The sequence below is a fragment of the Nicotiana tabacum genome, chromosome 9, assembly GCF_000715075.1.
Source record: "Nicotiana tabacum cultivar K326 chromosome 9, ASM71507v2, whole genome shotgun sequence".
NCBI classification, from domain to species: Eukaryota; Viridiplantae; Streptophyta; class Magnoliopsida; order Solanales; family Solanaceae; genus Nicotiana; species Nicotiana tabacum.
Genome location: NC_134088.1, coordinates 16419319 through 16491407, shown reverse-complemented (window position 1 = coordinate 16491407; position 72089 = coordinate 16419319). Strand labels below are relative to the sequence as shown.

Sequence of the window (72089 nt, the reverse complement as noted above, 5' to 3'; positions counted from 1 at the left end):
CTCGAGGCCTCTTGGCCTCCCTCTCCTCTCGCTCCTAACGACGAATAGACTCAATCTCATGGGCAATATCCACAACCTCCTCGAAAGTAGCACCAATCACCCTCTCATTGGCCATGAGAATACGAAGCTCATAAGTGAGGCCATCCACAAACCTCCTAATCCTCTCTCTATCTGTCGGAACCATCCAAATTGCATGACGAGCCAACTCAGAAAACCTCAGCTCATACTGTGACACAATCATATCCCCCTATCGCAACCACTCAAACTACCTACGTAGCTCCTCTCTCGGGACTGAGGCACATACTTTTCCAGGAAGAGAATGGAGAACTGCTACCAGGAAAGGGGTGCTGCACCAACAGGACTACGCCTCTCAATATCCTCCCACCAAGTAAAAGCAGCTCTTGAAAACTGATAGGTGGTAAAAGCGACCCCGATGGTCTCCAGAATACCGGCAATACGAAGCATCCTCTAACACTTATCCAGAAAACCCTGGGCATTCTCGCCCTCTACGCCACTGAAGTTCGGAGGCTGCAATCTACCAAATCTCTCCAACCTCCGCTGCTCATCCTCCGGCATGACAGGAACCACATAATCACGAGCAGCTGCAACCGGCTGGGCTGGATGCGCCCCCGGCATCTGAAGTCCCTGCACTACCTGCTCAGGGGTGCGGGCGGCGGAAGTCTGATTGCCTCCCTCGGCTTATGAAGTAGCTGCGGCTGTAGTGGCTGAAATCACCTGAGCCAGGCTAGTGCAAACCGATAAGATCTATGCCAGGGCCTCCTGAAGATCTGGAATCACGATGGGCACAGCTGGTTCCTGAACTGATGCTGCTGGAGCCTGATCCTGAGCTGGGGAAGCTAGTAGATCAACAGGTGCTACCCTCACTGCTCTGCCTCTGCCACGATCGCGATCGCGTCCTCGGCCTATGGTGGTCTCAGTTGGTGGCACTGGGGGTCATCCACCTCGTCTGGTAGCGCGTGTACTCACCATCTGTGAGAGAATAGAATAATGGAAGCTCAACACTCAGATCAAAAAGTTCGCACGATAAGAATTTCAAGAATATGAAGTTTTTCCTAAAGGTTCTGCAGCCTCTCGAGGATAAATAAAGATGTCTCAGTACCGATCCGCGAGACTCTACTAAACTTGCTCATGACTCGTGAGACCTATGTAACCTAGGCTCTGATACCAACTTGTCATGACCCTAACCCTGAACCTGGTCGTGATGGCGCCTCTCCTGAAGACAAGGCAGCCAGTCTAACCCAATTCGTCCGTTTAAGCAGTTAAATAGCATAAGAATAGTTCAAACATGATTTAATAGCACAATTAACGGAAATAGAGATAACAAAGCAAAAATCCAACCCGACACAGCCCTAATCGGGGTGTCACAAGTCATGAGCAACTAAGGATCCTGATACGAGTCTACTAAATGCAATATCTAATACAACTGTTTGAAGAACATAGAAGTAATAAGATAAGGGAGAGACGGGGGGCTGCGGACGCCAACAGCTACCTCGTAGTCTCCGAAACACCGCCTAGACGGGAGGGATCAGCACTCAAGAGCGGGACCTGCTACGCCTAAATCTACACACAGGGGTGCAGGGAGTAAAGTGAGTACTCCAACTCAGTGTGTAACAAATGTAAATAGCAACTGAAGGTAAGAAATCACACAAGGCACAAAACATTCTATAATGAAGCAGTAAAATCACTTAAAATCAGTAAAACCAGTAAAAGTCAAGCAAAATCTTCTTTTAACCAGTAAACAGGTAAATTGACAGATAATTAAGATAAAGTAAATATATAGAAGTTCGCCCCTCAGGCACAGTATCAACAAATCTACCCCTCGGGCAATATCTCAGATCGATACCAGCCCTTCGGGCTCAATCTCAGAACAATACCAGCCCCTCGGGCTCAATCTCACATCACAATGGGTACCCGCGTTCACTAGGGGTGTACTGACTCTGGGAGGGGCCCCTTACGGCCCAAGCGCAATAGCAAGCCATCTCGTGGCATCAAATCTAGGCCCTCAGCCTCATATCAATCTTGTTACCTCGTGGCGTATATATGTATCTCAGGCCCTCGGCCTCATATCAGTATCAATGTTCCTCATAATATAGGCCCTTGGCCTTACTCAATCCAAAAATCATCACAATCCCCTCGGGCATTAGTAAAACAATATCTCTCAGCCCAAAACACCATTTAAAACATCATTTAAGTCTCAAAACTGAGTAAAAATGTCTGAGTAGTAAAACAGTGGAAATTAACATGACTGAGTTCAAGTGATAAGTCAAAACAGCGAGGAAACAATAATAAAAAACCCCGAAGAGGTTCAAATAGTTGGCACTAGGCCCAAATATGACATTCAGCCTAAAACACATGATAATAGCAAATAGTTTTCGATCAAATAGGCGGTAAAATCATCAATCGGGACGGACCAAGTCACAATCCCCAATAGTACACGAACCCATGCTCGTCATCAAACATGTGTCTCACCTCAATATAGCACTACGATGTGCAATCCGGGGTTTCAAACCCTCAGAGCATCATTTACAATCATTACTCACCTCGAACCGGCTAAATCTCTAGCTTGCGACGCCTTTGCCCCTCGAATCGGCCTCCACGCGCGTCGAATCTATCCAAAATCAGAACAATACGTCACAATATGCTAAGGGAACAAAGCCCAAGCAAAAACAATTGAAAAAAATCAAAAATCCCAAAATTGGCAAAACCCGAGCCCCAGGCCCATTTCTCAAAACTCAAAAATTTTCACAACAACGGATTCCTTATCTTCCCACAAGTTCATACATATCAAAAGTTCTCAAATCCGACCTCAAATGGTCCTCCAAATCCCCAATCAAAAGTCCAAAATTCCAAGCCCTAGTTCTTCCATTTTTAGTTTAAGTTTCCATGATTTTCTAGGTGGATTTCACAATAAAATCGAGTTTTAGGTCCGAAATTCTTACCTCCAATCGTTTTCCCTTGAATCCCTCTTCAATCTCCTTCAAAAAGGTATCAAAAAGACCAACTATGGAGGAAATGAGCCCCAAAATCGCGGATGAAATGAATTAAAATATTCTGCCCAGACATTGTCGCATCTGCGATTCATTAACCGCTTCTGCGGTACCGCATTTGCGGTTAGACCTCCGCTTCTGCAGAAATTCATTAACCAGCCTAAACCGCATCTGCGGCTCCGCAGGTGCGGTCCCCATACCGCATCTGCGGTTCCAGGCATCCCTCCCATAATCCGCTTCTGTGGTCCTTCTCTCGCATATGCGGCGCCGCACCTGCGGCCCTCAAACCGTAGGTGCGAAAACACCAGAAACAACAAAATCTGAAGCTGCATTAAACATCAAGCTTCCCCGTTAGCCATCCGAAACCACCCCGAGGCCCCCTGGACCTCAACCAAAAGCACGAACATAACCCAATACCTTATCCAAACTTGTTCCAATCATCAAAATACCTCAAACAACATCAAATCTCTCGAAACACATCGGATTCAAGCCTAAGTTTCTAAAATTTTCTGAAATACGTTTTTGATAAAAAATCCAACCAAACCACGTCCGAATGACCTGAAATTTTGCACACGTATCCCTAATGACACAACAAAGCTACTGCAACTCTCGGAGTTCCATTCCGACCCCTATATCAAAATCTCACCTAAAAACCGGAAATCGCCAAAATATCTACTTCGCCAATTCAAGCCTAATTCTACACCAGACCTCCAAAACCCATTCCGATCACACTCCTAAGTCATAAATCACCTCTCGAAGCTAACCGAATCATCGGAACTCACATCCGAGCCCTCCAACACATAAGTCAACATTCAGTTGACTTTTCCAACTTAAACCTTTTTAAAAGAGACTAAGTGACTCATTTCTTACCAAATCCTCTCCGAACTCGATCTAATCAACCTGATCACATAAAACACAGATAACGAAGCTAAAGAAGCAGGAATGGGGGAAATGGAGCTGTAATTCATGAGACGACTGACCAGGTCGTCACAAAATCATCATAAGCGATATCATTTCTTGTTTTACTTTTGCCTTTAATAACTTTTTATAAGCATGGCAAAATATTTTTGGCGTACAACATATACGCGACCAATAACATATTCATGTAATCGCACAGTAATATTCATTATCTTTCTTTCTCTCAAACCTTCTAGTAGAGTTGAGTTGTAGTATTTATTCAACCATGCGTAAGCACATCCTTTTGCATAATTTATATCACATATATATTTCTATATTTACTTTCAGGAATGAGCCTGCACTTACAATGCTTATCACAAGTCACATTTTCAACGAATGGACTTTAATTATGTGAACGTGTCTCGTATTAACAGACCACATTGATACATATTCCTTCACCTTTGAATGATCATTTTGAGAACCCTTATTGTTCTCCTTTTTACAATTACCATAATGATGACTGTTATTATTTGATCTTTGGCACGCCCACATTCATTGGTCAACCACTTGTCTTTATTTAGACTTATTATGCGCCGCTATTACATTCACTTCAAGAATGAAGCAAATCAAGTGAGACAAGCTTCATACTTTTTCATGAAAAATACATTATTTTCTTTAGTCATTATTATATCATCAATATGATGCATTGGGACTCAAACCCAATGCCTTACCCATATAAAGACATGTTAAGCCATAATGTGTTGAGACTAAAACCTAACTCTTATAATCACGGTGCACAAGACTCGAACCCGATATCCTACCCTTGTGGTACACGTTGGGACTTGAACCCACCATCTTACCCTCAATTAATGGCATAATAAGCCAAAGTGCATGTACTGGGACTTGCCTTCAAACATTTAAAAATATTACATTACTTTGACAACTATATGTATCGTGTAACTCTGTTATAGTTCAAGGATATTTTCTAATATAAGATATTCAACTTAAAGAGATATTATATGATAAATCCTTCAAGATAAATGATAAACCACAGGTGTTTTATTATTTCATAAAATAATTTAACATTATAAGTAATAATAAACCATATAGATAGATATACTTTATGTATGAACTATGAATGAATGAAATAAATACTTGAGTTGTAGCTATATGGAAAATGTTGCTCATGTATGATACGTATACTAGTAGTAGTAATAGAACTACAATAAAAATTTGACGACTATGACCAGAAGGCATTTATATTGCCATATATTAACCCTTACAATTGGTATTTAAGTAAGCACAAAAATTATATACTTAGGAGCATACCTTGAAATGATGAACCACTTACCAAAATAAGATAATCCATATAATATTTGTCTCACTGTCCATACGAAATCCAACAGGCTTACGCATTGGAAGCTACAATATTGTTACTTGGCTATGATAATACAAAAACAAATCAACTTTGTTGTGACACATTTCCTAAAAGTTGAGAAGGATTGTCGCAGAGAACAACCGTGCTGATAACATGTTAATAAACGAAGCTCAAAGTAATAATATGAAGCAATAAAATAGATAAAAGATGTAGAGAGGAAGAGGGAATTTTCTTATTTCTTCTATGTATTCCAAGTGTGTACAATGTGATGTCCAAACCCTCTATTTATAGGATGATATAGGTAATACAAAGGGATACCATGAACATGATATTAACTATTGAGATGATATAGGTAATACAAAGGGATACCATGAACATGATATTAACTATTGAGAATATGGGGGAAGATCATGGAGGTGTGAGAGTTACATCCATAATAATAAGAAGTAGTGTCCGGGAGGTCAATGAAGAAAAATAGTGGGTGTTACTCCCTTAGGAGTTATGGACATCCACCATAATCAAGTATTTCATAACAGTAATCATGTTTTATTCATCTGCATTTATTAAATACCAAGGACCTCTACGTTTTAATCCTCTGTTAAACTACTTCATAGTTTTTAGATTATTAGTTTCTGCGCACGCGGCGTGGACAACAAAAACTGAATAATAATGTTGATTTTATCTAGATCGATCTAGATAACCCTATAAAGAACAAATCTTAACGAAATTGTATATCAAGACATAAAATTAAATTACATACTAAATTTTACTAATTAGACAAAACGTCGAAATGAAATATACTTGGTATTAATACATGAGGCAAGACCCTATGCCAAACTTGATATCTAAAACATACAAAAGTGATTTAGCTCCTATGGAAGAAGATGACGAAGATGTCATTATGAGAAATTATAGAAGCTTTTCTTATGAAAAATCTCAAACAAATTCAGAGACAACCATAGGCTCTAAAATTGTTGAACTATATTAACGAGCAGCACAAAAGATTGATATTTTTTATCTCCAAATTCAAATTCACAAATGCCTTGTCGGGACGTTAAGTTCAAGTTAAATATAATGCATTCTTAAATGCACAGATAAATAGAAAAAGTATTTGCGGGATTAAATAAAATCAGATCATACCATCTCATTATTTAATTTAGATATAAATATCCGTAGTTACTTGAACTCCATTCATTTTACCTTCTTTTTGCCTTTAAGTTTATCTGATCTTTTTCTATGCATCAATATTAGTCACACTTAGTGTCATGACCCGATAGGTCATCTCATGTTTTAGAATTAAATTCTGTATTCCGAATCCCTAAATATCTTCTTTAAGCCTTTCTCGACTTGCGTGCGCAGTTCGAATATTGACCAGAAGGGCTTATAGGTTAAAAACTGGTAAAAACAAGAATTTTTACTTTAAAAGTTAATTTTAATTGACTTCGATCAACGTTTTGAGTAAATGAACCTGGATCGTATTTTGACGGTCCCGGTGGGTCCGTATTGAAATATGGGAACTGGGCATATGCCCGGAGTCGAATTCCGAGGTCCCTAGCTCGAGATGTGAATTTTTGTTGAAAATTAAATGGTTTTAAGAATCTGTTGATATTTGGTATTATTAATACCAGGCCCGTATTTTAGTTCCGAAGTCCGGTACAGGTTCAATATAATAATTATAACTTGTCTGCGATGTTTGGTAAGAAACGGAGTTAGTTTGACGTGATTCGGACGTCCGGTTGTGAAAATAGAAGTTTTAAAGTTTTCTTGAAAATTTCATTCGATTTGGTGTTCAATTCGTAGTTTTAGGTGTTATTTTGGTGATTTGATCGCGCGAGCAAGTTTGTATGATGTTTTAGGACTGTGCATATTTGGTTTGGAGCCCCGAGGGCTTGGTTGAGTTTCGGATAGGCTACATGAAGTTTTAGACTTAGAAATCTGGTTTTTTCTGCAGCTTCATGTACCTTCTGGTTTCCTTCTTTGCGTTCGCGAAGGCTCTCTCACAAACGCGAAGTGTGAGATGGGCTGGGGGATGGTTTGTTCTATGCGAATGCGAGGCCATGGTCGCGAACGCGGAGCACTAGGAGGTCAGCGCTTCGTGAATGCGACCAACAAGATGCGAATGCGTAGGGTATTGGAGGTGGGCTGGGGATCAGTGGGGTTTTCTACGCGAACGCGGGCCAAGGATCGCGAACGCGATGGTCGGGGGTAACAAACCATCGCAAACGTGAAAGCCCTTCAGGCTGTTGTGCATTGCGAATGCGGCAGGCCCTTCGCGAACACAAAGAAGGCCTGACGCCCAGACTTTAAAACAGTTCAAAAACGGGATTTTGCCCGTTTTTTATAAACTCTCCATTAGAGCTCGCCTAGGTGCGATTTTGAAGGGAAAAATCAACACCAATTCATAGGTTTGTTCTCTCTAACTCATTTTCTTCCACTTCTATCAACAGCCATTAAATTTCTAGCCTTAAACTTTGTTCTTTCATGATAGAAAATTAGGGATTTTGAAAGAATTGGGATTTATTTTTTGCAAATTGGGGATTTAGACCTCAATTTGGGGTCGAATTCTGAAACTAATTACATATTCAAGCTCGGGGGTAAATGAGTATTGATTTGAACCTCTAGTTTTGACCAAGCGGGTCCGTGATCGATTTTTGACCTTTTCGGGAAAAGTTTAGGAAACCTAAATTTATGCATTGCAATTTATTTCTTTAGCAATATTTGATGTTATTAAGTTAATTGTGGCTATATACGAGTGGTTTGGAGGTAAAATCTAGAGGAAAAGCGGTAATTGAGCAGTGAGTGTCATGTGGAGCGAGGTAAGTATTGTGCCTAACTTTGACTTGAGGGATTCAGAATCCTTGCCTTAATTGCTATATAAAAATCATGTGAGCGGCGTACATGTGAGGTGACAAGTTCTTATGCGCTACCAATTTATTTGTCTTGCCTGTTCCTCTCCCGTTCTTCTTATATTGTTTCTTTCCCTACTTTAATTGTTACATGCCTACTTGTGTTTTCATGCTTAATTGCTACTTGTTAGATATTGTTTCTCCTTGTCGAAGATAGTTGTTATTCCATAGTTTCCTTATCCATTATTACTTGCTTAAGCTGTTCTTATTTGTATTTTAGTGATATTTTAGATTGATCTCGCTGAGTAGTATTACTTGTGTAGAGTTTTACTGAGTATAAGATTTCCATTTGTTTTGTTCTGAAGTTTAAGTATTGAGAAGGGTCTTGTGTTAATTTGTGAAACTTCTATACTCCCTGTGTAATTGATATGAATATGGTGGGATCAGGTTGCACGCTGCAATAGGTGGAATAAGGGTGATATATTGAGGAGGAATAAGGGTGAATTGATATTATACGGTGGGATCAGATTGCACGCCGCAACAAGTGTAATAAGGATGGAATATGGTGAAATAAGGGTGAACCGTGATTGTGATTATTATGATATGATGGGATCGGGTTGCACGCCACAACACTTTTATCTATATTTTGTTGTTTATGATATTAAGAAGAAATAAGGGATCATTGTGATATGTACGGTGGGATTGGGTTGCGTGCCACAACAATTTATATGTTTATGTTCTTTCTTTGACTGTGTTAGCTGTACGGTAGTATTAAAATTTGCACTTAAGGATTAGTAATATCTGAGCACCGATGAAGTACGTTGTGTCCTGTATTTATTTCTTGCATACTTACTATTTTTACTTTATTCTGCTTTCTTTTCTGTCTTATTATTCACTGTATGCAACTTATATTATGGGTGTCTTACCATAGCCTCCTCACTCCTTTGTCGAGGTTAGGCTCAGCACTTACCAGTACATGGGGTCGGTTGTATTGATACTGCACCATGCACTTCCTGTGTAGATTTTGGAGCAGGTAATGGCTGATCGAGAGGTTGGCTGCAAATTTCATAGCTAGGAGACCCAAGGTAGTCTTGTCAGCGTTCGTAGGCCCTGGCGTCCCCTGCTACACTCATATACTTATTGTTTTTACTTTACTTCACAAACAATTGTATTTTATTTCTGACAAATATTTGTAGAAAATCTTAGTGTGTTCGTGAATTGTGACTTTGGATTCTGGGTAGAAGTAACATGTAATTAAAGTTGATATCTATATAACTTTACGTTTATTTCGCTTTATTTTTTCTTGTTTACTGATAATCACTAAAAATGTATAGAATTGGCTAAATTATCTCTAACGTTGGCTTTCCTAGCAAGTGTGATGTTAGGCGTCATTGTGGTTCCGATGATGGGAATTTCGGGTCATGACAAGTTGGTATCAGAGTACGAGGTTTCCTAGGTCTCACAATTCACGAACAAGCTTAGTAGAGTCTGGAGATCGGTACGGAGACGTCTGTGCTTATATCCTAGAGGCTATAAAGTAAGGAACAAATTTCATTTTTATTCACTTTGTCGTGTGATTTTGTTTTTTCTCAATACTGATTGAACTCTCCTACTCTTATTCTCTCGCAGATGGCAAGAACAAGTATCGCTTCATCAGTTGAGCAGCAACTTCTATGAGGGGCAGAGGTCGAGGCCAAGGTCGTGCCCGAGGTCAAGGCATGGGCAGGGCTCAACCCAGGGATCGAGCAACAGCTCCAGCCGTGGAGCCTCAGGTGGAGTTCGACGAGGTGGTTTCAACTCAGACTATTCCTGTCAAGCCAGCTCAGGTCCCGGAGGGGTTTATTGCCACCCAGTGCTTTAGGATGCTTTGGTCCGATTAGTGGGCCTTATGAAGAGTGTGGCCCAGACTGGTGCATTCCTGATAGCACCAACCGTATCTCAGGCTAGAGGAGGATCTTAGACTACTGTCACTCACACTCCAGAGCAGATGGCTCCCCAGTTTCAGACTCCGACAACTCATCCAATCGAAGTGGTTCAGCTAGTTGCTGCGGCACATCTCGGTGATGGGTCAACTATGTCTTTTGAGGCTTTGTGGAGATTGGATAGGTTTACCAATATCTTTCCAGTCCATTTCAGTGGTGTTACTTTAGAGGATCCCAGGAGTATCTTGACAGCTATCACGAGGTTCTTAGGAACATGGGGTATATTGGAGACTAATGGGGTAGACTTTGCTGCTTTTTAGATGACTGGTTCCGCCAAAAAATGGTGGAGGGATTATTTGTTGACCAGACCAGCTGGGTCGCCGGACCAGTTCTCTCAGCTCTTCCTAGGGAAGTTTCTGCCTATCACCTTGAGAGAGGAGCGCCGCTGTCAGTTCGAGTGTCTCCAGTAGGGTAGCATGACTGTTACTTAGTATGAGTTCCATTTTGTAGATTTGGCATGTCATGCTCTTCTTCTGCTTCCTACCAAGAGAGAGAGATAGAGGGTGAGGATGTCTATTGACGGACTTGCTCAGCCTATCAGATTGCAGATGGCTAAGGAGATTGCGAGTGAGATTTCTTTTCAGGCGGCTGCCGACGTCACCAGGCGAGTTGAGATAGTTCTTGCACGGGGAGGTCAGGGGTCTAACAAGAGACCTTATCATTCTGGTGGATCCAACGATGCCTCATATGGAGGCATGGGTACTTTTGGTAGAGGCCATCCTCCTTGGCTGTTTCATTCAGTGCTTTAGGCATCCCGCAGTTCTTTAGGGAGTCGTAGTCCTTATATGCCTCCTTTTGGGCAGCCAGCCTATTGTGCACCACGAGCTCCTATCAGTGCACCTCCTATTTAGAGTTATTACCATGGTCAACCAGCCCATTCGGGTCAATCTCAGTTTCCACAGCCACAGTATCAGGATTGATGTTTCAAGTGTGGTGGTAATAGGCATATTAGGAGGACCTATCAGAGATTATTGGGTATTCAGCCATAGCATCAGGGTTCTCGTGCCATGGTTCCGGCACCAGTTGCTACACCACCTGCTCATCCAACCAGAGGCAGGGTTTAGACAGTTAGAGGTAGGGGCCTGACTGCTACTGATGGAGGTCAAGTTGTTAGAGGTAGATGCTCGCCAACTAGAGGCCGTCCCAAAGATATGGTTCAGAGTGGTGGGCCCAACCCCAATGTTATTCTTTTCCAGCCAGACATGAGGCTGAGTCATCTGATGCTGTTATTACAGGTATCGTTTCAGTTTGCAGTAGAGATGCTCCAGTTTTATTTGATCCGGGGTCTACTTACTCCTATGTGTCATCTTATTTTGCTTCATATTTGGTTATACCTCGTGATTCTTTGAGTGCCCCTATATATGTGTCCACACCTGTGGGGGATGATATTGTTGTAGATCCTATAAATCGTTCGTGTGTGGTAACTATTGGGAGTCTTGAGACCAGTGTAGATCTTCTACTCTTCAATATGGTGGATTTTAATATTATATTGGGTATGGATTGGCTGTCACCTTATCACGCTATATTCGATTGTCACGCCAAGACGGTGATCTTAGCCTTGTCGGGGTTGCCTTGATTAGAGTGGAGAGGGACTCCTGGACATTCTACTAGTAGGGTTATCTCTTATATGAAGGCTCGGTGTCTGGTAGAGAGGTGTTTGGCTTATTTGGCTTATGTTAATGATTCTAGTGCGGAGGTTCTTTCTATGGATTCTGTGCCTGTTGTTCGTGAGTTTCCAGAAGTATTTCCTGCAGACCTGAGGGGGATGCCACCCGACATGGATATTGATTTCTATATTGATTTGGCTCCGGGCACTCAGCCTATTTCCATTCCGCCATATCGTATGGCCCCGCGAAAGTTGAAAGAATTGAAGGAACAGTTAGGGGATTTGCTTGATAAGGGCTTCATTAGACCTAGTGTCTTACCCTGGGGTGCACCAATGTTGTTTGTGAAGAAGAACGGCAGGTCTCTGAGGATATGTATAGATTATCGATAGTTGAACAAAGTTACCATCAAGAACAAATATCCATTGCCGATGATTGATGATTTATTTGATCAGCTTCAGGGTGCCAAGGTGTTTTGAAGATTGATTTGAGATCTGGATACCATCAGTTGAGAATTAGGGCATCCGATGTCCCTAAGACAATTTTTCGGACCCGGTATGAGCACTATGAGTTTCTGGTAATGTCCTTTGGGTTGGCCAATGCTCGGCAACACTTATGGATTTGATGAACCGAGTGTTCAAGCCTTGATTGGACTCCTTTGTGATTGTGTTTATTGATAACATCTTGATATACTCCCGTAGTCGAGAGGAGCATGAGCAGCACCTTAGGATAGTGCTCCAAACTCTGAGGGACAACCAGTTGTATGCTAAATTTTTGAAGTGTGAGTTTTGGTTGAATTCGGTCGCTTTATTGTGCCATATTATATCAACAAAGGGCATCCAGGTAGATCCTAAGAAAATTAAGGCAGTCCAGAACTGGCCTAGACCCACTTTAGCCACGGAGATCAGGAGCTTCTTGGGTTTGGCGGGTTATTACCGTCGATTTGTGGAGGGGTTTTCATCTATAGAAGCCCCATTGACCAGGTTGACCCAGAAGGGTGCCCCGCTCAGATGGTCAGACAAGTGTGAGATAAGCTTTCAAAAGCTCAAGACAACTTTAACTACAATGCCGGTGTTGGTGTTACTATCAGGTTTAGGATCTTACATAGTATATTGTGATGTCTCCCGTGTTGGGCTCGGAGCAGTATTGATGCAGGAGGGCAGGGTGATTGCACATGCATATCAGTATTTGAAGGTTCATATGAAGAATTATCCTATCCATGATTTAGAGTTGGTAGCTATTGTTATATGCGCTGATGATTTGGAGGCACTATCTTTATGGCGTGTCGTGTGAGGTTTTCACGGATCATCGCAGCCTTCAGTATTTGTTTAAGAAAAAGGATCTCAATTTGAGGCAGAGGGGTGGTTGGAGCTATTGAAAGACTATGATATCACCATCTTGTACCATCCCGGGAAGGCCAATGTGGTAGTCGACGCATTGAGTAGGAAGGCAGCGAGTATGGGCAACCTTACGTTCATTCCAGTCAGTGAGAAGCCGCTAGCATCAGATGTTTAGACTTTGGCCAATCAGTTGGTGACGTTGGATATTTCAGAGCTCAGCTATGTTCTAGCTTGCACAGTCGTTTGGTCATCCTTGTTTGAGCATATCAGAGATCGGCAGTATGATGACCCTCATTTGTTACTGTTGGATATGAAATTGTTTTGAGGATGCAGGGTCGCATGTGTGTGCCTAATGTTGATAGGCTTCTTGAGTTGATTCTTGAGAAGGCTCACAGTTCTCGATATTCTATTCACTCGAGCGCCACCAAGATGTACGAGGACTTGCGGCAACATTATTGGTGGAGGAGGATGAAGAAGGATATAGTTGCTTATGTAGCTCGGTGCCTGAATTGTCAGCAAGTGAAGTATGAGCATCAGAGACCCGGTGGTTTGCTTAAGCAGATAGAGATTCCTGAGTGGAAGTAGGAGCGTATCACTATAGAATTTGTTGTTGGATTCCCACGGGCTCAGAGGAAGTTCGATGCCATTTGGGTCATTGTGGATAGGCTGACTAAGTCAGCATACTTTATTCATGTGGCAGTTACCTATTCTTCAGAGCGGTTGATAGAGATTTATATTCATGAGATTGTCCGTCTTCACAGTGTGCCCGTGTCTATCATTTCTGATCGAGGTATGCATTTCACCTTGCACTTCTGGAGGGCAGTACAACATGAGTTGGGTACGCGGGTTGAGTTGAGCACAAAATTCCATCCTCAGATGGACTGATAGTTCGAGCGTACTATTTAGATCTTGGAGGATATGCTCCATGCATGTGTTATAGACTTTGGAGGATTGTGGGATCAGTTCTTGCCCCTTGCAGAGTTCGCCTACAACAACAACTACCAGTCAAACAGTCAGATGGCTCCTTATGAGGCATTATATGGTAGACGGTGTCGGTCGCCAGTTGGGTAATTTGATCCGGGGGAGGCCCGGTTGTTGGATACTGATCTAGTACAGGATGCCTTGGATAAGGTCAAGATTGTATAGGATCGACTTCGCACAGCTCAGTCCAGGCAAAAGAGTTATGCTGACCGGAGAGTTGATGATGTGGTATTCATGGTCGGGGAGAGAGTGTTGCTTCGGGTGTCACCCATGAAGAGTGTCATGAGGTTTGGAAAGAAGGGCAAGTTAAGCCTAGATATATCGGTCCTTTTGATATTCTCGAGAGAGTGGGAGAGGTGGATTATAGGCTTGCGTTTCCTCTGGGGTTATCAGGAGCTCATCCAGTCCATACTCTGGAAGTATCATGGTGACCCGTCCCACATGTTAGATTTCAGCTTTGTCCAGTTGGACGATGATTTGACTTATGAGGAGGAGCCGGTGGCTATTCTAGCCCAGTAGATTTGTCAGTTGCGATCAAAGAGTTATCCTTCAGTTCGAGTGCAGTGGAGAGGTCAGCCCATTGAGGCAGCTACTTGGGAGTCCGAGTCAGATATGCGGGGTAAATATCTCCACCTTTTCACCAGTCTAGGTACTTTTCTATGTCCGTTCGAGAATGAACGGTTATTTTAGAGGTGGAGAATGTGATGACCCGATAGGTCATCTCATGTTTTAGAACTAAATTATGTGTTTTGAATCCCTAAATATCTCATTTTAGCCTTTCTCGACTTGCGTGCGCAGTCCGAGTATCGGCCCAGAAGGGTTTATAGGTTAAAAACTAGTAAAAATAAGAATTTTTGCTTTAAAAGTTGACTTTAGTTGACTTCGGTCAACATTTTGAGTAAATGGACCCAAAATTGTATTTTTACGGTCCTGGTGGATCCGTATTGAAATATGGGACCTGGGCATATGCCCGAAGTCGAATTCCGAGGTCTCTAGCTCAAGATATGAATTTTTGTTGAAAATTAAATGGTTTTAAGAATCTGTTGATGTTTGGCATTATTGATACCAGACCCGTATTTTAGTTCAGAAGCTCGGTACAGGTTCAATATAATAATTATAACTTGTCTGTGATGTTTGGTAAGAAACAGAGTTATTCTGACGTGATTCAGACGTTCGATTGTGAAAATAGAAGTTTTAAAGCTTTCTTAAAAATTTCATTCGATTTGGTGATCAATTCGTAGTTTTAGGTGTTATTGTGGTGATTTGATTGCGTGAGCAAGTTCGTATGATGTTTTAGGACTTGTTTGCATGTTTGGTTTGGAGCCCCGAGGGTTCGAGTGAGTTTCGGATAGGCTACGGGAAGTTTTAGACTTAGAAATCTGTTTTTTCTGCAGCTTCAGGTTCCTTCTGGTTTCCTTCTTCGCGTTCGCGAAGGCTTTCTCGCGAACGTGAAGTGTGAGCTAGGCTGGGGGAGCGTTTGTTCTATGCGAACGTGAGGCCATGGTCATGAATGTGGAGCACTAGGGGATCTTCGCTTCGCGAATGCGTAGGGTATTGGAGGTGGGTTGGTGATCAGTGTGTTGTTCTACGCGAACGTGGGCCAAGGCTCGCGAATGCAATGGTCAGGGGGAACAAACCATCGTGAATGCGTGCAATCCATCACGAACGCGAAAGCCTTCAGGTTGTTGTGCATCGCGAACGCGGTAGGCCCTCCGCGAACGCGAAGAAGGCCTGACGCCCAGACCTTAAAACAGTTCAAAAACGGGATTTTACCCATTTTTCATAAACTATGCATTAGAGCTCGGCCTAGGTGTGATTTTGAAGGTAAAACTCAACACTAATTCATAGGTTTGTACCCTCTAACTCATTTTCTTCCATTTCTATCATCACCCATTAAATTTCTAGCCTTTTTGCAAATTGGGGATTTAGACCTCAATTTGGGATTGAATTCCAAAACTAATTACATATTCGGGCTCGAGGATGAATGGGTGTATGGGTCTTGGTCTGAATCTCGAGTTTTTACCAAACGAGCCGGGGTTGATTTTTGACTTTTTAAGAACAGTTTGGGAAACCTAAATTTATGCTTTGTAATTGATTTCTTTAGCAATATTCGTTGTTATTAAGTTAATTGTGGCTAGATACAGATGGTTTGGAGGTGGAATCTAGAGGAAAAACGGTAATTGAGCAGTGAGTGACTTGTGGAGCGAGGTAAGTATTGTGCCTAACTTTGACTTGAGGGATTAGGAATCCTTGCCTTAATTGCTATATGAAAATCATGTGAGCGACATATATATGAGGTGATGAGTACTTATGAGCTGCCAATTTATCTGTCTTGCATGTTCCTCTCCCGTTCTTCTTATATTGTTTCTTTCCCTGCCTTAATTGTTACATACCTACTTGTGTTTCTATGCTTAATTGCTACTTGTTAGATAGTATTTCTCCTTGTTGAAAATAATTGTTATTCCGTAGTTTCCTTATCCCCTATTACTTGCTTAAGCTGTTCTTATTTATGTTTTAGTGATATTCTGGATTGGCCTCGCTGAGTAGTATTACTTGTGTAGAGTTTTATTGAGTATAAGATTTCTATTTGCCTTGTTCTGAAGTTTAAGTATTGAGAAGGATCTTGTGTTAATTTGTGAAACTTCTATACTTCCTGTGTAATTGATATGAATATGGTGGGATCGGGTTGCCCGCTGCAATAGGTGGAATAAGGGTGATATATTGAGGAGGAATAAGGGTGAATTGATATTATACGGTGGGATCGGATTGCACGCTGCAGCAAGTGTAATAAGTGTAGAATGTGGTGAAATAAGGGTGAACTGTGATTGTGATTATTATGATATGGTGGGATCGGATTGCATGCCGCAACACTTTTATCTATATTTTGTGTTTATGATATTAAGAAGAAATAAGGGAGGATTGTGATATGTATGGTGAGATCGGGTTGCACGCCGCAATAATTTATATGTTTATGTTCTTTCTTTGACTGTGTTAGCTGTACAACAATATTTAATTGCGCATAAGGATTGGTAATAGCTGAGCATTGATGAAGTATGTTGGGTCCTGTATTTATTTCTTGCATACTTACTATTTTTACTTTATTCTGCTTTCTTTTCTGTCTTATTATTCACTGTATGCAGCTTATATTGTAAGTGTCCTGCCGTAGCCTCGTCAATCTTTCGTCGAGGTTAGGCTCGGCACTTACCAGTACATGGGGTCGGTTGTACTGATACTGCACCTTGCACTTTCTATGCAGATTTTAGAGCAGGTAGTGGCTGATCGAGAGGTTGGCTGCAGATTTCATAGATAGGAGACCCAAGGTAGTCCTGCTGACGTCCGCAGGCCCTGGCATCCCCTTCTACACTCTTATACTTATTGTTTTTACTTTACTTCACAAACAGTTATATTTTCTTTCGAAAAAATATTTGTAGAAAATCTTAGTGTGTTCGTGAATTGTGACTCCGGATTCTGGGTAGAAGTAGCATGTAATTAAAGTTGATATCTATATAGCTTCGCGTTTATTTCGCTTTTCTTTGCTTGTTTACTGATAATCACTAAAAATGTAAAGAATTGGCTAAATAATCTCTAACGTTGGCTTGCTTGGCAAGTGTGATGTTAGGTGTCATCACGGTCCCGACGGTGAGAATTTCAGGTCGTGACAAGTTAGTATCAGAGCACTAGGTTGCCTAGGTCTCAGAATTCAGGAATAAGCTTAGTAGAGTATGGGGGATCGATACGGAGACGTCTATGCTTATCTCTTAGAGGCTATAAAGTTAGGAACAAATTTCACTTTTATTCAACTCTGTCGTGCGATTTTGATTTTTCTCAATACTGATTGAACTCTCCTACACTTATTCCCTCGCAGATGGCGAGAACGAGTACCGCTTCTTCAGCTGAGCAGCAGAGCCTCCAGCAACAGCTCCTACGAAGGGCAAAGGTCGAGGCCGAGGCCGTTCCTTAGGTCGAGGCAGGGGCGGGGCTCAGCCCTGGGCCCGAGCAGCAGCCCCCAGCCGTGGAACCTCAGGTAGAGTTCGACGAGGAGGCTCCAACTCAAACTATTCCTGCCGGGCCAGCTCAGATCCGAGAGGGGTTTATTGCCACCCCAGTGCTTCAGGATGCTTTGGTCCAATTAGTGGGCCTTATGGAGAGTATGGCCCAGACTGGCGCATTCCCGATGGCACCAGGTCGTGACATTTTGCGTTTCTATATTTTCGATTATCTATACTGCAAAAATTTATCGAGCTAAATGCAATTAAGTTACCCATATTATAAAGCCAAACAAAGTGCTCTATTATAACATCAATCAATTAAGTTGTTTGATGTCATCATCATTTGATTTATCGTCCAAGATACATATAAGGCGGAATTAACCATATTGATCATACCAAAGTGATTTATTTTTCCACCGCACAACACAAAGAGCAACAATATAACCATCGAACCAACCTCAGTAATAATTTGACCAAAATTAAAAGTCTAACAGGAGTTTCAATACGCAAAATAAAAAAGAGTAATTCTAATAATAGATAAGTGGAAAAAAGAACAAGAGAATAGGAAAGGAAACAATATGTTAACTGTACACTTCCTGTGTCTTTCCATGTCATGCGTCAAGCTCTTCATCGTATAATATACCATACATTCTAAAAGGAGCTTATTTAGCCAATAAAAAGAATTTCACACTAAAGTATCCAAATGAAATTAACTACTACTCCCTTCGTTTCAATTTACTAGTCTTAGGGTACGCGCGCTGCGCGTGTACCCATATTACAATCAAAATCTTTATAAAAACCACATAAATATTATTAATCTAGATATAGAATTTAAACTAAAGGAAATAGTTAACTTCCTAAAAATATGAATGTTAATTTTGTTTAACTAATTCTATAAGAAAAGAAACGTCGCCCCACAAAGTCCTGATATATTTTATTGGATTTCGATATATGGGCTTTGTATTTAATTTAAAAGCTCAGAATAAGCATAATATGTTAATTTGTATTAGCAGTAATCTCTAAACTTCTTTATAGGAAACAACTTAAAAGGTTAAACTGAATGTAACAAGTTTGTATTATTCTAAAAAAATTGAACAATAAAGAGGATACCCCAATTATATACGGAGCCATGAATATGCTATAGTTTTATTTATTATTCGTTATTAAATAATTTTATATTTTTGTATGTATAATGTTTTGAAGAAATAGTACATCATTGAAGAGTAATATGATCTATTAATATTACAAAAAGATATGTTCATCCATAAATAATAGTTTGTGTTATAATATTCTTGCTTTTGGAGACAAAGACACATTAACTATAATTTTATAAAAAAGCAAGGATGGTTCGTTTCTTACATTGAATTATATGAACTTGACACTTCCCACAAAAAAAAAAATGTTCAATATAAGAACATAACATTTTTTAAAAACAAAATGTTAGGAGTAATTAAAAATGTAAATAAACCATTCTTAAGTTTTTGTTTGATAAGTAGCAAAGTTGCCGAGAATTTGGAATGGCAAATAATTGATTCCTCCTTAAAAAGATATTTTTCTCTTTTATTTAACCTAGATTTTAGAAATTAAAGACAAATTGGTTCCTTCTTGAAAACTATTTTTCTCATTTATTTATGGTAGGAGTGTTAGGGTATCTTTTACCTTTTTTTATTATTATTTATATTTATATTAGAATCTAACCATGTAAATCAAAGTGTATTTCATAATTCATTTTAGAAAAAATTGTAATTATACCCAAGATATTTCTTTTTTATATAAATTAGGAATAGTTAAATACTTTAAAGACAACTTTGTTCCTTCTTAAAGAGATAATTTTCTTGTTTATTTACATTTAGGATACTTTTTTTCTAAAAAATTATTTCAAAGAAATCAAATTGATAATAAAATTTGTTACAGATCCTTGGCTGCTGCTTGGTTGTCAGAAACGAACATCTTTCAAAGGCGAAAGTAGATACAATTTCCTTCCTACGCATTTTGAATAGTTTAATTCAAATTAATTTTTTCTTTTTCTAATTTTGAAGTACGTTGTTTTTTATGGGTAAAAGGATCTAGAAATGTCAAAGTTGTTTATTTATAGTAAATTTCAATAATTCTAAATATTATGAGCTAGTTCAAATAAGGAAAGATTTAATAAATAAAATTTTATTTGATTTTAAAATCCTATATATTAGGAGAATAATTAAATTACAATTTTGTATAATGTGAAAGTAATTTTTAAAGGGTAAAAAAGGCGAACGACATTTCGCTAAGGGCCTTCGTACTTTTAATATAGTATAGAATAGATGTAAACCTATTTCCTTTTTAATCCGTGTCAAAAAGAATAATCACTTTTCTTATTTGAAAATAATTTACCTTTATGCAATGATTTATAGGGACACAAAATATATGTGCCCCTTTTACATCACAAGTTCAAAAGTCTTCTCTCTTTTCTTAAATTCTGTATCCAGTCAAATTGGTTCACATAAATTAAAATGGAAGGAGTATTATTTATGCTGTTCTTCGCTTTTATTTATGCTCTATCCTAGTTTTTCTCTCCCTTGCTTCAACTCTCTCTCTCCTCTCCTCTCTCTTTGATCCATACAAACACTTGATTCTCAATTTTGGGTATGGTACATGGGATGCTCTGAAGAGATTTTTGCTATGTTAAAATGTGCATAACAAGACCTGGATATGCATCTATAGAATCCAAGAACATGAAGAGGCCTAAAACTGTAGTCTTATCATTTGAATTGAAGTTTAGATTCACTTAACATATTTTTAATCCCCGTTTTCAGCTTAAAGAATCTAATAATGATAGGTGGTAAAGAGGCTCAATTCCAATACTTTTATGATTCTTGATAATACCATATCTATTATGAAGTGTTTTTATGATTTTGTACATTAGTATTATAGGAATAGTGTTTAGATAAGGGGTAAAAATGTCATTCAATATTTTATGAATATTTTGGTAATTTAAGTTTATTCTTAAAAGTTTTTCCACTTTTAATATAAAATATGATATGCACTAACAACATATTTTTAGATTGTCCAATAGTACTCATAAATCTACCCAATTATTGTGGCTGTTTATATTAGGGGATTTGCATCTATATTCGCCTTTCGGGTATCATTTTAACTTATGCCTGTTTTGTAAAAAAAAATTGCAAACGTTCCCACTTTTTCGCGTAACTTTAGCATACGGGGCTGAAGTAGCAAAGACAATCACGCAAAACTTCAGCATTCTAGTAGACGGGCCTGAAGTAACAAAGGCAATACGCTGAAGTTTTTTTATCCTGGATAAGATGCTGAAGTTATTTAGTTCATTTGTAAAAACTTCAGCACTAAAATAGCTGAAGTTTTTTTATCCTAAATTCATTGGTTTTGTCATAAAATGCTGAAGTTATTTAGTTCATTTGTAAAAACGTCAGCACTAAATAAGCTGAAGTTTTTTTTGTCCTGGATAAACTTTTTTCAAAAACAACAGAAGATGCTGAAGTTATTTAGTTCATTTGTAAAAACTTCAGCACTAAAATAGCTGAAGTTTTTTTTGTCTTTGATTCATTAGTTTTGTCATAAAGCCTTTTCAAAAACTTCAGCAGAAGATGCTGAAGTTATTTAATTCATTTGTAAAAACTTCAGCACTATACAAGCCGAAGTTTTTGAAAAAGCTTTCTAACATACTAGATAAATAATCACCTTATTCTTTCATAGTGTATTACTACTATAAAATAATCAGATTGCCAACAATATCTAAATCATAAATTTTGGAAACAATAAACGTGAAAAGAACAGAATTACGTGGAAATATTCACAAATTATTGTCTACTAACTTATGTAATTATTTATAATTTATTTTTAGATAATCTGATAAATATACTTATGACAATTATCCCATGAACTGAAGTTTCATAGCAACACCAACAGCAGCAAAAGAAAGAAGAAGAAAACGAAGGAGGAGAAAGGAGACTGAAGTTGTTTAAAAAGTTGGTACAAGTTAAAACTTTTAAAAAAAATGGGTATAGCTTAAATGAGGACGACTAAATAGGGCGCTCCGTGCAATTTTTACTGGAGAAAACACACACATTTAATTAATTAAAGCCTTGAAGGTTGAATGTACTTCGTCTTATATCACAATGACCAAAATTATCATTTACCAATAATTAAGGGGATCAAATGTGCTATCAACTGAATGTTCAAAAGAAAAAAGAATATGGGAATATTCCAAAAACTGAAGCGGACCATTCAAATTTGTGCTAATTATTCATCTAACGAGCACCTTCCACGTGGCAGTGAAAAGTTCCCACAAATTAGATTTCCTCATTAAATTGGGGCCTCTAATTATTAACTCCGTGGCAATTCCAAGTCCTCATTCCTAGAACATAAAAATTTTTTTGAAATAAAAGAACGTGGAAAAAATTAAATAAAGACAAAAACAGTAACCCCCCAAAAAAGTAGAAGTAAAATCACCAATTTAAAAAGAAATTGAAAAAACCCCTCTTTCTGATTGATCTATATAAAAATTGCTGAGTATAGGAGCATTAGTGCAATAATTTTTTTTTTCATATTCAAGAAAAATCAAAGAATTCTTGAAAAACCCCAACAATGGCTAAATTCACAGTTAGAGCAGAAAACAATAACTTATTTAATTTTCCCAACTTTGTAAACCATAAAGTTTCAATCTTTAACACTTTGAGACCTCAAAGATTGAATCTTTTAGCCCAAAACCATAGTTTGAAGTTCAGAGTTTCTTGCAGCATAATAGAGAGAGAAAAGGAAAAAGCTTTAGAAAGGCAGAGAATACTTGAGGGGTTGAAAGTGAATGGTGAGTTGAGCAAGAAGGGGGAATTGATCTCAACTTCTGGAAATGAATTGGGAGCTGAAAATGAGGATAAGGAAGTTGGTTTTGAGTGGAGTTGGCCACCTTGGAAGAATTTGCCTCAAAGATATAAGCTCATTGGAACTACTTCTCTTGCCTTTGTTATCTGTAATATGGATAAGGTAATTGAATTCTTTTCATATAGTAACATATTGTGATGTTTTCAGTTCAAGAATTGCATTATTTGATCTTTTCTGAAAACTGATTGTGCGTTTCAGCTCCTAATTTTTGTTGTTGATAGTGAAGGGGGCTTGAAGGAACAGTAAATGTCTCCTTGTGACTAAGGGTTTGAGTTGTGGAAGCAATCACTAATGCTTGTATTAGGATAGGCTGTCTACATCAAAGGGGTACGGCCCTTCACCGAACCCTTCATGAATGCGGGATGCCTTATGCATCGGGTTGCCCTTTTTTTGGATAGTATCATTGTCTTGAGCTCATAATTGATGGATTGATGGTTTTGTTGATAAGTTGACTTTATAATTTGGTCTTGCTAAGAGCTTTCTGTTCTTGGTGTGATTGTTAAGTTAATTGTCATTTAGTTTAATGTTAAGAACACTGCTACTATTAGTAGTCCAATCGGCTTTTAATGTTGTTTGGATGATTACTTGAGAAAGGAAACTTTTGCTAAATTGAATTATAAGACGTTCTTGCGAATAGCTTACATATGGGAGTGCATGGATTTTGTGTCTCTAATGAGACCCATGTTTCGGTATAACCAGAGATGTGGCAGCATTGGTGGAGCCAGAATTTTCACTAAGGAGAGTCAAAATATAAGAATTAAACACACGAAGAAGCCAAGGGGATTCAACATATAGTACATATGCATAAGAAAAAGTTTACCTAACTACACAGTGTAATTTTCACGTGAAAGTTGGCTCCGCCTCTGTGTGGCAGTCAAGGGCATGGTAGCTCGAGTTCTAGTGCAACTTTGAAGTATGATGATATATACAAGTGGAACATCAAATGGTCTGGTCTTTGGCCTAAGGTCTCACAAAGTTAGTAAGTTTCCTAGGGATGTAAGTACAAAATAGGATAATTCCCCTAGATGGTGACTTTACCCTTTTTCCTTTGCACACTTCGTGGCCGAATGCATTTCTTCGACCTCTCAATGGTGGCAGAATGAAGTGTAAGATGTATCTTGCTAATGTGATAACGTTGATTCCAACGTGCATTAGCAAATGCAAATGAGAGGATTCGAGATGAGAAATGCTCCTTTTTTGGTGCTCTTGTCTACTATTGGCACTGGTTAGCACTTTCCTTGCAGCTGGAGTTAAGTATAACAGAAGCGAAAAAGAAATTGTTTCGGTTCGCTCATGGAGCAGTGTCGAATGTGATCATGCGAAATGGCTTAACAAGCATAAATCTTTTTGTTTCTTTTGGAGTTTTCTGCCTTTTCAGTTAATTAAAATTTGATAATTTCATTTCTTTTACTGAATAGGTCAATTTGAGCATTGCCATTATTCCAATGTCGCATCAATTCGGTTGGAATTCATCAGTAGCTGGATTGGTCCAGTCATCTTTCTTTTGGGGTTATGCATTAAGTCAATTGCCAGGTGGATGGCTTTCGAAGATATTTGGTGGGAGGTAAGTTTTTGGATGGTCAAGTTTCTGTTGTTGTGCAATAGATGAGAATCTTCTAGTCTCTGATTGTTGGCTAGAAGCAAACCAACTTTACTGTATATATCCTTTTACAATTGGTGCTATAGTTAACAGACTTACTATATTTCTAAGCTACCAACTTTACAAAAGATCTTCCCAAACGGCGGGGGAGATAGCATGCCATGTTGATCATTTCATCATTCATCATGCTTATTGGATTTTTCTTTTGTTTGCAGTAAAGTTCTTGAAGTTGGAGTCTTAGTCTGGTCTCTGGCAACAATGTTAGTTCCCTATCTTGCAGGGTTTATGCCTGCACTCATCTTTTCAAGGATCTTGGTAATTTGGTCTTGACTTTTCTAGGATATTTACAAAAACACTGATTTTTATCTACGTTAACAAAAGAAGGATTATTGGTCTTTGGCCTTGCTTTATGTGTTTCGGAAACTTACCTCATTCTCAAAAGATGTGGATATTACTCATGTATTGTTCTTCCTAGACTTATTCTATATCTATTGATTTCCAAGTATAGGTTGGGATAGGAGAAGGAGTTTCACCATCAGCTGCCACTGACCTGATTGCCAGGTATGTTCGAACTGATAAGTACTTAAACATGAATCTGGACAATGGTTCATTATCTTAACCTTGCTTTTGCATGCGTTGAATCACCCCTTTACAATGGAAATAATGGTTCATCTTTCTGCTAATGCTTCTAAAGTTTATGTTCCTTGCTGTATAATGTATAAAATGTTACGTATTGTGCTTCTCAACTGGACTTTGATATTGAACTGGAATGATGACAAGCTTGCATGTCAGCTGGTTTAGCTAGTTCGGATAGCTGAGAGAATGTTGCTTCAATGTTACTCTATTTTCGTACAATGCTCTATATTACATATTATAGGATACTTAGAATTTGAAGAGAATTTTGAGATACAAACTATAGCTAGCGTTTCTGATGATACAAAGTCTTAAAAGGCCATACCGATTGAAGTTATCTCTACGAGGCCTCTGAAAAATCCACATCTGTGTTGGAATCTAGAATACTTATCCAATTATGTTGTTAAATCGTCTTTAAGGTTGAAATATATCATATACTTTAGACCTATACAAGGCCTCTGAAAAGTCCACGTCAATACTTATCGAATCATGTTGTTAGCATGCCTTTGCGTGCAAAATTTAATATTTTTGTGTATATTTCATTTACCATGTTTGTTTTGTCTCTGCATATTATGTACAGGACAATACCATTAGAAGAACGCTCTCGAGCAGTATCATTTGTTTTTGGTGGTTTGAGTTTTGGAAGTGTTACCGGGTATTTTTCATCTTAAACTTAATTATCAGTCATATACCAGTATATTGGAATATCTCATATACATTTCTATCTTATCAAATGATTATGTGGTTTTGAGGAAGATAAAAGTTGGAATTTCAAATGCAGACTTAGTTTCTAGACTTTTAGTTCGTTGGACATATACCAAACTGTTGATGTGATATCAAACCAGGATATCTTTGACACTAGCATAATATCATACCGAGTTATCTTTGACATTAGCATTCAGCAGAAGAAATTATACTTCATTTATGACAAGGGCTGTACAGCACTTCTGACCCCTATCTAGGCATCTTGGTTTTACTCTTTATGGTCATAGTAACTGCAGAAAGTGCAAAATGTATCAGGAAAAGGTGTTAGAGAAAATTCCTGATCAGCGCTTTCGATTCTGAAGTTCTGTAATATAACCTGCACGATTTCTTACAAATTGTTCGTAGAAATTCAAAATCATGTTGCGTCTAATCCATTTTTTGTTTCTTTTTTAGATTCTCCTAGGCATGGCTAAAGTTCTTTTATTAATGTGGTTTGGTGATCATCTAAAATTTTCTGAATTTGCAGACTTCTGTTGGCTCCTCCACTGATCCAGAACTACGGGTGGGAGTCTGTATTTTACTTGTTTGGCTTTCTAGGCATAGGTTGGTAAGTTGGCCTCCTCCTTTCTCCTTCCCCAACAAAAAAAAAGGAAAAAAGAAAAGAAAAGTAGATCGCTCTACTGCCCCTAAATCCTTTCAACCAATTTTACGTGCCACCTATTTGTTGTTGTCATCCCCGCTTACAGAATGTTGCTATTCTTTAGGCTGTTCTTAGCTGAAGCTTTTCTTTCCTCTTTATGTCAATCCAATCTCCACAGATTTTGAAGTAATTTTCCTTCCCTTTGGTATGCTTTGATTTATTTTGATCATATCTGGTCTTGTTCCACCTTTCCAGTCATTCTAGATAAAATTTTCAAATGTAGGATTTTCCGTTACTTAAATCGTCTATCTCCATCACTTGTAGTTATTTATCATTTCAATGAATGATCGCTTACAAGAATACCAGCTACAGTACCTATTATCCAAAGAGGAATCCTTCCCGTAGTATTGGCCATTTACCCCACTTCCCTCCGGATTTCGTCAAGTGGTCATTGGTTTCAGTTTTTCATTTTGAGAAGAAATTACTCTTTGAGTTGCATTATCCCTAGCTTAGTTATTTACCAATAAAGCACATATTAACCAATTCTAAGCTGATGTGCTTATCTCTGCATATTTCAGGTTTTTAGGATTTCAATTGGTTAAAGAAGATCGGCCCTGGTTTTCCACAGAATCCATGTCTTGTGAGTAGAGTTTCTTGTTTCCACCGCCTTCTCAAAATTGTGGTAAAATCTGGTCTAGTCGAGTACTAACAATATCAACTTTAATTTTATCTGCTTTTGTATTGCTTTGTACTGCATTTCTGATTGGGCAAGCAATATTTTGATGTTTGCAGGGCCGCCGTCTTTTTCTAGAAATAAATCAATGGGTTCATCATTGGGAGAGTTGAGCGCCTCTCTAAAGGTATGTGTACAGAAAATCAGTTGGAGAACAAGTCTAAAACAGTTGATTGGATATCTTTTGGTTGTCTACATACAATTTAAAGATAAGTTAAACTAAATGTAACATTAAGTAGAATTGCAATAATCATTATAAAATTAACTTCTGGAGTCTCCTCAAGCTATGTTGGGTGCTATTTTTTCCCGTGTTTAATGGTGTAGTAGTCAGGCTCCAACTTCTTGCAAAGACTTCATTTAATCCACAAAAAAAAATCTTACTTTGGTTAACGACATTAACATTGAAGCTTATACCAATTGAACCTTAATTGTAGGATGTACCGTGGAAGGCATTTTTCAAAAGCAAAGCTGTGTGGGCGATGATATATGCACATTTTTGTGGGAGTTGGGGCCATTATACTTGCTTATCTTGGCTTCCTACCTATTTCAGGTAACTATTTGCCATGATTGAGCTTAGTTTTTTTTTTTAATAACCGTGGTGTCTGGGTCAGCTCGCGCGCATCTCGACTATTTTCACGGGAACCTACTACCTCCCACAAACAACAGGTACTAGGTAACTCTATCTGCCAAGGCTTGGTCAAATAGGAAGAAATCACCTAGTGTTTTTGCTTCCGTTGGGACTTGAACCTGAAACCTCATTATTCTCAAGCCACTTCATTGACTATTAGGCCATACCCTTGGGTGCTGCTTGAGCTTAGTACTAAGAGCTTTTCTTTGTAATGTTTCATTTTTCTTGTTTGTGACGCTAGTGCCATGGTTCATAAATGACAAATATTTTGAAAATGTGGTCATATTGAATGAAATTGTAAAAGGCAAGGTACGACGATTAAAACTGTGTAAAAGATGCTTTAAATTGGATGTCTGCAGATGGCAGTTCAATTTTTCTGGCCTATCAGCTTCTAAGTCCAATAAAAGTTCACTACTTAGAAAGCTTATAAAAAACAAAGCTGAAACAGAAAAACTGAGAGAAGGAAATAAACCTTGACTCTATACTACATGGTGCGATTTGACCAAGAACTTAAATAACCAGGAATTTATTTATATTAAAATTTCGCGCGAAAAACAACAGAAAAGGGATAAATAATTTTGGTCCAAAAAATATATATATCAATCAAATCCAAATACGAAGCCAAAGACGGTGCGATGCTTGCTCTCTTCTCAACTCTTTAAGAGCTAGAAGAAGTGCTTCTATATATGGGCACAACAATCTTCCTCTTCCTCTTCCTCTTCCTATCCACTGACGGACAAAGTTCCTTTGTAAAAAATAACCAATTTAAAATTTCATTCCCCTCTATTTCTTTTCCCTCCATTTCCCTCACACTTCAACTACAACCCAACATGGTAAAGTACCCAAAGGATTCAACCTTTTTTCCTTTTAAGATGTTTTCTCCGGTCTTATCAAGGTTGATGATAACCAAGTTATAATAACTATGATGATAACCAAACTTCCTTAAGAGTATAGAGTTAAAATATTAGCAGGAAAAGGAATTCAACTACTTATAACAAATTATTTTATTTTTTGTAAGTTTATATTCAATATATTTGTTGTTTGAGTAGAGAAGAAAAAGTTATATACTAAAGTGGAATTTTGAACTGCTATATATTGGAGAAAATAGGAATAAATGCTATTTGTAAGAGAAAGCGCTTCTTAAGTGTTTTTCTATATGTTTGATTTGCATCCCTGCAGTGAGGAGCTGAACCTTAATCTGACAGAAGCAGCATGGGTAAGTCTACTGTATCTTTGCTTCCCATCTCTAGTTGCTTTCCTAATATTCATGTGTCAATGTCTAGAGAGAATATGTTGCACCCATCCCTTAATTGTTCAAGACTTTCACAAATATAATATTGTGATACATCATTTTTCATTCACGCCTCAGCATGCCTCAGCATTGAAATCCAAATTTCTGCAGTCACTTATTGCATATACCCCTGAATTTTCTAGATATGTTATTCATGTGAGTAATTAAGAGGAGATATCTTTTTAAGTGAGACAATGAAAGAACAAACTATCTGCAGCTCGGGCACATTACCAGTTGAAGTACTTTACTATAAACTACAAAATAACCTACATTTGTGGAGGAAATCCTGCTTCCAAAAAGGATTGAACCTAAGACTTTAAGGGACCTCAACTATTTACTTGAGCTAGGCCTTCTTAAGGGGCAGTCCGGTGCACAAAGCATCCCGCATTCATGCAGGGTTCGAGGAAGGGCTGCATCCCTAAGGGGTGTGATGTAGACGGTCTAACGTAATGCAAGCATTAGTGGCTAGGCCTTCTTGATTTGACAATATCAACAAGTTTGAGTCTGTGAGCCACCCTTTTAAGGCCCTCTAAAGTTGCAGTTGTTTTTTGTATAACTAATCTCCGTTCTTCATCACCAAAAGTTGAAATTTAAATGTGCATTTTTATGGTGAATATTATGCATGATCACAAAGGAAAAACTGTATCAATCTTTTCTTCCCGGAATATAATTAATTAGTGAGACTGGAGACGAGTTAAAGTTTCTCTAATGTCCCTTCACTAGTAACATGCACACGACAGTTACATTTTATAAGCCTATTTCCCTTCTGACTATGTATTGTCTAGGGTCACTTTGGATACTTTCTTCCTCTAAAAATGGCAGCCCGGTGCACTAAGCTCCCGCTACCGCTATGCGCGGGGTCCGGGAAAGGTCGGACCACAAGGATCTATTGTACGCAGTTTTATCCTGCATTTCTGCAAGAGGTTGTTTCCACGGCTAGAACCCATAACACCTGGATACTTTCTTCCTCTGAAGTAGTTAAATCAATAAGAATTGTTGAAGTACCTTTTTTAAGAAAATTTAACATGAAATAATTATCTTATGTAATTTCCTACAGTCATTACCATTTAGTTCTAGTAATTTACTGCCAACTCTGATGGTAAGCAACCTCTGATGGACAAGAGGGGTTGCTCTGATGGTAAGCAACCTCCACTTCCAACCAAGAGGTTGTGAGTTCGAGTCACCCCAAGAGCAAGGTGGGGAGTTCTTGGAGGGAAGGATGCCGAGGGTTTATTTGGAAACAGCCTCTCTACCCCAGGGTAGGGGTAAGGTCTGCGTACACACTACCCTCCCCAGACCCCACTAGTGTGATTATAATGGGTGGTGGTTGTTGTTGTTGTTGTAATTTACTGCCAACTCTAATCAATGTTCGACTTGAGTTATCAAGTAAGACTGCTTACGCAACTAAGGAATATCCTCACAATTGTTTAACTTATATTTCAGGTCTCAGTTTTCCCTCCATTAGCTTCAATTTTTGTTACAAGCATTGCATCACAATTTGCTGATAGCTTGATTTCCAAAGGGGTTGATACATCAGTGGTACTTAGACTTTTCCTTATTTTCTCTATTCCCGGAATGTAATTTTTATGGTCTAACCCCTAGTTTTTCACGTCTCTTTATATGATGAGAACTGGAGAACTTCATATTTGTACTATATCATCTATATTTTTTTTCTTTAACCCTTTGAACAAGAGTAAATAATGCTCAATTCTATATCTACAAGTAATGCTTGAAAAAAATGTGGGATTTTCTTGATTGTATCGAAGCAAGCTATGTTATTGGAAGTCACACTCTTTATGTTGATCTTGATTGGTGTTCCACTAATTATATTTTTGTAGTTTTTCCAATTTTTTATTTATTGGAAGCTGCATGCCTTAGGATGACGACGATTTTGTTCTTAATGCTAGTAGAACGGATAGCACTCATGAAGAAGCTTCAAATGGTTTTTATTGGTAGAATTTAAGATTCTCAATCACTTAAAGTTATTGTGGATAACATGGTACTCAAATGGAAAAAGAACTTTCAAAGCAAAAGAAAATTTGATAGATAATTTATAAACTGATTTTTTTGATTAATGTCTTTGCAAGTTAATATTTCTCATCATTTCGGAGAAACTTATAAGTGATGATCTATGTTTTGATATCTTGCTGTGTAACTGGGGTGAGACAAGCACAGAATCTGGTTCCTGGTAATAAGTGTTAAATTCCCCCAACATGCTCAGTGTAATATTTTATATATACTTTTTAAAGCATATCTTTGATTTTCCCTCCCCCAACCTCCTGCTTATCGTTCCCTATAACCTTTTTTCTAATCAATGCTTCATCGGTCTCTTTATCTCATAATTTGTGTATATACCAATAATGCAACAAAGATTGAAGCAACTTGACAAGGTGGATACTTACCCTTTGTAACTCATCTGAACTAACAGGTGAGAAAAATTTGTCAAACAATTGCTTTTTTATCCCCGGCGACCTGTATGATTCTTTCTTCCTTGGACTTTGGTTTGCCTCCTTGGGAAGTAGTAACAATCCTCACTGGTGGTTTAGCTCTCTCAAGTTTTGCCTTATCAGGTACTCCAGTAAATTGCTCTTGGTTTCAAGAATTCTGAACTTGGGATGTAAATTCTAATAAAGATGCACTTCTTCCTCATCTGCTGGTACAATTGATCTTGTCAAATTTTTCATTGTTGCAGGCCTATATTGCACCCATCAAGACATTTCACCCGAATATGCAAGCATTCTTCTGGTATGTTTAGCATCAGGGCTGCATTTGTTTTATACATGTGCATGTTTTTTGATGCAAGATAATTATCTCTTTTTCTTCTTCCTCCTCTTCTTCTTTCTCACCTTTCTGAGCCGAGGGTCTATTGGAAACAACATCTCTACCTTCACTAGGTAGGCATAAGGCCTGGATACACATTACCCTCCCAGGCCCCACACGGGGATTGTTGTTATAATTATCTCTAAACATTCTTTGCATGGACACAAGGAAATCAAGTTCTACCTTCCATTGAACTCAAAGTTGGTTAATATGGTGTTTCTTAGCTTGTATTTATGAGTTCTCTGTAATTAGAATGTCGCTGTAATCCTCATGCATAAATATGATATTGGTTCCTGCACTTCATTCTTTGATCTACTCCTGTTATGCACAAAATTGTCGCAAATATCCTATGAAGTTCATATAATGGCCTTATACCTGTCTATTTTCCTTGTAACTGTTTGTAGCCACTGAAAAAATTTCCTTTTGGTAAGACTATCTGCATTGATTAGTTGGATGTCCGAAGAAGTTCATATAATGGTCTTATACCTGTCCGAAGAAGATTAGTTGGATGTCATCTTTCAAATTCAAGTCCAGATATTCTTTTTTTGTTTCCAACTTTGATAAACTGTATATGCAGGGTATTACCAACACCGTGGGGGCAGTTCCCGGAATTGTAGGCGTCGCTCTCACTGGTTTTCTTCTTGATTCAACTCACTCGTGGAGCGTAAGCTATCTTACATTCCCCAAGAACACCCTAAAACCTTAATAAGCCTCATCCGTTTGAAGATCAGTTCATAAATTTTACAACTTATTTTGTGCAGATTTCTTTGTTTGCACCATCAATTTTCTTCTACCTCACTGGAACAGTTGTGTGGCTGGCATTTGCAAGCAGTAAGCCGCAGACCTTCTCGGAGGGTGATTGACCTCATTATTCAGCTCGGGTTGATCAGCAAACATACATAAATACTACTAACAGCTCAGCACGAAACATATTGTCTACTAATCCATTTTTTTTTTGTATGTATAAAGTATATTAATCATGAATTGTAGGGATTTTGCAACTTTAGTGAAGAGTACCCTCATTTTTCAGATTGTAGTTACATAAAGTGCTCAGCAGATGTATAATGAACATCTTTAATAGTTATGGTTTACTCCAAATACTCATCAGCAGCTTTCCATGGTACTTTTTGCATTACTTCCCCTTCAACTATTGTATCTTCTTGAAATTATAGCAGATTAGTAGCAAGCTGAGGAAATGCCAGATCTATTCTAGGATTTAAAAAGGAATGTACTAATTGTTTTTCCTCCAAAGGTTAATCCTATAAAGTAGTTCAGCATTTGTGTTCACATTGTATTTATTGCATCTTTTTTTGTTACTCCCTCTGTCTCAAATTATCTGTTGTGTTTCTCTTCTCACTATTTAGAAATCTAGGAATTACCGATCAAAAATTTGTGACCAAAGTTGGTTGGTCAAAAAAAGCGACCAACGTTGGTCGCTAATGTGGAGAAAATTATTAAATAATTATTTTAAATAATTTACCGACCAAGGTTGGTCACTTTTTGGTCGGTAAAGTGGTCAACATGTTGACCGGGCTGGTCAGACTTGCTTAGTCAAAGAAATATTGAAATTAGCGACCAACTTTAGTCGCTAATGTGGGACCCAGTCATAACGTTTTAATAATTATATTATTATTTAAAATATTTTATAAAATATAAATAAATATTATTTAAAATTGGCGACCAAAGTTGGTCGGTTATGAAAGAGGAAGCAAGTAGCGACCAACTTTGGTCGCTAATTTGGAACCCAGTTAAAACGTTTAATAATTATATTATTATTTATAATATTTTATAAAATATAAATAAATCTTATTTAAAATTAGCGACAACTTTGGACGCTAATTTTTAATTCTGGATAATTAGCGACCAAAGTTGGTCTCTTTTCAGGTTAACATTTGTCAAAATTAAAAATCACTTTTATATTTACTATCTAAATAATATAAATGTAATCCGTTAATACTTTTGTAATACAAGGGATGAATACACTAAAATATACTCTAACATGCTATATATGTAGTTAAAGTAGTACAACGAAGTGTGTTATATATATATATATATGTGTGTGTGTGTGTGTATATATATATATAGGTCAAGACATTTTGTTTTTAATATTCAACGATGCATCTGAGTAGGTTATAAGTCGATGAATCAACTTACACAGATATATTTGATGAAAAATATATTGAGGCTGAGAAAGAAGTTGAGACAGCCCAGGAACCTGTAGTTGAGGTGGTGTCTGACAAAGAGAATGCCCAAATCATTGGGAAGAAGAGACCTCCAGCACCATTCCGATAGAGGCTGACCAAGTACCAGAAAGAGGAACAATACAAGAAATTCTTGGAGATACTGAAACAAATCCAGGTAAATATTCTATTGATTGATGCTTTGAAGGAGATGCCTGGTTATGCAAAAATGATGAAGGACTTGATGTCCCGAAAATTCGATTTCCAAGACTTGGCCACAGTGATTCTAACTCAGACCTGCAGTGCTGTGGTGACTAGACCAGTTGCTGAGAAGTTGTCTGACCTAGGGAGTTTCACAATTCACTGCACCATTGGTAACTTTGCTTTTGCCAAGGCACTTTGTGATCACTTTGTGCTTTGGGGGCTAGCATAAATCTTATGCCCCTAGCGATCTATAAGAGGCTGGGGATTAGAAGAGCTAGACCCACGTCTATCTTATTGCAGCTGGCTGATAGAATCATGAAAAGACCCTCTGGTATCTTGGATGATGTGTTGATTCAGGTAGGGAAATTTGTGTTCCCTGCAGATTTTGTGATTCTAGATTGCAAGGTAGATGAAGAAATTCCCATAATTTTGGGAAGGCCGTTCTTGGCCACAGGGAGAGCTCTCATTGATTGTGAAACTGAGGAGCTCAAGATGAGGTTGAACGATGAGGAGATTACATTCAATGTGCAAAAATCTATGAGGCGACCAAGTGAATTCGCCAATTGTTCTATTATTGATATCGTGGATGTAATCGTAGAAGCAGATGATGAGATGTTGACTATTGAGGACCCTCTTGCTGCTTGTCTTGTAAACTTAGATGAGGTGAATGGAGAAGAATTGGCAGAATGGGTGCTAGCTTTAGAGGGCAGAGAGTTTTGGGATAGAACACTTGAATTCGAGCCCCTGCATTTAGAAAACAGAGAAACTACTCCAGCCAAACCATCCATAGGAGAACCACCAAAGCAGGAGTTGAAGCCACTGCCCGCCCATCTCAGGTATGAGTTCCTAGGACCCAACTCCACATTACCTGTTATTATCTCATCTAGTTTGTTAGATATGCTGGCACAACAACTTTTGCAGGTACTCAAGGAGTGCAAGACTGTCATTGGGTGGACCATGACAGACATTAAGGGGATCAACCCGGCATATTGTATGCATAAAATTCTGCTGGAAGAGGGGCGCAAACCTTCCAGAGAGCACCAAAGAAGGTTGAACCCCAACATGAAGGAAGTGGTGAAGAAAGAGGTGATTAAGTAGTTGGATGCGGGAGTCATTTTTTCCATCTCTGACAGCAACTGGGTTAGCCCGGTGCAATGTGTTCCTAAGAAGGGTGGTATGACGGTGGTCAAAAATGATAACAATGAGCTGATCTTTACAAGAACCGTCACATGTTGGAGAATTTGTATGGACTACAGGAAATTAAATCTGGCCACCCGGAAAGACCACTTCCCACTTCCCTTCATTGATCAGATGCTTGACAGATTGGCAGGGAGGTCCCACTTGTGTTTTCTGGATAGGTACTCAGGGTACAATAAAATCTCCATTGCACTAGAGGAGAGAGAGAAGACCTCTTTCACATGCCCATATGAAATTTATGCTTTTCGGAGGATGCTCTTTGGCCTATGCAATGCACCCGCCACATTCCAAAGGTGCATGATGTCCATATTCACTGACATGGTCGAAGACATAATGGAGGTGTTCATGGATTATTTCTCAGTGGTGGGAAACTTATTCGACGAGTGCCTTATAAATCTGACCTTGAGTGTTGAAAAGATGTATTGAGACTAACCTTGTACTTATTTGGGAGAAGTGCCATTTCATGGTATAAGAGGACATAATCATGGGACACTGGGTATCAAGCAAGGGAATCGAGGTAGATCGTGCTAAAGTTGACGTGATAGCAAATCTGCCACCCCCCACTTCAGTCAAGGTAATCAGGAGCTTCCTCGGGCATGCCGGTTTCTACCGGAGATTCATAAAAGACTTCTCAAAAATTGCCAACCCTCTCTATAAGTTGTTAGAAAAATATCACCCTTTCTTTTTTTTCCTGATGATTGCAGGATAGCATTCTAGGAGTTGAAAAAGAGGCTAGTCACAACACCCATCATTATTGCCCCGGACTGGGAGCAACCATTCGAACTCATATGTGACGCCAGTGACTATGAAGTGGGGCCAATGCTGGGACATCGGAAAGACAAGATAATGCACCCAATCTACTATGCCAGTAGAACATTGAGTGGAGCCTAGCTGAACTACATTGTTACTGAAAAGGAGATGCTGGCTGTGGTGTTTGCATTCGACAAGTTCAGATCATACCTGATTGGCTCTAAGGAAATTATATATACTGATCATGCAACTCTCAGGTACTTGATTGAGAAGAATGAGTCCAAACTGCGCCTGATTCGTTGGGTGCTGTTACTACAAGAGTTCGACCTGGAGATTCATGACCGTAAGGGCATAGAAAATCAAGTCGCTGATCATCTATCACGACTTAAAGGAGCTGAAAACTCAGTTGAGGTAGAGGACATTCTGGAAACCTTTCTAGACGAGTAGCTATTCGCTACAAGCCTTAAGGAAGTGCCATGGTATGCAGACTTTGCAAATTACATGGCAAGCGGTATAGTTCCCTATGACCTTTCCTCTGTGCAAAATAAATGTTTTTGTCGTGACTGCCGTATGTATTACTGGGATGAACCTTATCTGTTTCGAATATATGTTGACAATATGATCCGGAGGTGTGTCCCCGAGATAGAACAATCTTCTATTTTGCAGGCATGTCACGCATCGGCGTATGGAGGGCATTTTGGAGGAGTCAGGACGGCCGTGAAAGTGCTAGAGGCCGGGTTTTACTAGCCAACAGTGTTTAAGGATGCAAATCAATAAGTGAAGGGCTGTAATGAATGTCAGCGAACCAGGAACATTTTCCGTCGCCATGAGATGCCCATGAACCCAATTCAAGAGGTTGAAGTGTTCGATGTCTAGGGGATAGACTTCATGGGCCCCTTCGTCAGCTCCTTTGGCAATAAGTACATACTTGTTGTTGTAGATTACGTGTCTAAATGGGTGGAAACTGCAGCACTTCCCACCAATGATGCAAGAGTGGTGGTGGGGTTTTTGAAAAAGAATATATTCACCAGTTTCGGAACCCCGAGAGCTATTATCAATGACGGAGGCACTCACTTCTGCAATCGAGCCTTCGAGAAATTGCTAGCAAAGTACGATGTGCGCCATAAGGTGGCAACACCATATCATCCTCAAACCAGTGGATAGGCCGAATTGTCTAATAGAGAGATAAATAGTGTGCTAACCAAGACTGTGAATGCCACAAGAACTGATTGGGCAAAAAAGCTAGATGATGCACTCCAGGCCTACAGAACTACTTTCAAAACAACAATTGGTATGTCACCATGCAAGTTGGTGTTCGGAAAGGCCTGTCACTTGCCAATGGAACTAGAACATAGAGCTTGGTGAGCAATGAAACAGCTAAATCTGGACATGGAATCTACGGGAACAAATAGAGTCACAGAATTGCATGAGCTCGATGAGTTCCGATATCTTGCTTTCGAGAGCACGAGGTTATACAAGGAGAGAATGAAACGGTTGCACGACAAGAACATTATTGGGAGAAATTTCAATCCCGGAGACATGGTGTTGCTTTATAACTCAAGATTAAGGCTATTTCCGGTTAAACTCAAGTCACGATGGTCTGGACCATTTCGAATGGTTGAAGTATTCCCTTCAGGTGCCGCAGAGATTGTCTCAGAGAAAGACTCTCATACATTTAGAGTCAATGGTCAAAGATTGAAACCATATGTAGGCATGGATAAACCAAAGGAAGTGTCAGTGATCCATCTGACTGAACCTCAGAGGTCGAGTGAGCCTTAAATGCACTTATCTGCGTCGTGCCGCGATGTTAAATCAAGCGCTGCATGGGAGGCAACCCATTGATTTGTTGTAACTGTTGTGCCACGACATTAACTAAGGCGCTAGTTGGGAGGCAACCCAATGATAGTGAGTAGTTGTTACTTTTGATTTTGGTAAGTACTAACCAATGCCGGTAAGCTTGGGCAAGTGATAAGTCCATCGGACGTGAAAAAAAACAGGTGAAAAAATGTAAATTTTTTGTGCCCAGGAGCGCGCCCGCGCTACCCACCACGCTACAGGCCGCGTATATGGGCAAACATTCTGCCTCAACATCTCAACCGCTAGCGCGACTGCGCTATGACCGCTCTAGTGACCGTGCTTGTGGCCGTGCATATGGCCAAATACACTGTCTGCACTAGCGCGGTCGCGCTCGTACCGCGCTAGTCCCGCCCAACTGATGCTTTATTTAACTTAATAATTTTTTTTATTCTTTATTTTGTATGATAAATATGTAAGTGTTATTTCCCCAACTCCCCTCTTCTTATTCCCAATGCTCAAATTCCCCAACCCTAACCCCCTTCTTCTTCAAATTCCATCTTCCTCAAATTCCCTCTTCTCCAAATTCCCAACCCAAATTCCCCAAGGTTCAAGCCACGCTCTCCCCTACTCTTCTTCACTTCTCTCCATCTTCTCTCACTACAGGTATGGTTTTCTTTTTACCATTGTTTTTGTCATTGTTTTTAGAGATTTTCGTTTATTTTGTTTCATTATGTAGTAGTTTTTGTTCTTTTCTTTTCCTAGTAGTAAATTGTAGTGTGTGTGTGTAGTGATTGTGGGTGGTAATGTTGGTGGAGTTGTATCTTAACTTAGTGGGTGAATTTGGGAAAATTGTGGCGGTATTGGGGTGCAACATGTTTGAATTGGGGTGTGGGTATATAATGCCCACAAGGTGTTTGTTTAAATGCCACAGTGAGTGTAATTGAGTAATTGTGGCCAATTGTGCACGTGAAGTCTGAGTAACCACATTGAGTCACATTTTTTGGGCTGTGCTAATGTTATTCCTTTTCTAGGTACTATGGCTCCATCTAGGAAACGAAGCACCACCGGTGCTTCTTCCAGCAGTCAAGCTAGATCGTCCAGGGCGCGCGGGTCAGCTCCTGCTCGTCCTTTTGATAGTAGTAGATTCGTCTCTGCCAAGGCTCAAGACCACTTTGCGGATAAGGCCCCTAAGAAATTGATATCGAAAAGGGGCATAGATATAGGGTCGGTCCAGCTGGGCTGCCCCAACTTGTATAATGAGCTGGTAAGACGGGGGCTACAAATCTTCCTTGAAGTGCTGGACGAGGGAAATGTGTGTCACGACCCGGATTTCCCACCTCTCGGGAATCGTGATGGCGCCTACTAATGAGAGCTAGACAAGCCAATCCTTAACTACTTACTTTATTATCAAATTACTTCTTTTGACAAATATAAGTCGATAACATGAAAACAACGAAACTTTAAATAATTAAGCGAAAGATAACAATTAAATATCTGAAATTTGCATCTATTACAAATACTAACCACCCAAAACCTAGTGTCACAGTATCATAGATGGTCTAAGATTTACTACATCCAAAGTCTGAAGAAATAATAATACACTGTTTCTGAATGTAAGGAAAATGAAACAGGAAAGTAGGGATAGAGGGAGACGTCAGGGCTTGCGGACGCCTGCAGGTCTACCTTGGATCTCTGCGTGAACTGAAGGTAGCCTCCATGCTATGGTCCAAAAGCTGCTCCGGAATCTGCACATAGTGCAGAGTGTAGTATTAGCACAACCGATCCCATGTGTTGGTAAGTGCCTAGCCTAACCTCAGCGAAGTAGTGACGAGGCTAGGACCAGACTACCAAATAAACATGTGCAATTCAAATGTATACAGCATAAAAGAAATATAGAAATAACCAGTCAATATAGGAGGGGGAGCATGTTGTGGGGGAGATAACAATTCAGAATAGAAAGCCATCAAGTAATGAAAGAACAACATAACTTGGATATCAACAAAGAATCAGAAATTCATAAATGCACGGCATCATCCTTCGTGCTTTTACTCTCGTCCTTACCAAAGAAATTATATAATAAAAGTATGTACGGCATCACCCTTCATGCTTTTAATCTCGTTCCTCACCATATAATCAATAAAATCTGCATGAAATGGTACATCGTGCTGCACGACATCACCCTTCGTACTTTACTCTCTTTCCTCACAATCGTGCACGACATCACCCTTTGTTCTTTACACTCTTCCTTACAAAACAAACAATACACGGCATCACTCTTTGTGCGTTAACACTCTTCCTCACCCAAACAACAATCACAAACAATGGGGCAAGGGAATAAACAAGATTATAATAGGAATCCCGGAAAGGGAACAACAATCTAATAATTAAGTCCCGGCAAGGGAGCAACATCAATAATATCAACATCCTAGCAAGGGAGATAACCAATAAAGCAACAATATCCCGGCAAGGGAACAATTTAGTGACTTCTTTCTCTTATTCACTTTTACTTCACAACTCACTTTACCACTTGAGCCAATGCTCTGAAGGGTTCAATCAACTCATATACTTTCGCAATTCGTAATATAACTTGACCCAATGCTCCTCGATGTTCAAAGGTCACAATTCCTTCCACAAACTTCTCACAACAAATAGAAATCAACTCTAAAGCATGGATAATACAACGAAGTCATGAAAATCACAATATAAGACTCACGAGCATGCTTGACACCAATGTATAGATACTCGTCACCATGCCTATACGTCGTACTCAACAATTATCACATAGCAAATAGGACTCGACTCTTAATTCCTCAAGCTAAGGTTAGACCAAACACTTACCTCGAACTTCCACGGCGAACTCAAGCCTCAAACACCGCCTTTCCTTTCGAATTCGGCTCCAAATCAATTGTATCTATACATAATCGACTTCATAACATCAATAAAAGCTAAACAATCCAATTCCAATGCTTAATTATAGATTTCTAATCATTCTTCCCAAAAAGTCAAAAATTGACCCCGGGCCCGATTGGTCAAAACACGAGGTTCGGACCAAAACCCGATCACCCATTCACCCACAAGCCCGAATATATAATTTGTTTTCAAATCCGACCCCAAAATGAGGTCTAAATCACAAATAATCAAAAAGCCCTAACTCTACCCAAATCCCTAATTTTCTACCCTTAATTACATGATTTAAGTCTAGAAATCTAATGGGTGTTAATGGAAATTGAAGAAAATGAGTCTAAGATTACATACCTATGAATTGGTAGTAGAATCCCCTTTCAAAAATCGCCCAATTTTGAGTTAAGATTAGGAAGTTATGAGTTTTGGTGTAAATCCCGTAATGGCTATTGTTCTGGTCTTTTAAAATAACTGAGCAAAATTACTCATCGCGTTCGCGATAAACTCAACGCGTTCGCAATGGGTTAGCCTGATAAGCCTTCACGTTCGTAGAAGCCAACTCGCGTTCGCGGAGAAGAAACTCCTCGAGCCTCGCGTTCACGTCCATTGGGTCGCGTTCGCGTAGGTGAAATGCCCCTCCCCTACCCAGACTCACTAGCCATCACGTTCGTGTGAGCTGTGTCGCGTTCGCGAAGGCTATCCCTCCTTAGCCTCGCATTTGTGACTCCATCTTGGCGTTTGCGAAAAAGAAGTTTGGCTCCTGGAAAATTTGCCTTACGCGTTCGTGATTGGACCCACGCGAACGCGAAGAACAAAATCCCTGGGCACTGAACAACAAAAATCTGCAACTTTTCATAAGTCCAAAACCTTCCGAAACACACCCGAGCCCTCAGGGCTCCTAACTAAACATACGTACTAACTCAACAACATCATACGAACTTATCCGTGCGATCAAATCGCCAAAATAACTTTAATAACAACGAATTACACCTCAAAACCAAAGAACTTCCTCAAACTTCTTAAACATAATTTTTTTTTGCAAATTTAGGTCCGAATCACATCAAATGACATTCTTTTTCACCAAATTCTACATAATCATCTTAATTCATATATAGGACCTTTACTGGGCGCCAGAACCAAAATACGGGCCCGATACCATTATGTTCTAATCAAATTTTATTTCAAATTCCTTTAAACAATTTCAGAAAATAATTTTCTTTAAAATATTCATTTCTCGGGGTTGGGACCTCGGAATTCGATTCCGGGCATACGTCCAAGTCCCATATTTTTCTACGGACCCTCCGGGACCGTCAAATCACGGGTCTGGGTTCGTTTACCCAAAACATAGACCGAAGTCAAATTAACTCATTTTATTGTCAAAATTTATTATTTTTCACAGATTTTCACATATAAGCTTTCCGACTACACACCCGGGCTGCGCACACAAATCGAGGTGATGCTTCATGAGGTTTTCAATGCAAAGAAAACACAAATTTCAATTTAAAAGCAAGTGATGACCTTTTGGGTCATCACATCCGCCACCTCTAAAACAACCGTTCGTCCCCGAACGGACAGAAGAAGGAAGTACCTGAGTCGGGGAAAATATAGGGATAACGGCTCTACATATCGGACTCGAACTCCCAGGTCGCTGCCTTAGGAGGCTGACCTCTCCACTGAACACAAACAGAAGGAAAACTCTTCGACCTCAATTGACGAACCTGCCGGTATAGAATAGCCATCGGCTCCTCCTCATAAGACAAGTCCTTGTCCAACTGGACAGTGCTGAAATCAAACACATGGGATGGATCCCCGTGATATTTCCGAAGCATGGACACATGAAACACTGGATGCACGACTAATAATCTCGGCGGCAATACAAGTCTATAAGCCACCTCTCCTACTCGATCAAGAATCTCAAACGGACCAATGAACCTAGGGCTAAGCTTGCCCTTCTTCCTAAATCTCATCACACTCGGAGCAATACCCGCTCACCGACCATGAAAGCCAAATCTTGAACCTTGTGGTCGGCATAACTCTTTTGCCTGGACTGAGCTGTATGAAGCCTATCCTGAATAATCATGATCTTGTCCAAGGCCTCCTGAACCAAATTCGTACCCATTAGCCGAGCCTCTCTCGGCTCAAACCATCCAACCGGAGACCGACACCGCCTACCATATAAAGCCTCATAAGGAGCCATCTGGATACTATACTGGTAGTTGTTATTGTAGGCAAACTCTGATAAATGCAAAAACTAATACCACGAGCCTCCAAAGTCAATGACACAAGCTCAGAGCATATCTTTCAAAATCTGAATAGTCCGTTCGGACTGCCCGTCCGTCTGAGGATGAAATGTTGTGCTCAACTCAACTCGTGTTCCCAACTCTCGCTGAACTGCTCTCCAGAAATGGGAGGTAAACTGCGTACCTTGATCCGAAATGATAGAATCGGGCACACCATGAAGACGAACAATCTCCCGGATATAGATCTCAGCTAACCTCTCGAAAGAATATGAGACTGCCACAGGAATGAAATGCGCTGACTTGGTCAGCCTATCAACAATAACCCACACTGCATCGAACTTCCTCTAAGTCTGTGGGAGTCCAACAACGAAGTCCATAGTGATCTGCTCCCATTTCCACTCAGGAATCTCAATCTTCTAGATTAAACCACCAGGCCTCTGATGCTCATACTTAACCTGCTGACAATTCAAACACCGAGCCATATATGCAATGATATCCCTCTTAATTCTCCGCCACCAATAATGCTTCCGCAAATCTTGATACATTTTCGCGGTGCCCGGATGAATAGAGTACCGGGAGCTATGGGCCTCCTCTAAAATCAACTCTCGAAGACCATCCACATTAGGCACACAAAATCGACCCTGCAATCTTAAAACTCCCTCATCACCTAAGGTAACCTGCTTAGCACCTCCGTGCTATACCGTGTCTCTAAGGAAACCCAAATGAGGATCATCATACACCGCTCACGGATAAGCTCCAATAACGAAGAACGAGCGACTGTGCAAGCTAACACAGGACTGGGCTCAGAAATGTCCAACCTCACGAACTGATTGGCCAAAGCCTGAACATCCAAAGCAAGTTGTCTCTTACCGACCGGAATATAAGCAAGACTGCCCATACTGGCTGATTTCCTACTCAAAGCATCGACCACCACATTGGACTTTCCCGAATGATATAAGATAGTGATATCATAATCTTTCAGCAACTCCAACCACCTCCTTTGTCTCAAATTCAACTCCTTTTGCTTGAACAAATACTGAAGACTTTTCTGATCCGTAAACACCTCACATGCCACACCATACAGATAATGCCTCCGAATCTTCAATACGTGAACAATGTCTGCCAACTCCAAATCATGAATCGGATAGTTCTTTTCATGAATCTTCAACTGCCGCGAAGCATAGGCAATGATCTTGCCATCCTGCATCAATACTGCACCAAGTCCAATACGAGATGCATCACAATAAACTGTATAAGGCCTTAAACATGTGGGCAAAACCAACACCGGTGTCGTAGTCAGAGCTGTCTTGAGCTTCTGAAAGCTCGCCTCACACTCGTCGGACCATCTGAATTGGGCACCCTTCTGGGTCAACCTGGTCATCGGGGCTGCGATAGATGAGAACCCCTCCACGAACCGACGATAGTAGCCTGCCAATCCCAAGAAACTCCGAATTTCTGTAGCTGATGCTAGTCTGGGCCAGTTCTTGACTGCCTCATTCTTCTTCGGATCAACTTGAATACCCTCAGCTGATAAACATGACCCAAGAATGCAACTGAACTCAACCAGAAGTCACACTTCGCGAACTTAGCATATAACTGACTATCCCTCAGAGTCTGAAGAACCACTCTGAGATGCTGCTTGTGCTCCTCCCGGCTGTGGGAATAAATCAAAATATCATCAATGAAGAATATCACGAACGAGTCCAAATAAGGCCTGAACACTTGATTCATCAAATCCATAAAAACTGCTGGGCCATTTGTCAACCCGAATGACATAACCAAGAACTCATAGTGCCCGTACCGAGTGCGGAAAGCTATCTTAGGGACATTGGATGCCCTAATCTCAACTGATAGTAGCCATATCTCAAATCAATCTTTGAAAATACCTTGGCACCCTAAAGCTGATAAAAAAATCATTAATCCTCGACAATGGATACTTATTCTTGATTGTAACCTTGTTCAACTACCAGTAGTCAATACATATTCTCATCGACCCATCCTTCTTCTTAACAAACAACACCAGCGCACACCAAGGAGAAACATTGGGTCTAATGAAACTCTTCTCAAGCAAGCCTTGCAACTGCTCCTTCAACTCTTTCAACTCCGACGAGGCCATATGATACGACGAGATAGAAATGGGCTGAGTGCCCGGAGCCAGATCAATGCAAAAGTCAATATCCCTGTTGGATGGCATACCCGACATGTCTGAAGGGAATATCTCAGGAAACTCACGAACAACAGGCACATAATCAATAGAAGGAACCTCAGCACTAGAATTACGAACATATGCCAAATAGGCCAAACACCCCTTCTCGACTATATGTCAAGCCTTCACATAAGAGATAACACTACAGGTAGAATGACCAGGAGTCCCTCTCCACTCTAAATGAGGCAAACCCGGTAAATCTAATGTCACAGTCTTGGCATGATAATCCAAGATAGCGTGGTAAGGTGATATCCAGTCCATCCCCAATATAACATCGAAATCGACCATGTCTAGAAGCAACAAATCTACTCGAGTCTCAAGACACCCAATCACAACTACACAAGAGCGATGGACTCGATCTACCATAATAGAATCACCCACTGGTGTAGACACATAAACAAGAACACTCAATGAATCACTAGGCACGACCAGATACAGTGCAAAATAAGATGACACAAACGAGTATGCAAACCCTGGATCAAATAACACTGAAGCATCTCTATCACAAACTAGAACAGTACCTGTGATAACCGTATCTGAAGCCTTAACCTCTGGCCTGGCTGGAAGAGCATAACATCGGGGCTGGGCCCTACCACCCTGGACTACCTCTCTGGGACGGCCTGCAGCTGGCTGGCCTCTACCTCTAGCGGTCTAAGCTCCACCTCTAGCACCTCTACCTCCACCTATAGCTGGCTGGGCGGGCTGTGGAACACCTGGTGCCTGAACCATGGCACAGAAACCCTAATATTGAGAGCTACTTGATGCTTGAGGGCAAAACCTAGCAATATGACCCATATCACCACAAGTGTAACAAGCCCTCAGCTGTTGAGATTGGTGGCCCTGACGACCTGAATGACCACCCCAAAAACTCTGAAGCGGCGGTGCACTGATAGGAGCAGGTGGTGCACTGTAGGGCTACTAATCAGAATATTGCATCTGAGGACCACGACCACCTGAAGTACCATGAGAAACCTGAATTACTGACTAGAAAGGACTAGGAGGATGGCCTCTACCATATGAATCCCTACCTCCAGATGAGGTACCACTGAATAGGCCTGAATGACGGGGCATCTTGTCTGACCCATGACCATCTCCCTGTGACAGAACCATCTCCACTCTCCTGGCCACATTGGTCGCCTCCTGAAAAGTAATCTCACTCCCAGCCTCCCTAGCCATCTGAAGACCAATCGGCTGAATAAGACCGTCAATAAACCTCCTCACCTGCTCTCTCTCTCGGTAGGAAGTATGACAAGAGCATGACTAGCCAAGTCGATGAATCGTCTCATACTGGGTAACAGTCATAGAACCCTGCTGGAGACGCTCAAAATGCCTCCGATAGGCCTCTCTCTGAGTAATGAAGAGGAACTTCTCCAGAAATAGCTGTGCAAACTGCTCCCAAGTCAAGGCTGGGGATCCGACTGGTCTAGCCAAGCAATAATCTCTCCACCAAGTCTTGGCGAATCCAGACAAGCGAAATATAGCAAAATCGACCCCATTGGTCTCAACTATCCCCGTGTTCCTGAGAACCTCATGGCAACTGTCTAGATAATCCTGGGGATCCTCAGTAGATGCACCGCTGAAAGTAGTAGTGAAGAGCTTAGTGAACCTATCCAGCCTCCACAAAGTATCTGCAGACATAGCTGCTCCATCACCGGTCTGAGCTACCACACCCAGCTGAACTGCTCCAACTGGCTGAACTGCTCCAACTGGCTGAACCGCTGGAGTCTGAATCTGGGGAGCTACCTGCTTCGGAGTTCGAGTAGCAGGAGTTTGGGCTCCTCCTCTAGCCTGAGAGACGGCTGGTGCTATAGGAAGCAAGCCTGCTCGGGTGACACTCTCAATAAGGCCCACCAATCGGACCAGAGCATCCTAAAGAACTAGGGTAGCAATAAACCCCTCTGGGACCTGAGCTGGGCCCACCGGAACTGCTGGGGTCGGAACCTCATCATCAAAGTCAACCTGAGATGCCGCCGCTGGTGCTGCTACTTGGGGCTGAGCTTTGTCCCTGCCTCTGCCTCTAGCACAACCTTGGACTCGCCCTCTGCCCCTCGTGGGAGCTGCTGTTGGGGGCTAGGGCTGCTGGTTAGTGGATGAGGAAGCGCGTGTTCTCGTCATCTGCGAAAGAACAGAGTAGAAATTCAATTAGCATTGAGAAACCAAACCGCACGACGGGAAAGAATAAATGTGAAGTTTTTCCTAACTATGTAGCCTCTAGGGGATAAATACAGACGTCTCCATACCGATCCCTCAGACTCTACTAAGCTTGTTAGTGAATTGTGAGACCCATGTAACCTAAAGCTCTGATACCAACTTGTCACGACCCGGATTTCCCACCTCTCGGGAGTCGTGATAGTGCCTACTAATAAGAGCTAGGCAAGCTAATCCTTAACTACTTACTTCATTATCAAATTACTTCTTTTGATAAATATAAGTCGATAACATGAAAACTGTGGAACTTTAAATAATTAAGCGGAAGATAACAATTAAATGTCTGAAATCTGCATCTATTACAAATACTTAAGTCTTAACCACCCAAAACCTGGTGTCACAGTATCACAAACGGTCTAAGATTTACTACATACAAAGTTTGAAGAAATAATAATACACTATTTCTGGATGTAAGGAAAATGAAACAGGAAAGTAAGGATAGAGGGAGACGCCAGGGCCTGCGGACGCCTACAGGTCTACCTTGGATCTCCGCGTGGACTGAAGGTAGCCTCCACACTATGGTCCAAAAGCTGCTCCGGAATCTGCACATATTGCAGAGTGTAGTATCAGCACAACCGACCCCACGTGCTGGTAAGTGCCTAGCCTAACCTCGGCGAAGTAGTGATGAGGCTAGGACCAGACTACCAAATAAACCTGTGCAATTCAAATGTATACACCGGAAAAGAAATACAGAAATAACTAGTCAATATGGGAGGGGAAGCATATTGTGGGGGAGATAACAATTTCGAATAGAAAGACATCAAGTAATGAAAGAACAACATAACTCGGATATCAACAAAGAATCAGAAATCCATAAATGCACGGCATCACCCTTCGTGTTTTTAATCTCGTCCTCACCAAAGCAATTATATAATAAAAGTGTGCACGTCATCAACCTTCGTGCTTTTACTCTCTTTCCTTCGATCTTTACACTCTTCCTCACAAAACAAACAATATACGGCATCACCCTTCGTGCTTTAACACTCTTCCTCACCCAAACAACAATCACAAACAATGAGGCAAGGGAATAAACAAGATTATAATAGAAATCCCGGCAAGGGAACAACAATCTAACAATTAAGTCCCGGCAAGGGAGCAACATCAATAATATCAACATCCCGGCAAGGGAGATAACCAATAAAGCAACAATATCCCAGAAAGGAAACAATTTAGTGACTTCTTTCTCTTATTCACTTTTACTTCACAACTCACTTTACCACTTGAGCCAATGCTCCAAAGGGTTCAATCAACTCATATACTTTCGCAATTCGTAATATAACTTGACCCAATGCTCCTCGATGTTCAAAGGTCACAATTCCTTCCACAAACTTCTCACAACAAATAGAAATCAACTCTAAAGCATGGATAATACAACGAAGTCATGAAAATCACAATATAAGACTCACGAGCATGCTTGACACCAATGTATAGATACTCGTCACCATGCCTATACGTCGTACTCAACAATTATCACATAGCAAATAGGACTCGACTCTTAATTCCTCAAGCTAAGGTTAGACCAAACACTTACCTCGAACTTCCACGGCGAACTCAAGCCTCAAACACCGCCTTTCCTTTCGAATTCGGCTCCAAATCAATTGTATCTATACATAATCGACTTCATAACATCAATAAAAGCTAAACAATCCAATTCCAATGCTTAATTATAGATTTCTAATCATTCTTCCCAAAAAGTCAAAAATTGACCCCGGGCCCGATTGGTCAAAACACGAGGTTCGGACCAAAACCCGATCACCCATTCACCCACAAGCCCGAATATATAATTTGTTTTCAAATCCGACCCCAAAATGAGGTCTAAATCACAAATAATCAAAAAGCCCTAACTCTACCTAAATCCCTAATTTTCTACCCTTAATTACATGATTTAAGTCTAGAAATCTAATGGGTGTTAATGGAAATTGAAGAAAATGAGTCTAAGATTACATACCTATGAATTGGTAGTAGAATCCCCTTTCAAAAATCGCCCAATTTTGAGTTAAGATTAGGAAGTTATGAGTTTTGGTGTAAATCCCGTAATGGCTACTGTTCTGGTCTTTTAAAATAACTGAGCAAAATTACTCATCGCGTCCGCGATAAACTCAACGCGTTCGCAATGGGTTAGCCTGATAAGCCTTCACGTTCGTAGAAGCCAACTCGCGTTCGCGGAGAAGAAACTCCTCGAGCCTCGCGTTCACGTCCATTGGGTCGCGTTCGCGTAGGTGAAATGCCCATCCCCTACCCAGGCTCACTAGCCATCACGTTCGTGTGAGCTGTGTCGCGTTCGCGAAGGCTATCCCTCCTTAGCCTCGCGTTCCCGACTCTAGCTTCGCGTTCACGAAGAAGAAGTTTGGCTCCTTGGAAATTTGTATAACGCGTTCGCAAGTGGACCCACGCGAATGCGAAGAACAAAATCCCTAGGCACTGAACAACAAAAACCTGCAACTTTTCATAAGCCCAAAACCTTCCGAAACACACCCGAGCCCTCGGGGCTCCTAACCAAACATACGTACTAACTAAACAACATCATACGAACTTATCCGTGCGATCAAATCGCCAAAATAACCTCAATAACAACGAATTAAACCTCAAAACCAAAGAACTTCCTCAAACTTCTTAAACATAAATGTTTTTTCAAATTTAGGTTCGAATCACGTCAAATGACATCCGTTTTTCACCAAATTCCACAGAATCATCTTAAATCATATATAAGACCTGTACCGTGCGCCAGAACCAAAAATACGGGGCCGATACCATCATGCTCTAATCAAATTTAATTTCAAATTCCTTTAAACAATTCAGAAAATAATTTTCTTTAAAAATTTCATTTCTCGAGCTTGTGACCTCGGAATTCGATTCTGGGCATACGCCCAAGTCCCATATTTTTCTACAAACCCTGTTGGACCATCAAATCATGGGTCCACGTCCGTTTACCCAAAATGTTGACCGAAGTCAAATTAACTCATTTTACAGTCAAAATTTATCATTTTTTACAGATTCTCACATATAATCTTTCCGGCTACGCGCCCAGGTTGTGCACGCAAATCGAGGTGATACTACATGAGGTTTTCAAGGCCTCAAAAACATAGTTTCAATTTAAAAGCAAGTGATGACCTTTTGGGTCATCACAATGTGATGGTTGTCCGTGAATTCTACGCCAATGTAAAGGAACATGTGAATGGCATAGTAACAGTGCACAGAAAGGCAGTGGATGCCTCTGTTGAGGCTATACGGAGGATTTACCAGCTACCCACTCCCGTGGATCCATATGAAGACTATTATGAGATGTATGGTAGATCACACACAGTGGGAGAGGTTCTTTGCAACAATCTGTGCACCCGGTAAGGAAATTATATGGATGAAGTATGGTCAGAAGTTTCACTCCGCGGCGCTAACCTTTGAAGGGAAGTGCTGGTTATATGTTATCAACAACCGCCTGATCCCGTCTTCCAATACCACGGAGGTGAATGGTCCTCGAGCGGCTCTGATATGGTGTTTTATGAATGGTCACAACTTTGACGTGGCCAAGCTGATTCATGGGGAGATGTTCACTCGTTGTCCTTCTTCCCTTCCTTAGTGATATGGTGTTTTATGGTGTTCTTATTCCCTTACTTAGTTACTAAACTGTGCCGGGCAGTTCGGGTGCCAGAAAATCTGGTTGTGGATGGGATAGTGCCAAAAGATTCCAAGTTCTGAGCAGATAAGGTAACTATTGGGAAGGAGCCAGTGGCAGCAAGTGGTGAATCTGATGACTCTGAGGAAGAAAAGGCTGAGCAGGAGGATGTGAGGGCCGAGTCACCGGCCCATGAGCAAATTGCAGCGGCTGCAGCACCATCTGGGCATGCCGCACCATCTGGGCATGCCGCACCATCTGGGGCTGCTTGGGTTACCCGGTTCACAGCTTTGGAATAGGAGGTGGCCGGACTGCGTACCTCGGTCGCTGACTTGGGTACACGTGTTGACGCGATGGCTGCCCAGCAAGTGAAATCGGAAAAGAAAATATTGGGCTGCCTGAGAGCTCTAGGTCGTGCTTGCAATCTGAACCAGACATGGTCTCCGATCAAGAGTGATCATTCAGGAAAGTTCCTTTACCTCACTGTTCTTTATTTTGTATGCCATGAGGACATGTCTTCCTTTTAAGTGTGGGGTGGGGGATACTTCAATGTATGTGTATATATGTAACAACTTGATTGTTTGATATTTTCTGTGTTTTTCTTGGTTATTTTCGGTGGTTTTGAGTAATAGTCAAATTAGGTAAGTTGACTTGTCCCGACGACGAATCTCTTTCGACGGGGTTCTTGAGGGTCTAAGTCGACGTAAAAAAACTGGAAAAAAAATAGAAATATGTTGGACTCTTCCGGATGATGGATCTTTTAGACAGTTTTCTTGAGGGAAGTAAGTCTAAAGAAAATACCAAAAAGATTTTTTTTCTTTTTTTGTTTTAGGTAGTGTAGTAACTCCTCTTTGGTTTTTCTTTGGGCCACGGTTCTTTTCCAAGGGTTTTGCTTGAACCGGGTGTAGTTAGTTTTTATTTATTTTGTTTCTAGTTTTTAATTAGTATTGATGGGCTATGAGCTGAAATAGAAAGAGAACCCTTGGTGTTGATACACCTGAACACAGTAGATACTAGAGTGTAACGCTTAGTCTCAGTGGTTGATTCTTGCTAGAGTGCCTTAAATTGTATGTTTGTAACTGACTTGAGTACTCAAACGAGAGTGTCTTGCTACGCCAATCTGGAGTGAGTCATGTGCCATGTGTGTGTGAGTTGTACTGTATTTTATGCTCTGTATTTGATGCCTAGAACTTGCCCCGTATATTTGTAAAGCGAAATAGTAGCTTTATTCAGTCTTGGAAGTGATATAGGCATTTCTTTGTTAAGCTAGATATATAAAGTAGACCCACATAAATGCAATACATCGTAGTTAACCCTGTTGAGCCTATAAGCATGTTTCTTTGGCAACCACATTACAAACCTTACCCAATTGTTTGAACAACCCATCTGTTTGAACCCTTTTACCTCTCATGAGCACTTGAATGGTTATGAAATATGTAAAAGCTCAAGTGTGGGGTGGTGGTTTGGTTTTTTTAGTGGAACCGATGAAATAGAGAAAAAGGTGCAGTAGTTTGAAAAAGTAAAAGAATAAGCACCACTTAAAAAGAAAAAAAGAGAGAGAATGAGTAAATGTAGTATTTGATAATTGGTGACTTGATGCAATTGCACCTAATGGAGTGAGATGTTATAAATAGAAGCGGGGTGGAATGTCTGGTTTGACATAAGTATGGTTTTGAATATTAATGTGATTGTATTAAAAGTGCTTAGGGAGGTTAGTCACTATATCCAAATATAGCCTACCCGTCCCTTAGCTTACATTACAACCAAATGAAGTCATAATTGATCTTAGACTGAATGGTCTCGATTAGTAGAGTAGTACACTACGGGCAATCCTATGGTGCATCTGTGTGGCATATGAATTTTCTTTTTGAGAGTGAGCGAATTTCGTATATCTAAGTTCCTAATTATTCTTAATATTATTATTTGTGGAACTACTCTCTTGTGTGATGTGAGGGCATATTATTCACGAAGGAAAGGTAAGTCTTGACTTCTGTATAGAGTAATTTGAGTAAGTACGAATATTGCATGGCACGTAAGAGTCGACTTTTGAGGCAAAGATTGTACACTACTAGATATAACTTTGGTGATTTGTTCTTGGTGTGATACGTTAGGGAGAAAAGATTAGTGAAGGAACCTTTATAGAGTGTGGTGGATTGCTCGAGGACTAGCAATGATTTAAGTGTGGGGTGTTGATAATAGGATGTAATTTGGTGACTGTTTATGCCCCAGCTTGACTATGCTTCACTATTCTAGGGTAGTTAAATGACGATAAATTGGTTCTAATTGTGAATTTCATGTTTTGCAGGAGCGAGTTGCGCTTATGAGGACTTAGGACAGTGTTTGGAGCTAAATTAAAGCAAGGGAAGCCCGTCGGAGCTGAGTACGTGTGAAAAAAGAGAGAAAAGACGAGCTAAAATGATGACCCGGCTTAGCACGGCCATTAGCGCGACCGCGCTAGTTCAGAACCTCGAGGCAGAAGACTTTGCTATATGCGCGGCCATTAGCGCGGGCATGAGCGCGGCCACGCTAGTCCAGTTCGGGGTACATAATTTCAGGGGTAAACTTGGAAGTTCGGGGGTAATTCCACTTAACCTATAAGAGGTCCAGCTCGCCCAAATGGACATTATCAAGGTTTTTACAGCTTAGTTGAAGGCAAGGAGAGGCAAGAGGCAAGGAGGATAATTCAACATCGAGTTCTTCCTTTCTTCCTTTTGTATTTACCATTTATGATGAATTTTGTTGTTGTTAGTATGAATACGATTATGAGTAGCTAATTATTTAGTCTAGGGTTTTGATAGAACCTATTGAAGGATGAACTTCCTGTTATGTTAATATAGTTTGCCCAGTTTAATTTCTATTTGTTCAACTACGTTCTTGTTGTAGTTAATTGATAGGATCCTCAATTAGCTGTGCCTATGCATATTTAGGTAATTGTTGAACAACACCACTTCCAAAGTATATGAGGAATCAATAACCGAGGGTTTAAAGGTGGGATTAGGGATAACGAAACCTTGGGTGCGATCTAAAGTGACCTGTAATAAAAGCCAACTAGCATAACTCGGGAGAGTGCGTCTACTAAATTGTCGTGATTACTCGGGAGAGATTTACGGTAATAAGAGTGCTCATGATCAATAGAGACGATTAGGTAAATCTATGCGAAACATAACAGGAAGGGATTCCATCAATAGGGGAAATCACAACCTTAGATCCTTCTCTTATTTGTTTACAACCCAATCATAGTTAGCTTTTAGTTTACTTAACGTTATTCAGTTATAGTTAGTAAAAAACATCTCCAATAGTTATTCAAAATATCTGGGAAGTTGATTACGAAGAATTTAGTGAGTCTAACACGAGTAATTGGTAGGTTAATTCCCTGTGGATTCGACTCGGGGCTAAATACTCGGATTATATTTGCAACGACCGCTTTGTCCTTTTTATAAGGCATAGTTGGGCGTGATCACCTCTCTATAACATCCCTATATAATAACACTTCACTATAAAAACCAAGCTTTTACGAAACCAATTTTCATGTTATGTTATAATATATGTTCTATATAATAATATTTCGCTATAACACCCAAATATATTCGGAACAAACGAGGAGGTTATAAAGAGGTTTGACTGTATTTGTAGTCTTCAAGAAGAATGGATATTAGGGAAGAATAGGAAAAAATAATTAATTTACTCTTGAACTTCTAAAATGACAAATAATTTGAGACAACTATTTTTAGAAATCACGACAGATAATTTGAGACGGAGAGAGTACCATTTACTATTTAGAGGTAGATAAGGTAGAGATTTGATCTCATCTATCTAAGCTTCAGTGCACAGAGTTACTCGATAGCATAGGTAGCACGTACCCGGTGAGGTGCACTCAAGCTAGTTCGGGCACCGCCATCATAAAAAATAAATAGAAAAGATTTGGATGTAATACAGGATTGGTAGCAAGAATGAAACCCTTATATTTTCTCTTAGAAAAAAATAATACATGTATTTTTTTTTGGTATTCTACGCCTATCTTATTGGCTCAATCATCAAATGGAATCCCTTTTGGATCCATACACCACTCAGCTACAAGCAGGCAAAATAACATATGGTATGTGTACAAATACAATAGAGAATGGAGCCACTGTTAATGGCTCTGTTGAATTGACAAATATAGGCTCCAATGATGGTATATTTCCAAATGAATCTATAGTTAGTGGTTTCCCATTCAGCAGCATAGTCTGGCTCTGTAAATCTCCATCTTTTGCTGTTAAATGGTATTCTTGTCTTGTATTTGATGCTATCTTTCTACTTTTAGGCAGTCTAATTGAAGAACTCTTTCTGTGGCTATGATGTCTGTGCTTTCTTTGATGCAACATAGTACCGTTAAAAGCAACGTTGGCACTCATGGTAGTGTTGCCGTCAAGATTGATCAACAATAAGGTGATACCTCGCTGCAAAATGGAAGTTCCTTTTTTTCAGGTCAAATGTACAATAGCTTAGTGTCTATGCAAATAAAGAATACATTCGTCCGACTTACAGATTGCTTTGCACAATGTGCGTAGGCACGTATTTTCTTTGATCCTGAGAAAGTTGTTGACAAAACGTTCCTTCCCATTAATCGGTGCCAAAGAAGAGCACTGCACGAACGAAACCAGTAAGGAAAGTTGTGTTCATTAAACAAAAACTAAAGATGACAAAAGATAATCTTATCTGCTCATGCCATGTAATAGAAAGAGTTGCTCGATTCGTTCCGATTTATATGACACTCTTTCCTTTTTAGTATGTTCGAACAAGAACAACACCTTTCTATAATTGGGAACTTTTTCACTTTAAACTTTATATATTACTCTTAACGACATGATCTTATAGCTGCAGAAATGGCATAGTATGTTTTAGCCTGCAAGTTCTAAGGGTAGTTTTGGTATGAGTCAAAAGTCTTCTTTCGTCTTTAGTCAAACACCTCCATATATAATGAGATGGAGGGAGAACTTATTTACCTGTAGTAATCTGGATTGGGTACAAAGGTAGTGGTGTTGAGTAAACCATAGTTTCCACCAATCAGTGTCTGTCGACAGTATGCTTTAGTATCATAAGCAGCTGACATCCCAAGCTGGTCCAAATACCTATATAATTGTTTCCAAATTCCAACCCCAAAATTACTCAGGATAAATGTTATTCAAAAACAGAGAGAGTTAAACTTCATATCTAAGCTTGTTTACCAGAAGCTAAAAACAAAGGCATTTGTGACATGGTCGCGACCGCTGTTGTAAGCCCCTCCAGCCTCACCAACCCAAGCAACCACTGAAGTACCAGACGTCTTGAGTACATTCTGAAGTTTGCTAAATGTGTCGGCCTCACCATCGAGATAAGATGGATCGAGGATTTTATCAACTAGGTGTTCATCTCTTCCTATGAATTAAAAAACAAAAATTCCATGTAACATCTTCGATATAATGTTTAGACTAAAAAACCAGATAATATTTAGGTTTTGCTAACATACCTGGACCAAGGTTATATATGTGGTGAGTAGCCACATCAAATGATTTCCCAGTTTTATTTATTAATTCCCTAAACCAGCCTTCGTCGAAGAAACCTCCTGGCGCAATGACCAGAGGCCTAGGTTCAAAATTCTTGTAAGCATCTAGTACTATTTTGTACAAGGCAGTAGTATCAGATGCATATTGATCTGCTGCAACTCTGGTTCCAACTCCACTTCCACACAATTCATTCCCTAGAAAGAAAATTAACAGCATATGTTGGACAATTCATGTAAAACTTTAACAATATGCTATACTCGCTCTGTTTCAAGAAAAATGAACCTATTTGACTGCGCACGGAGTTTAAGAAAGAATGTAAGACTTTTGAAACTTGTGGTTTAAAACAATCCATAGAAATTTGTGCGACTATAGATCATCTCATTAAGGGTAAAATGAGAAGTGTAAACTTACATGATTTCCATATTTAAAAAAAAAAGGTTATTCTTTTTGAAACATACTAAAAACGAAATAGGTTCATTCTTGGGTTATTCTTTTTGAAACATACTAAAAAGGAAATAGGTTCATTCTTTTTTAAACGGAGGGAGTAGCATGGTTTTATAGACATGTTTTTGCATAATATTCTTGAACAACTTCCTTCATCTTTTCACAATTTTTGCAGAATTAGACAAATTGAAGAACAGTGTACTACTTACCAAGCTCCCAACCGTGGATAGCGTATCCTTTTTTGACAGTATAACGTATAAGCGATTCAGCATTGCTTGAATCCCAAGCTCCGACAGATAAACCGTCAGGGTGTACAGATCTTCCATAGAGAGCATTCAATCCAAAAATTATGCTAGCCCTGAACGGAAACACGAGCAACTGGTTAAGTTTTTCAGCTTAGAAAGCGAAATGACAAAGTCCAAAAAACAAGAAAAGGAAACAGAAGACGTGCTTCTTACCCGGATTTATTAAAGAATGCATTGAGTTCATCCCATCTAGATAAGGGAAGGCACCCTGGAGTAAAACCAAACATCTCTGATGTGTTTTTAACAAATGAAACACAGGGCTGTTTATGATCTTCAGTTTCGTATATGACTTTGTCTTGTAAAGTGCCTCCTAACCGAATCTTTAATGGCGAGAAGGCTGCAACATAATTATGAAGAATATAAGTACCTCTAATTTGTTACAGAAACATGTAGAAATGTGAAATCTCTCAAGTTTAGGATCTAGCTATATCAATGTTGCGCGGACTCTCCAAAATGCTGCAGCGCCCTTGTCGGATCCTTCAAAAATACCCTACTTTTGAAGGATCCGACACGCTGACGACAGTTTTGGAGAGTCCGAGCAACATAGAGTTATATCATCATACCTTTTATTGCATTGAGAAAAATAATGTTGTTAAGATCCTGCACATAAAATAGATTATCAGATGAACACTAGGTAGTAATGCATCACAAGATTAATAGAATTACTTTGAGTAATGTCACATGCAACTATTAAATTGTAAAACAACTTTTTTTGCTTCTCTGTTTCATTTGACATCTTATAACCACAGTGAATCAAGTCATTCTTGTTTTTTTGTTTTTTTTTTTTTTTTGGCCTTTTCTTGGTTTTTGTTTTTCTCAAAAAGATAAAGAAATCATACCAAACAAACCAACACATTTTTGTTTTAATTGTTTCCTTTTCTTGGGTGGGCTGGGTAGGGAAACCCAACAGATCTTCAATACACTAAGTCAAATATTTCACAAGAAAAAGCTGAAACTAGCATACAATAGTAACGACTACGGCTGAATCTCATGCAAGTTCGGATCGGCTATATGAATACTCATGGTCATGTCGCACCATTTAAGCTCTTATCATTCAATATTTAACAACAAGAAGTACCAGAAGTTATCTATATTTACTACTGGCATATAAATCTATAAGCCCAAAACTGAACACAAACTTCTGCAGCTACACTCCCTTTAATTCAAATTCAAAAAGAAACAGAAGGAAAATTTTGCTTTTTTGGGTGGACAATAATATCAACTTTAACATCCCATGTATTGAAAACAGAGGATTAACAACTATACAATAGTATCACAGTTTAACAGAACTACACCATAACAACATTTCTATGACTGAGGTGCGCGCAAGCTGATTCAAACACAACAACAACAACCCACTAAAATCCCTTCAGTGGGTAGAGACGAAGCCAGAATTTAAAATTTATGGGTTCTTAATTTGTCATAAAACTTATAGCTCATTTTAGTTATTGGAAGAGCAATTATATATATATATATATATATATATATATATATATATAACAAATTTCTTAAGTATAAAATACAATGTTTAAGCAAAAGTGACTGGTTCAGCCGAACCCGTAAACTATACGGTAGCTCCGCTTCTGCAAGTGGGGTCTGGGGGAGGTTAGCGTATACTTAGACCTTATCCCTACCCGATGGAATAGAGAGCTGGTTCCGAGACCCTTGGCTCAAGAAGACACGAAAAAACGAGAATATCAGTACCAAGCTGATTCAAACACCGCTGTTAAAAAAGAAAGAGCATTTCTACACACTAAAACTATAGAGAAGCTTATAAAAAAGGGAAAATGCAATCAAGAAAACAATACCAGATTAAGGAAAGAAGCATGGTCCCAAGCACAAGTTCCATAATCACATTTCTCAGGTGGCCACCAATCCAAAGTAGCACAAATGAAATTATTGTCTGTTCTTCCAATGGCATTCTTCCCATCTATAAACACACTACCTTGAGCAACCTCTGAGTACCCACAAACTAATCTCAAACTAAACAAACAAATCCACACCAACATTCCCTTTTGCAAAAATAAAGAACCCATTCTTGAAAAAAATCAAGAAACTTGAGCTAGTTTTCAAGATCTATGTCTCAAGCTCAAAATTGCTAGAAAAATGAAATGGGGTTGCTGTAGAACTCACCATTAGAGAGTCTTAACGAGAGTTTATAAAGGTAGAGAGTAGGGGTGACACAAAGACAGATATAAAGATTATTCTTAATCAGCCATTACGGTCAAGATTTGGATCAAGAATGCTTCTTTTTTTAATCTTTGGAAAGAAATTTACTATAGATTTGGTGGTCATGTTGTTTATGGAAAATATATAAAAAAGATCTAAGTTATGTATGGTAAAAAATCTGTATGCCACCGGTATAAATTATGTTTCCTTTTTGAGAGTCAACTAGATATACTTTGACCAATATTTTAATATGTATTTTTTTAATCATATTGATATAACAAAAATTATAAATTACAATATTTTTTATATAGTTTTTGAATATTTAAATTTAAATTTTAAAATAGTAAGAAAATCTAATTCAATTCACCTCCAAATATTAGTCAAATTAACTCTCGAAAAACGAAACGTGACAAGTAAAAGTGAACGAATGAAGTATTTATTAGTATTTAAAAAACTAACTTAAATAATCACCTACTTAACTGTTTAAGCTAAGAATATTCATCGGACATATAATATATGTATAATTCAGTAGCAAAATTAGGAATTTCGCTAAGTGTGTTCAAAATTTAATATACGTGTATAAAAAGTAATTTTCATTTATATATATAGTATAATTTTTATGTACACAGTATAATTTTTCGATGAAGGATGTATGTGGCTACGCCACTAGTGTGTGTGGGTATATATATTGCAGTGTATAATTTATCGATACAAATTAGAAAAAGTAAACAGTAAATCTGATCGACTATTTGCGTAAATATCCCTATTATTTATTTCAAATTACAAATCAACTCTTATTAAAGAGAATTACTTACAATTACATTTTAAATAATTTAATTATATAAATACCTTTTATATTACATATAGAACTTAAATTCATAAATAATATATACATTATGTGAGAGAATAATGTAGACATCAAGTTGGCAGTGGGCCATTTTTTTGGGTTCTTTGCTTGAGGAAAGTGAAAAAAGATTGCTCAACTACACGGGAAAAGATAAGTATTGTCTGTGGGACCATTAACCCTTTCCATTGCTCTCTAACCAATGTCTCCTTTTCCACTATAGGGTAAAATTACTCTAGCTGCATTCCAGAATAAGTAATTGTTTTCTGGGAATATGTACTTAAAAACTTTAATTTGTGGCATAGGTTGCTTAATTGAAAGCACTCGCGATTATGATATCTACATTTAATTATGAAGCTTATCTTTCTACCCGTCCCCGGTTCTCTTATGCTCGGTTCCGCAATCAATCCTAGATCCATTTATTTGAGGGAGGTCCAATTCGTTCTGCTCTAATTGCTTATTTAAGGGCTCAATAACCCTTTTACATCTAGGGCTTATCGAAGCCCTATTTGTATATTCAGGATTAGGGTTATCAAATGATCGACCGAAAAAAATAAAGGTTGTGTGCCATTTTTTATTAAATAATGAAGGAAAGTGTCGCAAAGGTTCGGATTCAATAGAATTACAAGGACAATGAAGAGAGCATTCTGCCGATGTCAAGTCATGAACGGGTTTTTACTGATATTTTTTTGGCACATATCATATATGTTTGAGAATTGGTATGATAATTAGATTTAGAGTTGGACATATGAGATGTTTGAGAATTTTAATGATATGTAACTTGTTTCCGCATGTTGTATATTCATAATGGAAATAATTATTACACTATCACCAAAATAGAATACTAAATCTAGAGAAGCTATGAAAAATCAAGGATAATAAAGGTTAGAACAAATGTAAAGTCATAATTTATATGATCTATAGACTATGAGTTCAAGTCGTACAAGCAGTCACTAATGCTTGCTCTAGGCCAGACATAGATTATGAGTCCAAGCCGTGTAACCAGTCATCAAAGCTTGCACTAAAGTAGGAGGATGTCTACTTCACACCCTTTGGAGGGTTGCGGTCGTTCCTCGAACCCTGTTTGCATGCGAGATACTTTGTGTATCGAGCTGTCCATATGAATGATAATGAACATGGAACCACCAAGATTCAAATTTTACTAGGGAAGAAGGGCAATGGTGGAGGTGTTTGGAGAACATATGAACTGAATAAAGCCTGGCTAGCTGAACCAAAGAGAAAAGACCTCACACTAAAATCTTGCAAATGTAGGGAAAATGTGATTAGAAAAAAGGAGTTGGTAAAATTAATGGAACGTGTACTTATAACTGTCTACATTTCTTTTACATTAATTATTTTGCTTTTTTTCTTCTTTATATGTTATACCAACTCCTCTCATATCATCTTATCTTTCAAGTTTATTACAATACCCTAATAAATAAATTTAACAGCTTTAATCATAATAATATTTATCTAAGCTTTATTTTTATTTTTATTTTAAATATTTCACTAATTAGAACTCCACTAATTGGAGTATTAAGCGTTATCTGAAAAATAATCATAAATATTTCATTAATTTGCCTCCACTAATTAGATTGTCACAGGTATATTTGAAAAAATAATAGTGATGATCATTTTTCATTAATTAGCACTCCACTGATTAGAGTATCACGGGTATATTCGGAAGAAATAATAATAATAATAATAATAATAATAATAATAATAATAATAATAATAATAATAATAATAATAATAATAATAATAAAATGATCTTAGTTTAAAAAAATCAGATATTTTGAACCACAAAAAGTTGAAAATAACAACAATATTTGAGATTGGAGGAAATAGTATTATTATTATTATTATTATTATTATTATTATTATTATTATTATTATTTCCTAAACACAAAAAATTGGATCTCATAACGTTTTATTTGACTATGATTTCTCAAATATTTTCTAAAGATTTTTAATCATAAAAGTTATTAACCGTAGTACCTTCATGTTATTTTTAAATATGTAATTTTATTTAGAAAAAGTTAATTAAGGAATTAAATTTGAATATATTCCTAAGTGTGATAGTCTAATTCTCTACAAAATTATTGTCAAAACCATCTCGCGAAATTTAAAGGATACCAGGTAGGGGATTTGGCGGCCTAATCTCTTGAAAGTTGAAAATGATATATTCTCGTCCTAGTTTTAAGCGTTGTTCTTCACTAGATTGGAAAGTCAACTTCCTTTCATGAGGTTGATGGCTGACTTAGTAAGCTCTCTGTCAAAGTTTTAAAAGGCGCCAGCATAATGCGAGACATTTTATATATGCCTCATTAAGGTATAAGCCCTATGAGTATTTAATTTTTAATATTATAAAATAATATAATTACAATAAATCTTTTTAAATAGGTAAATTTTCACAGAAATTAAAGAAAAATATAAACAAATGAAAAATATATATAGATGTACTCCATCCTCACAAAAAACTAATAAAAACAATTCATTATACGCTACTTACAATCACAAGTAACTTGAGTTAAAAGAATAAAATTTTCTACATGGAAGAACAAAAAGGATTACTAACCTGCAATTTGAACTTTGAACTTGCTGCTATGGAGGAGAATGGAGTTTTCTTTGTATTTGCAAAATTATTTTAAAAAAAAATTGACTGCTTGTTACTTTTGGGAGATAGTAACAGATTAGTGGACAATATAAAAAATTGAGAAATACCATAAATTAGGGCTTTAAGTAATTAAAAATGGTCTTGACTTTTAAATTTAATGTTTCGGTTCATTTTTAAAACTTTTGAGTAATTACAAAATGACTTTTGAGAATTTGGGCATTATATTGAGGACTTATTTAGCAAATTTTATTTTAATTTGAAAAAGTCTCTTGGGTTTACACCTCACTGCAAAAAAAAAGCGCCTCAATGCCTAGGTGTACGCTCCGAATTGCTGGACGTACGCCTCTTGAGATTTTCTCCCCCCACCATCACCTCGGGGCATTTTTGGTGCGCCTCGCCCGAAAACGCACTTTAAAACATTGCTCTTTGCCAACAACGACGTAGTTAGAAATTTTATCAAAGGTGTTCAAACTTTAAACAAGTCAACAATTTTTTTTCCGATAAATATTTATCAAATCTTTTAGATCAAACTACGCAACGTTTAGCAAAACAATAAAAAGAACTTTTAATAGAACTATAATTTATAAATCAAAATTAAAATAACAAAAGGATAACATTAGAAATTTTACTATTAAAAGTAAGCATAAAACTAGAGGAAAGAGAGAGCCGAGATGATTTATAGTTTGTAGAGAGCTTTTGTGGAACAAAATTTTTGTAGAGCTTGACTTTTAGTTAAAAATTATTTTTAAGATTAGTTGTTTAATTCTTCACAAATTTTCAGTTTTAAGAGTTATTTTATTAGAAAATTTTTTGAATTGAAAATGAATCAAATAGACCACACATGGTGGTTTCCGTTTAGTTTTGTTAAATAAAATGGTAGAACTCTAAACTGTGAACAACACGTCAATTTGAATACCCTGAATCACTGGACTGCCTCACTCAATTGTGTTAAGAGTTTTCAAAATATAATATATAACCATATAAAATGGTCTTTAGCTTGTATACACAATATAATTTTTCGACAAAGGATGTGCGCTTGAAAGCCTTGGCATAGGGTGGCTACGCCACTGCCTGCCGACCATAGAAGAGGTGAAGGATTAGGAGGAGCTAGAGTTTAGAAAAAGGATGTAGTTGATTACCCAATAATATTGGTTTACTCTATAGTTACCTTAAAATTCATTTAATATGTATATATTATCTACCTGGAATTTAATAATTTAAGAAGACTAAAATCTGGATGTCACGACCTAAATTTTCCTCCGTTGGGTATCGTAATGGCACCTATTCTTAGGGACTAGGTAAACCTAACATTAAATGAAATAACAATAATATTTAAATAACATGTAACTGCCACGACCCAGATTTCCCGCCCTCGGGAGTCGTGATGGCGCCTACTAATGTGAGCTAGGCAAGCCGACTGTTGGAATAAATTACCTTTTTACCCCTTTTATATTCTTTAACAATTATAAAGCAATAATGTGTAGACATCGAAATTTACAATAAGCGGAAGAAAAGCAATAATTATCTGAATATGTATCTAATACAACTGTTTGAGCATCGACTACCCAGAATTGGTGTCACAGTTTCACAGACGATCTAAGAATACTACATACAAAGTCTAAAAAATAAAAGATACACTGTTTCTAAACTAAATAAATGAAACAGGAGTAAAGGGATAGAGGGAGACGCCAGAGCCTGCGGACGCCTGCAGGACTACCTTGGATCTCCGTGTGGACTGAAGGCAGCCACCCAATCTACGGTCCAAAAGCTGCTGTTGCGGGATCTGCACATAGTGCAGAGTGTAGTATCAGCACAACCGACCCCATGTGCTGGTAAGTGCCTAGCCTAACCTCGGTGAAGTAGTGACGCGGCTAGGACCAGACTACTAGATAAACCTATGCAATTTAACTATATATAGTGGAAAAGAAGAACGGTAATATACAGTCAAGTATGGGAGGGGTAACATGCTGCGGGGAACTATCAATTTAGAATAGAAAGACAACGGGTAATTAAAAGAAACAACATATCTCAGATATCAACAAAGAATAAGGAATCAATAAGTGCACGGCATCACCCTTCGTGCTTTTACTCTCGTCTTCACTAAAGCAATCAAGTAATAAAAATGTATACGACATCACCCTTCATGCTTTTACTCTCATCCTCACCATATAATCAATATACTCGGCATAGAATTGTACATCGTGCAGCACGGCATCACCCTTCGTGCTTTATACTCTTTCCTCACAAATCATACACGGAATCACCCTTCGTGCTTTAACACTCTCTCACCAAAACAATACACGACATCACCCTTCATGCTTTAATACTCTTCCTCACCCAAAAAACAATCACAAACAATACGGCAAGGGAATAAATGAAATTACAATAAGAATCCTGACAAGGGAACAATAGTTCAACAATCAAGTCCCGGCAAGGGAACAACATCATAAGAAGCATCAACATCCCGGCTAGGGAGATAACATAATGATTCTCTTCTCTTTTTCACTTTTACTTCACAACTTGAGCCAATGCTCTAAAAGGGTCAATTATCACTTATACTTTCACATTTCATTATACAACTTGAACCAACGCTCCTCAATGTTCAAATGTCACAATTACTTCCACAAACTTTGCCCAACAATAGAAATCATCACCAAAGCATGAATAATACAACGAAGTCATAATAATCACAATATAAGACTCACGGGTATGCTTGACACCAACGTATAGATACTTGTCATCATGGCTATACGTCGTACTCAACAAATACCACTTAACAAATAGGACTCGACTCCTAATCCCTCAAGCTAAGGTTAGACCAAACACTTACCTCGATGCCACGAACATAATTCAAGTCTCTACTATCGCTTTACTTCTTGATTCCATCATCAATTCGCTCGTATATAGCCACAAATTACTTAATTACATCAATAAATGCTAAATAAATTAATTCTAATGCATGAAAATAAGTTTTCCAAAGTTTTACCCAAAAAGTCAAAAATCGTCCCCGGGTCCACATGGTCAAAACCCAAGGTTCGAACCAAAACTCGATAACTCATTCCCCCACGAACTCAAATATATAATTTATTTTGAAATCGGACCTCAAATCGAGGTCTAAATCCCCAATTTTTTAAAAACCTAGGTTCTACCCAAAACACCCAATTTCGCCCATGAAAATCATTGATTTTGAGTTGAAATTATGTGAAAAGATGTTAATGATCAAAGAAAATGAGTTAAAATTGACTTACAATCGATTTGGAATAAAAGTTGTCTTTGAAAAATCGCCCAAAAGTGTTTTGGTTTTGAAAGAGTGTGAAAAATGAAAAAATTTCGGCTAAGTTATAAAATTGCAGGTTGCAGATGTCGCAATTGCGACCAGAGTTCGCAATTGCGACCAGAGTTCGCAATTGCGAACCCAGAAGTCTGTTACCTTCGCATTTGCGAACATGGGTTCGCATTTGCGAACATGAGGTTCGCATTTGTGAACCCTAAGGAAAATCGGGCCTCTTCGCATTTGCGACCATTTCTTCGCATTTGCGAATAAGGCAGCCCAGGCCACTTCTCGCATTTGCAATACAGTGCTCGCATTTGCGAGCTCGCATTAGTGAGCCAGGCAATGCGAAGCCTGCAGGCCTGCAACATACCAGCAAATTCCTAAGTGAAATTTTCACTCCGTGGCCAATCCAAAACTCGCCCGAGCCCTCGAGGCTCCAAACCAAACATGCACACCAACCTAGAAACATCATACGGACTTGCTCGTGCAATCAAATCACTCAAATAACATCAACAACTATGAATTTAGCATCAAAATCATGAAATTTCTTAAGAACTTCAAATTTTCCAATTTTCTCAAATACGATCCGATTCACGTCATCTCAAGTCCGTTTATTATCAAATTTCATAGACTTATCTTAAATCACATATAAGACCTGTACCGGGCTCCGAAACCAAAATACGGGCCCGATACCATCAAGGTTTAAACACATTTCACTTTCAAAAACTCATAAATATTTCAGAAAATAATTTTCTTTAAAAATTTATTTCTCGAGCTTGGGACCTTGAAATTCGATTTCGGGCATATGCCCAAGTCCCATATTTTTCTACGAACCCTCCGGGACCATCAAATCATGGGTGCGGGTCCGTTTACCCAAAATATTGACCGAAGTCATCTTAAATTCATTTTAAAGTCAAAATTCATCATTTTCATAGATTTTCACATATTGGCTTTCTGGCTACGCGCTCGGACTACGCACGCAAATCAAGGTAAGATAGAAAGAGGTTTTAAGGCCTCAGAACACAAAATTTATTTCTAAAACAAGTGATGACCCACATTCTCCACCTCTAAAACAATCGTTCGTCCTCGAACGGACATAAGAAGGAAGTACCTGAGTCGGGGAAAAGATGGGGATAACGGCTCCGCATATCGGACTCGGACTCCTAGGTTGATGCCTCAGCAGGCTGACCTCTCCACTGAACACGAACAGAAGGAAAACTCTTCGACCTCAACTGACGAACCTGCCGGTCTAGAATAGCTACCAGCTCTTCCTCATAAGACAAATTCGTGTCCAACTGGACAGTGCTGAAATCTAACACGTGGGATGGATCGCTGTGATATTTCCGAAGCATGAACACATGAAACACTAGATGCATGGCTGATAAGCCCGGCGGCAATGCAAGTCTGTAAGCCACCTCTCCCACTCGATCAAGAAACTCAAATGGGCCAATGAACCTAGGGCTAAGATTGCCCTTCTTCCCAATCTCATCACACCCTTCATAGGCGACACTCGAAGCAATACTTGCTCACCGACCATGAATGCCAAATCACGAACCTTGCGGTCGGCATAACTCTTTTGCCTGGACTGAGCTGTACGAAGATTATCCTGAATGATCCTAACCTTGGCCATGGCATCCTGTACTAGATTCGTACCCAACAACCGAGCCTCCCCCGGTTCAAACCATCCAACCGACGACCGACACCGCCTACCATACAAAGCCTCATAAGGAGCCATCTGGATACTCGACTGATAGCTGTTGTTATAGGCAAACTCTGCTAAAGGAAAAAACTGATCCCACGAGCCTCCAAAGTCAATGACACAAGCTCGGAGCATATCCTCCAAAATCTGAATGGTCCGCTTGGACTGCCCGTCCATCTGAGGATGAAACGCTGTGCTCAACTCAACCAGTGTGCCCAACTCTCGCTGAACTGCTCTCCAAAAATTGGAGGTAAACTGCGTACCTCGATCCGAAATGATAGACTCGAGCACACCATGAAGACGAACAATCTCTCGGATATAGATCTCAGCTAACCTCTCGGAAGAGTAGGAGACTGCCACAAGAATGAAATATGCTGACTTAGTCAGCCTATCAACAATAACCCACATTGCATCGAACTTTCTCTAAGTCTGTGGGAGTCCAACAACGAAGTCCATAGTGATACGCTCCCACTTCCACTTAGGAATCTCAATCTTCTGGAACAAACCACCAGGTCTCTGATGCTCGTACTTAACCTGCTGACAATTCAAACACCGACCACATATACAACAATGTCCTTCTTTATTCTTCTACACTAATAATGTTGCCGCAAATCCTGATACATCTTCATGGCGCCCGGATGAATAGAGTACCGGGAACTATGGGACTCCTCCAAAATCAACTCTCGAAGCCCATCCATATTAGGCACATAAACTCGACCCTACAATCTCAAAACTCCATTATCTCCTAAGGTAACCTGCTTGGCACCTCCGTGTTACACTGTGTCTCTAAGGACACACAAATGAGGATCATCATACGACCGATCTCGGATACGCTCCAATAGAGAAGAACGAGCGACTGTGCAAGCTAACACACGGCTGGGCTCAGAAACATCCTCACGAACTGATTGGCCAAATTCTGAATATCCAAAGCAAGCGGTCTCTCACCGACTGGAATATAAGCAAGACTGCCTATACTGGCTGACTTCCTACTCAAAGCATCGGCCACCACATTGGCCTTTCTCGGATGATATAAGATGGTGACATCATAGTCCTTTAATAGCTCCAACCACCTTCTCTGCCTCAAATTTAGCTCCTTCTACTTGAACAATTACTGCAGACTCTTGTGATCCATGAACACCTCACATGCCACAACATACAAATAAAGCCTCCAAATCTTCAATGCATGAACAATGGTTGGTAACTCCAAATCATGAACCAGATAGTTCTTCTCATGAATCTTCGACTGCCACGACGCATAGGCAATGACTTTGTCATCCTGCATCAACACCGCACCAAGTCCAATATGAGATGCATCACAATAAACTGTATAAGGTCCTGAACTTGTGGGCAAAACCAACACCGGTGTCGTAGTCAGAGGTGTCTTGAGCTTCTGAAAACTCGCTTTACACTCGTCCGACCATCTGAACTGGGCACCTTTCTGGGTCAACCTGGTCATCGGGGTTGTGGTAGATGAAAACCCTTCCACAAACCGACGATAGTAGCCTACCAATCCCAAGAAACGCCGGATCTCTATAGCTGATGTTGGTCTAGGCCAGTTCTTGAATGCCTCAATCTTCTTCGGATCAACCTGAATACCCTCTACTGATACAATATGACCCAGGAATGCAACTGAATTCATCCAGAACTCGCACTTCAAAAACTTAGCATACAATTGACTATCCCTCAAAGTTAGAAGAACCACTCTAAGATACTGCTCGTGCTCCTCCCGGCTACGGGAATAGATCAAAATATCATCAATGAAGACTATCACGAACGAATCCAAGTAAGGCCTGGACATTCAGTTCATCAAATCCATAAAAGCTGCTGGGGCATTTGTCAACCCGAATGACATCACCAAGAACTCATAATGCCCGTACCGAGTGCGTAAAGCTGTCTTAGGGACATTGGATGCCCTAATCCTCAACTGATGGTAGCCAGATCTCAAGTCAATCTTTGAAAATACCTTGGCACCCTGAAGCTGATCAAACAAATCACGATCCTCGGCAATGGATACTTATTCTTGATTGTAACCTTGTTCAATTGTCGGTAATCAATACACATCCTTATTCATCCATTCTTCTTATTCTTAACAAACACCACCGGTGCACCACAAGGAGAAACACTCAGTCTAATGAAACCTTTCTCAAGAAAGTCTTGCAACTGATCCTTCAACTCTTTCAACTCAGGCGAGGCCATACGATACGATGGGATAGAAATGGGCTGAGTTCCCGGAGATCAATGAAAAAGTCGATATCCTTGTCGGGTGGCATACCCAGCAGGTCTGAAGGGAATATCTCAGGAAACTCACGAACAATAGGCACAAAATCAATAGAAGGAACCTCAGCACTGGAATTACGGACATAGGCCAAATAGGCCAAACACCCCTTCTCGACCATACGATGAGCCTTCATATAAGAATAACACTACAGGTAGAATGACCAGGAGTCCCTCTCCACTCTAAACGAGGTAAAACCGGCAAGGCTAAGGTCACAGTCTTGGCATGACAGTCCAAGATAGCGTGATGAGGTGATAACCAGTCCATCCCCAATATGACATCGAAATCAACCATGTCCGGAAGAAGCAAATCTACACGAGTCTCAAGACCTCCAATCACAACTATACATAAGCGATGGACTCGATCTACCATAGTAGAATCACCCACCGGTGTAGACGCATAAATAGGAGTACTCAAAGAATCACTAGGCATAACCAGATATAGTGCAAAATAAGATGACACATAGGAGTATGTAGATCCTGGATCAAATAAAACTGAACCATCTCTGCTACAAGCCAAAATAGTACCTGTGATAACTGCATCGGAAGCCTCAGCCTCGGGCCTAGCTGGAAGAGCATAACATCGGGGTTGGGCCCCACCACCCTGAACTACATCTCTGGGATGGCCTGCTGCTGGCTGGCCTCCACCTCTAGCGGCCTGAGCTCCACCTCTAATACCTCTACCTCCACCTCTAGCACCTCTACCCCCACCTCTAGCTGGCTGGGCGGGTTGTGGAACACTCGGTTCCTAAACCATGGCACGGGAACCCTAATGCTGAGAGCTACTCGGTGATCGAGGGAAAAACCTAGCAATGTGACCCATATTACCACAAGTGTAACAAGCCTTCGGCTGCTGACCCTAACGACCTGAATGACCACCCCAAAAACTCTGAAGCGGCGGTGCACTAATAGGAGCTGGTGGTGCACTGTAGGACGGATGATCAGAATATTGCATATGGGAACCACGACCACCTGAAGCACTGTGAGAAACCTGAAGTGCTGACTGAAAAGGCCTAGGAGGATGGCCTCTACCATACGAATCGCTGCCTCCAGATGAGGTACCACTGAATCGGCCTGAATGACGAGGCCTCTTGTCAGACCCCTGACTACCTCCCTACGATAGAACCATCTCAACTCTCCTGGCCACATTGGCCGCCTCCTAGAAAGAAATCTCACTCTTTGCCTCTTTGGCCATCTGAAGCCGAATAGGCTGGATAAGTCCCTCAATGAACCTCCTCACCCTCTCTCTCTCTCTCTCGGTGGGAAGTATGATAAGAGCATGTCGGGCCAAGTCGATAAATCTGGTCTCATACTAAGTAACGATCATAAAACCCTGCTGGAGACGCTCAAATTGCCTCCGATAGGCCTCTCTATGAGTGATGGGGAGAAACTTCTCCAGAAATAGCCGAGTAAACTGCTCCCAAGACAAAGCTGGTGATCCGGCTGGTCTAGCCAAGCAATAATCTCTCCACCAAGTCTTAGCGGATCCAGACAAGCGAAAAGTAGCAAAATCGACCCTATTGGTCTCCACTATCCCCATGTTCCTGAGAACCTCATGACAGTTGTCTAGATAATCCTGAGGATCCTCAGAAGATGTGCTGCTGAAAGTAGTAGTAAAGAGCTTGGTGAACCTGTCCAATCTCCACAAGGCATCGGCAGACATAACTGCTCCATCGC

General features: G+C 39.5%; 2 protein-coding genes across 2 annotated transcripts; one reads left to right on the top strand and one right to left on the bottom strand.

Moving 5' to 3' along the window:
• Window positions 1–22371: 22371 nt before the first annotated feature.
• On the top strand, window positions 22372–33066 carry LOC107805641 (putative anion transporter 6, chloroplastic). Its single transcript, XM_016629714.2, has 15 exons — window positions 22372–23020; window positions 24337–24482; window positions 24734–24833; window positions 25027–25079; window positions 25732–25806; window positions 26383–26463; window positions 27075–27136; window positions 27289–27356; window positions 27664–27779; window positions 29037–29073; window positions 30592–30687; window positions 31577–31718; window positions 31841–31893; window positions 32546–32632; window positions 32730–33066. Exons 1-15 carry the CDS (start codon window positions 22625–22627, stop codon window positions 32829–32831), a joined length of 1614 nt encoding a protein of 537 aa, XP_016485200.1. The 5' UTR covers window positions 22372–22624; the 3' UTR covers window positions 32832–33066.
• Window positions 33067–55199: 22133 nt separating this feature from the next.
• Window positions 55200–59872, bottom strand: LOC107828335 (heparanase-like protein 3). The gene is made up of 9 exons (XM_016655621.2): window positions 59344–59872; window positions 58099–58135; window positions 57689–57872; window positions 57440–57588; window positions 56750–56980; window positions 56469–56658; window positions 56247–56372; window positions 55787–55886; window positions 55200–55700 (listed from the first exon to the last, which is right to left on the bottom strand). The coding sequence occupies exons 1-9, from the start codon at window positions 59569–59571 to the stop codon at window positions 55329–55331; spliced, it is 1617 nt and encodes a 538-aa protein (XP_016511107.1). The 5' UTR covers window positions 59572–59872; the 3' UTR covers window positions 55200–55328.
• Between the last annotated feature and the right edge of the window lie 12217 nt (window positions 59873–72089).

What these genes read in the sequence shown, in the direction of transcription:
- LOC107805641 (XM_016629714.2), top strand. Translation starts at nt 22,625, where the DNA reads ATGGCTAAATTCACAGTTAGAGCAGAAAACAATAACTTATTTAATTTT. An exon ending in AAGGGGTTGATACATCAGTG is followed by an intron (nt 30,688 to 31,576) that starts GTACTTAGACTT and finishes CTGAACTAACAG; the next exon opens with GTGAGAAAAATTTGTCAAAC. An exon ending in ATTCAACTCACTCGTGGAGC is followed by an intron (nt 32,633 to 32,729) that starts GTAAGCTATCTT and finishes TATTTTGTGCAG; the next exon opens with ATTTCTTTGTTTGCACCATC.
- LOC107828335 (XM_016655621.2), bottom strand. Translation starts at nt 59,571, where the DNA reads ATGGGTTCTTTATTTTTGCAAAAGGGAATGTTGGTGTGGATTTGTTTG. An exon ending in GCATTCTTTAATAAATCCGG is followed by an intron (nt 57,589 to 57,688) that starts GTAAGAAGCACG and finishes GTTTCCGTTCAG; the next exon opens with GGCTAGCATAATTTTTGGAT. An exon ending in TATCCACGGTTGGGAGCTTG is followed by an intron (nt 56,981 to 57,439) that starts GTAAGTAGTACA and finishes TTTTCTTTCTAG; the next exon opens with GGAATGAATTGTGTGGAAGT.